The sequence below is a fragment of the Oreochromis aureus genome, linkage group 17 (genome assembly GCF_013358895.1).
Source record: "Oreochromis aureus strain Israel breed Guangdong linkage group 17, ZZ_aureus, whole genome shotgun sequence".
In the NCBI taxonomy this organism is placed as follows: Eukaryota; Metazoa; Chordata; class Actinopteri; order Cichliformes; family Cichlidae; genus Oreochromis; species Oreochromis aureus.
This window is the reverse complement of record NC_052958.1, coordinates 32398275-32460003: the sequence shown is the minus strand read 5'-3', so window position 1 is coordinate 32460003 and position 61729 is coordinate 32398275. Positions and strand designations below refer to the sequence as shown.

Here is a 61729-nt window from a genome sequence, read left to right as displayed (position 1 = left end):
TGGTGGCTCAGCTGGTACAGCCTCTCCTCTGAGGCGATATAAAGCCTGTTGGAAGTCAAGGCAAATTGGCGGATGTCTCCATCAAGGGTGAAGCCTCCATCCTCCTCCAGGCACAGACTTCGTTCTCCCCAGAGAACAGAAAGCAGATCGAGCAGCAGGATCATCTTGTAGCAGCAGTGATACTTGTGCCTGGGACACCGTCATACACTGAAGGTCTGCATGGCACTCTGCTCCGTGACACAGTGCCTCTAGACCTCGTATGTAAAAGCGCAGTGTGCCTCTGCTGAAAAAAAGAAGTGTTAAAAGTAGAAGGAAGCATGCCCAGCTAATAGAAAATCAGATTTCAATTTTAGGATTTAACATCATTAATATTTTCCCTCAGCTGTTTTCTCTACTTTCTGCCATGTTCTCAGTCTGTACAGTTTAGTGTGACAGCAGAACCTGAACAAAATCAAAACAGTGACAGCACTCAGCTGCTGAGAAAGCGGTTGGTGAACCTTCAGTAAGTTGTTACACACTGAAGGAAGACAATGTTCGTCCAGGTGCACACTGAGGTTTATTAATCTGAAACATATCTGAATAATAGTTCTGTGTTACTGTCGAATTTCATTACCATGACAGACCTGTCATACTTTTGTAAGGGATTACTTTGCCAGTCATTCATTTGTGTGATCTGCCACCTACTGGAGAAACTCAATATTGCCTTAGAGCCACAGGTGAGAGCCAATGAGCGTTAAAGATAAAGATAAAGATGACCTTTATTAGTCCCACAGGTGGGTTTACAATTCCGCTATTCATTCACTCTCACATTCACACACTGGTGGAGGCAAGCTACAGTTATAGCCACAGCTGCCCTGGGGCAGACTGACCGAAGCGAGGCTGCCATATCGCGCCATCGGCCCCATCACGAGTAGGCGGTAGGTGAAGTGTGTTGCCCAAGGACACAACGACCAAGACAACCACTGGGCTGCTGCCAATGTTTGTATGGCCACTGCCCAGTGGCCCAAACGTGCATCGGAAAATGACTGGTATTCCAGATTAGCAGTCCAAGTGTGCTCTACCCAAATTATTACACTGTTGTAGTATTTGTCGGCTGTGATGTAGGAGCAATATCTTCTCTTTAATGATAAAACAGGTGTGAATCATGTCGTATGTCTACTTCCTTTTAGTTTGTACGCATGTCATGTGAGGGGTATTTCACTGAATGGGTAGGAAATATATACACCTGGTCCCTGGTATGGCCTTTTCAAGCATTTTAACTTTACCTATTTGTTTGTGCTACTGTCTCCAGATTATACATCATTGCAGGTTTCACTATCATCTTGAAAAATTTTGCTTTCATGCTTGCTGCCCCGCTTATGTTACAGCAGTCTACACCCACTCCACCCTACCTACACTCTTCATGTCTCTTGTACACTGTCCATTGCTTTGGATGGTTGACCCCAGGTATTTAACTCATCTGCCTTCACTACCTCCAAATCACATAGTCAACTGTGAACATTATAGTCCATGGAGACTTCTGCTTGACCTTGGCTGTAAAACTATCCATCACTACTGTAAATAAGAAGGGGCTCAGCACTAATGCTTGATGTAATCCCACCCCACCTTGTACCCCTCTGTCACTCCTACTGCACACTTCACCACGGTCTCATTGTCCTCAGTGTATCAACATCACATACTTCTGTCACTCCTGACTTCAACAGCATTAACAGCTTCATCCCTCTGTAGTTATCACAGCTCTGCACATAATCCTTGTTCTTTAAAATTGGCACCAGTACACTTCTTCATTCTTCTTCTGCCCTCACTTCCTCCTTACTAATCCTCTGCACTTCATAACTCATTAACTGTCCTCCATCTGTCCTCCCCTTTTGCATTTTCTACATTTATGAAGCTTCAAAGTGCTCCTTCTATCTTAGCAACATAAAAAAAAGCATTGTAATGATTTTGGTGATTTTTTTGACAGTGTACTGTTTTTGTAATGTTTTGAAAAATATGTAATGACACCGCTATCTACTATATTAGATATATTGTTCATCAATCTTACCTTCATTCACCATATTGTAATCTAAAATCACTTCAGACTTCAGTGCTCTCCTGCTGATAATAATGCAAATTTCAGTTTTGAAGAAAAGATTTTATGTGATTTTTAAATTATGATGATTATTTTATTAACACAAATCCTGTGAGGCGTAAAAGCTCCAAATTCATTTTAGCCACCAGGGGTCACTGTTGGCCTACAACATTTAGCATGAAATAAAAGTTTATTTTGCCCGTTTATGAAGAACCAAAGCTTCTGAAAATGGAAACTACAAAGAAAAATAGTTTCAGTTCCTAAATAGCTTCGTAATAATTTTGTTAAACTTCATGAACTGAAGCAAAAATTGTGTAGTTGTCCAAATACTTATGGACCCAGATGTCCCACATGTTTTTTACTTGTAAGAAAAAACATCACATTTGAAATCTGTTACACTAAATATGCAAAAGATAAAGGATACAACAGATGAAATAATTTGTTATTTGTGTCCTGATAATATGATTTCAGTTAAAACACATTTGCAGTATAATTAAAATCGTAAAGAGAGAAAGAAAAAATAAAACAAAGCAAACTCTGCAGGAAGCTTTACAATGCCTGTCCTAAGACAAACTTTTTCCCAAGAACACTCAGGCTGGTCAGTGGTCAGAGCTTATTCATCTCAACGGTGAGTCTCTTCTGCCAGAAATAGATAATCACCAACACTGAAAGACAAACAGTAACTCATTTAAACTGAAACATCATCCATAAAGTGGAGAAGAAAAACTTTTCTATTATTTCTGCTGAAATCAAAGTGGAAAGTGGTGTAAAACAATCATTTTGCATCATGTTGTCTAAGAATACATAACTGTAGAAAAGAAACATTTCTGTTACTTACCTGCAATAACACAGGGTATCAGCATGAAACGCAATATCTGAAGGGCTTTGTGTAACTGGGACTCAAGCCCAAGACTTACTGTCCTGTCACCATACTTTATCTACAAAATAAAGAGAAACATTTTACAGAGGGAGGTCTCACCTGAGCAATGGGTCAAAATCTTTATTGTATGCATAAATATCATTTTGAAGTTTGAAAGCAACTGTTTGTTACGAATACAGATGAAAAGGTCTGTTTGCCCTCATGATACATGGTTATCTCAGTTTCAGGTTTCTCCTCTAGAAAATTTACTTATCTCTCTTGGAGTGGCATAAAAGAAAGATTTACCAGTAACTCCTTAAATTCATGGTTGGATGGGCTTTTAAATCCACAGGTGAAAAAGTCAGTGTTGGTCCTGGTTTCTTTGGCTTCCATGATGCACTGGTATTTTGTATTGTCTTGAACGCCCCACACTGATAACTCTTCTATCATCATCTCCAGGTTGTCTGCTTTTTTCTGAAACATCAAGAGAAACAAAAGCTGAGCTCTGATGAACAGACGTCACATGTTTGAGCATGTGTAGTTCAAGAAAATATTACCTGAATGGTGATGCGCACATCTTCCCCTGTCCTTATAACTGTGAAGCTGGTAAACTCAGGGTCTGGAACGTAGGAGAGTTTTGTGGAGCAGGCTAAGGTTTCATTGGCTAGTTTCACAAACAGAGTGCTGCTAGAAAAACTCCTAGCTGCAGGTGAATCGTAGGTGAGGTACTGCAATGAAATTAAATAAACACAAAAGACAGCACGACATGACTAAAGCAGGACATAAGATTATGACATGGGTTTGTCAGATCTCCAGATCTGATCCTCCAAAAAATGTTCAGAGTTCATGTATGAAAACATCTTGATGTCATTTCAAAGGCACATTGTTTGTGTCTACAGACCCACCTGAGAGCTGATGTTTCTGGGAAGTCTGACATCCTGCATTGCGTGGCTGTGGACGAGCCCTTCAACAAAGTTAAGGTGAGACCCCATGAGTGTGATCTTCCTCTTCCCACTGCAGGAGAAGAAGCAGGATTTAGTCAGAGCAGAGGGACAGCAAGGAAAAAAATCATCTGATCCCACACTCCTTTCGAACAGTAAGCATAACCCACTTTTTATCAATGCTTAACAGTGTGAATTATTCAGACTGTGTTTAAACATGATTTATTTGATAGAGTCGTGAGAGATGTCCAAAAACATTTCCTCCAAATTTAACAGTTTTCATTTAATAAAGATCTTTTTATGTTTAGATGTTACTGTTGTTTTCAGCTTGATTAAGAAACTCACTAATAGGACTTATTGCTATCTGGGACTGATCCAACATGAAAGAGCAAAGCTTGCAGGTCTGGGTGGGAATGAAGGTGCGCTCATTCACATACATGCACTTGCACAGGTGGGGGAAGGAGTTGTAGGAGGTAAAGAAGATGCCAGTTTTATACTACTAACAATGTTTCACTTGAACTAAGAGTTCTCCACATACTAGTGTAGTCCGCATCTGAATTCGAAGGACTGAATGATTACTTTAGCATAGATGATATGCTGCAAACTAAAGTGTGTGATGGACTCAAAAGCTAACAAATTACGCCATGTATTCATTCTGCAGATAGCAGAGCAAAAAAAGGTGGCTGACTGAAGCTACAGAGCTGCGGACTCCAACAGGAAGTAGTCTTAGGGTGACAGATACTGCTTTCTCAACCATGAGGTTCAGTAAAACCAGCTGAGGTCAAACCAATGCAAAAACTTCCTTCCTCTTATGATAAATATATCTGTTCTCTTACAGCAGGATGTAGCAGCACCTGATACTGATGTGATGTTTCTTTGGTCAAAACACTTTCTGAGACGTTAACAGATAGAAGTTCTGTATCTTCTGTGTTTTTTAGGAGGTTTCAGCAAAACTAAACATACCTGATCCAGCTGCTGCTGGGAGTAATGTTGGTGCATGATGGTAATGAGCTGTAAGTGATTTTAGCTTTGCCATGGCAACGACCATCTGGGAGGAGAAGACATACCCTGACCACACCTTTGATATCTGAAGTGGGAATGTGGAACATCAGACTGAAACCAGTGTTGTCCCAAACAGGAGATCTGACCAGAACACAAAGAGAGAAACAGAGTCACTAACATCATCACAACATGCAGAAAACCCCAGGAAAGCTGAGCAGCAAAGTCTTCCTTAAAACGATTAAATGTTAATCTGTATTTTATGAGTTTAATACATCCTTTATTTTATTTGGATTACAAAGTAAACAGTAAATCCAGATTTAAAGACAAGCTCATAGAGGCAGATCATTCCACAAAATAGTGAACATTTACTTTAAAGTCCACAAATGCATAAAGAAGCAAAACACTCAGCTTTAGTTTCAGGTTTACACTCTGACAGTCTCCCTGAGCAACGGTGATGACATGCAAAATGTGTGACATTTTAACTTCAGGTGTTTATTCATCATTTTCAGATTGACGCTTTTCACTGTAGATGAAAAAGAATATTTTTGACCAAGGAGCCTAAACCCCCCAAAGCTACACATTATTATCTACATTTGATAGCACATATAAAACATCATGAGGACTTCATTTTAGTGGAAGAAATTCAACAAAAAGAGTTTCCAGTTTCTTTAGGAAAAAGCTGTCCTCATTCATAAAACTAGATGGTTGCTCATAAAAGCTGTTAAACTGTAGAATATGTGAGTTTATAATGTGGCTGATGTTTCCCTGGAAACATTTCTGCTCTTTAACATGTCATTTATATCCAAAGCACAAACTCTCACATGTAAGTAAGTAAAATGTATTTATATAGCACATTTCACAGATAAAAATCTCAAAGTGCTTCATAATAAAACCAGAAAAATAAGTTAAATTTTATAAAATATTAAAAAAAACTTAATTAAAAGCTTGTTTGTATAAAAATGTCTTCAGCTGCTTTTTAAATGAGTCAATGGAGTCTAGACAACATAAAGACAATGGAAGAGAGTTCCACAGCCTTGGTGCTAGTGCCTGAAAAGCCCGACCCCAACGTGTTTTGAATCTCGTATGTGGGACCAACAGTAACCTCTGACCTGATGACCTAAGTGCTCGGGATGAAGCACGAGGTTTCAACAGGTCAGAGATGTACTGGGGAGCCATGCAGAGCTCTAAAAGTTACAACTAAAATTTTAAAATGAACCCTTTAAATTTATTGGCAACCAATGAAGAGAAGCCAAACCAACAGTAATATGTGACCTTTTGTTTGTGCCAGTTAAAAGTCTTGCCGCACAGCATTCTGTACAGTCTGAAGGCGATCCAAAGCTGATTTGTTGAGAAAGGTAAAAAGACAGTTACAATAATCGAAACGAGAAGAGATAAAAGGATGAATAATCATCTCAAGTTCTGCCTTTGACACCAGTAGTCTGAGTTTAGAAATGCTTCTTAAATGATAAAAACAGTTCTGGACCAGTTGTTTAGAGTGTTTCTCAAGAGAGATTGAACTGTCAAATAAAACACCTAAGTTTCTGAGACTCGACTGAAATGAAGGGTCTAAAAAATTGATATGCTGCCTAATTTCTGAGAACGTGATCAGGAGCAATAGTCAAAGTTTCTGTTTTATCTGTATTTAACTGGAGGAAACTGTCATTTAACCATTCTTTGATTTCAGACAGACAATTATTTAAACAAGTGTGTGTGTAAAGTGACTCACTCTTTTGGAGTACAGTCAGTATCTGCCTGGATCCTCACTGCAGTCACATCATCGAGGTTACGACCTGACAGCACTGCGTGGTTTCTACCGTAGAAAGACACCACACTGGGAGTGATGGAGGAGATCTCTGGGATCTGACAGTAAGACACAAAAATGATCAGTTTTAATCCAGTGCCATCTGCTGATGTTAGAAGCTCTGATGAACATGAATAAGGTGTCAGAGGAACAACGAGTTTGAGGACTGAGGTTCAGACTCACAGAGAAGTTCTTCCCAGACTGCACATTTTGGCAAACACTGTCCTGCAGGAGGAAGCAGAGAGAATCAATATGGCAGGTTTAATGTCACTGTCTAAAGAAACTATGTAGAACTGATGAGAATGGAACTTCTGTCTTATTTACAAGGAAAAAATTTAATCTAAATTTTTGTCAAGCAACTGAATTTGCATTTGTGAGTTGTCATAATCAGTTAACATATTATTGTATATAATATTGCTGCTTTTGTGAAGCCACAGATATCTGAACGTTAGACCAACCCACTCTTAATAATGGTAGACAAATCTCAAAAGTAATGTAAACTTAAAGTGGAAGATTTAATGAAGAAAATCCTGAACTAGACAAACTAAAGACATGAATTATTACATTGATCTCTGTTTGATCGGCCCAGGAACATCTGTTTATGTTCCATCCACAACCAGCTTTGATGCACTGCTGACACCTGAAGAGAAACAATCACATATTAGTGTTGAAATCATCAAGAAAATGATTATGTCCAAAAATACAACATACAACAAAGAGACTCCTCAGTAGTAATGCATTCTTCTTGGTGATGACACATAATGTTGTGTTATTAGTGATCCATCTTCATAATCTTTATAATCTGGACCTGAACTTACAAGACTGAACTTGGTGGTCCACTGATGTCAGAGCAGTTGGTCAACCTCAGCTGTTCTGATAGTTGTGTTGAACCAAGTCTAAATTTCACTGTGACATGCAGACCTGTTAAATAAAAAAATAACATGATCAATGTCATAGCCTTCAATTACTAATTTTTAAACATATGTGTAATGAGTTGCACAGTTTATAATAACGAACAGCTCAGATTTGTCAACTAGTAAAGAGTATTCATCTGTCAGAGTCAGCTCTGTAATGTTTCTATTTTGCTGGTTGGGAGATGTTGCAAATCAATAAGCAGGTCTGACTGCAAAGTATTTAATTAATGAAAAGTCACTGACCATCAGCAGGAAGTGTACGATCAGACAGGATGCAGGTGCATTGTGGGAACTGTGGAGGAGGGTTATTCAGAGCACAAATTGAGCCAGACCTTGCAGCAAACTGACAGATAAAGTTAGACGACACTTCTTGGCCCACAGTCAGGTGTGTGGAGTTTCAGTAAAATCTGAAAATGAAGAACATAAGTGACAAATACCTGAAAGCCACAAATGATCACAGTCCCGAGTGTGTTTGTAAGCTGTACCTGTCCATTTGTGTCCTTTTCAACTTTGTGGGAAATCATTTTTTGTTGGGACTCATCAGGAATGGACAGCCAGTCTGAATCTGTGCAGTCATCTTCAAATGTGCAGCTGGGAGAAGAAGAAGAAATGATCACCAAGTCCAGAATTGTTTGAAGTCGTCAGCTGCACATGTTGTTTCTCTCACCTGCTTTTAGAGCCACACCAACCACAGTATGGATCCTGTGCAGACCAACACTCCTGCACATTTGTGTACGTGCTGTATTTTGACACAGGAACTCGCTTCATCTAGAACAACAAACACTTTAAAATGCAGCACAGGTACATGTGACATTAAGATAATCAGTAAATAATATAAGTACCTGGTTTCTAAATGGCACATACACATGTTTACGATCCACTGGATCCAGATGTATTTTGGGAATCACTTTGCGGTCATCACTGGTCCTGTAGAGCACCGTGGGACAGGCGGCGTGATAGTTCCTGTCCACAGACAGCTGACAACAAGAATTTGTGAAAACAAGAATTTATTTATTTAATTTTACTTTGTGCTGAAACATATTCGACTTGCAGTTATATAATAGATATAGGCATAATGTGTAGACTCTTGGCTTTCATTTAAAGGTATCCAGATTCAAACTGGATGAAGAGTTTAAGAGTTTCAGCTCCTTAACATGTGCCATCCTCTGTTTAAAGGGACCAAAAGTAATTGGATAAATGACTAAAAGGCTATTTCATGGGCAGATGTGGGCAATTCCTTCACCATGTGATGATCAGTTGAGTAGATAAAAGGCCTGGAGTTGATTTGAGGAGTGGTGCTTGTATTTGGAAGATCTTGCTGCGAACAGACAACATGCAGTCAAAAGAGCTCTCCATGCAGGTTAAATGAGCCATCTTTAAGCTGCAAAAACATCTGTACATCATCTGTGAAACATGATGGAGGGCGTGTGATGGCGTGCATGGCTGCCAGTGGAACTGGGACATTATTGTTTATTTATGATGTGACACAGGACAGAAGCAGCTGAATGAACTCTGTGGTGTTCAGAGACTTACTGTCTGTTCAAATCCAGCTAAATGCAGTCAAATTAGTTGGGGCGTGTTTCATAATACAGATGGACAATGACCCAAAACATACAGCCAAAGCAACCCGGGAGTTTATTAAAACAAAAAAGTGGAATATTCCCATTTGGCCAAGTCAGTTACCTGATCTTGTTCCAACTAAGCATTTCACTTGTTGAAGACTAAACTTCAGACAAAAGGCACACAAACAAGCAACAACAAGGCGTGGCAGGGCATTAAAGAGGAGGAAACCCACAGGCTGTCATTGCCAGCAAAGTGTTTTCAACCAAGTCCAGTTACTTTTGAGCCCCTGAAATGAAGGGATTATGTTGAAAATGCTTTAATTCCTGACGTCTTGATGCATGCTCAATCATCCAGGTAAGTAAATCTCCAAAAGTTGGTTCTGTTCATCTGGACATTGTGTTTTCAGTGGGAGAAACGTTTCGTCACTTATCCAAGTGACTTCTTCAGTCTCAGTTGACTGCAGGTTTCCCCAATCTTATAAGCAGAGTCCTGGCCTGACGAGGTAGCTCTTCTGTGTTGTGCCATCCGCTTCGCCAGAGGTTGTTTGGTTTCCCCGATGTATAAATCCTGGCAATCCTCCTGGCACTTAACAGCGTACACTATGTTACTCTGTTTGTGTCGGGGGACCCGATCCTTGGGGTGGACCAATTTTTGGCGCTGCGTGTTTTGGGGTTTGAAAGCTACAGAGACACGGTGTTTAGAAAAAATGCATCTCAACTGCTCCGATACTCCTGACACATATGGGATCACTACAGGTTTTCGCTTAGGCAGCAGTTGTCCTTCTCTCCTGGATCAGCTGGAGCTTTCTTTAGGTGCCTTGCCACCTTTGACAAATGTCCAGCTGTGATAACCACATGTACTCAGGGCCTTCTTGATGTCATGTTCTTCTGCTCCTCTGGGGATGGTGTTGGCTCTATGTTGTAGCGTCCTGATGGCACCCAATTTATGCTCCAGTGGATGATGAGAGTCCAACCTTAAATACTGATCCGTATGCGTAGGTTTACGGTACACATCAGCTTTTAGATTTCCCCCATTACTGATGGAAATCTCACAGTCTAAGAAGGCTAAACTTCCACTTTTCACATCCTCCCTGGTGAATTTGATGTGTCGGTCCACAGAGTTAATGTGATCCGTGAAATGTGTTACGTCCTGAGATTTGATTTTCATCCAGGTGTCATCCGCATATCTGAACCAATGACTTGGTGGTGTTCCAGGGTAGGATAACAAAGCCCTCTTTTCCACTGCTACAGGCAGAAACACGGGTGTGCGATGGGTTCCCCAGTTTCACCCATCGTGGCCAATTTGTACAGGGAAGAACTGACCGTTGTATGTGAAGTAGGTGGAATGAAGACACAGTACCAAAAGCAAACACACTTGGTCGATGCTGAGAGTGGTCTTGTTGCTGAGGTTGGTGTCATCCTGTAATGTCTTACGAACTACCTCAAACGCTTCCGTGACTGGGATGCAAGTGAAGAGAGATGTAACATCGTACGAGACCATGGTTTCATCTGCCTCCATGGTAACATCTCTCACCTTCTCAACAAAATCCAAGGTGTTCTGGTCATGGTGCTCAGAGCTGCCTACCAGCGGGTTGAGGATCGAAGCCAGAAACTTGGAGATGTTATAGGTGACCGAGTTGATCATACAGACAATCGGTCTTAAAGGTGCACCCTGTTTATGTATCTTTAGTAAACCATACAGACTTGGTGTAGATTCCCCTGGGTGTAGCCTGTGGTATGAGGTCCGGTCAATAGCATTGTCTCGTTCTAACTGCTTCTGACAGTCTATCACCCTCTTCCTGTAGCCACTGCCTGGGTCTCGTTTCAGGGGCTCATAAGTATTTTCATCACCGAGCAGTGATAAAATTTTCTCATGATAGTCTTTCTGGTTTAGCAAAACTGTGCACCTACCCTTGTCTGCTGGAAGGATGATAATGTTGTTGTCATTACCAAGTGATGTGAGTGCCTTCCTCTCCTCCATGGTGATGTTAGATGCTGGGGGCTTTGCATTGCTGAGAAAGTATCGGCCTGAGTGACGAAACCTTTCTCCCACTGAAAACGCTACGTTCAGATGAACAGAATCAACTTTTGGAGATTTAATTCCTGACATTTTTATGCAATCTTTATGGTGAGCCGAGTGAACTAAAGCTGAAAGTCTGCACTTCAACTGCATCCGAGTGGTTTCATTTACCAAAAGAGCCATAATTCAATAAAAGAACCCCCCCAAAAAAGAAAAAAAGAGAAAAAAGTATCTTCTTCTTCTTTTTAGGATAAAAATTGTGTTTCTGACTGTGTCGTAGCAGGGCCGAAGTCTTCACTCATACAAAAAACTCAGTCGCCATCTTATCATATTCGTGTTGGACAACCTCATTTTGACAAATATTGATCATGTACAGGCCTCAGCGTCTCTATGGGATTACCAACAGCAGAGACAGTGAATCCCACCATAGTAACATATAGGTAGCCAACACTAGCAATGCATCAGTCTGATATTAGCATCAGAGATTCTTCCAGTCATGGTTCAAAAAGTGAGATCAGGTGTGGGTCAAGCTAATCAGTCCTGTGATGTTCAGTGTTTAATGTGTCAACTGTTAGCAGCTGTGTACCTGTTGCTAACTGGTGAGAACTAACATAGCCCTGAGGAAGATAACGGGAAGAGAGCAGTCTGGAGGTATTTGTCACGGACCCGGCTCTGGGGACTCGGGGTCTGTGAGCAGTGGGGACTGTTGTTGTTATCATTATTATTATTATTATTATTATTATTATTATTATTATTATTATTACTATTGTTATTATTATTATTATTTGGTGTGTCGTCTGCACTGCCTCTGATCTCTGTCCTCATCTGTATGTAGGCAGGTTTGTGTGTGTGTGTGTATGTGTGTTGCTGTTGTTTGTGGCCAAGTTACAGGCATCTTCAGGCCTGAGGGGCATGGCCTGGCTTGAGGACTGGCCACACCCGAAGCCCTTGCCACATACCTGCTCCTCATCTGGCCTCGTCGGGGGAGCTATTTAGATGAGCGATGGAGCTTCCACTGACGCTGGATTATTGTGTTTGACTTCACGTCAGTCTTCTAGCTTAGTTTGAAAGTCTGTGAGTGTATGCCTGCTGGGATAAAGTGTGTAACGGCTGCCTCTATGGTTTTCCCTCAGGAGGAACGTGGGACGAGACAGAGCAGTGAGCACGGGGAGTGCAGAGACACTGGAGCAGAGAGCACTACACTGGGACTTTTGGGAAGAAGACACAACACGGGAGTCTGGGACACTGGAGAATTTATTGTTGCTTGCTTCACCACCCTTTGTAAATAAACACTGTTGCACTGAAGAGTCCGGCGTTTGGGTCCTATTTCCCCATCTCCCCACGGTCTGCCAGCCAGACCGTGACAGTATTTAAAACCTGCAACATCAACTGTTTTCTTATTTGTATGTTTTCAATAGTTTCTCACTACATTTCAAACTTCTTCTTGTTTACTTTCTAACTTTCGTCATATCAGTAAAATACTTGTTTAGAAGCTTTTAGTGCTTTCATGGTCACATCTCTCTCCACTCCACAAACAACACCTGCATGTGTGTGAGCAGATAAACCCACAGTGAGACTGAGAGCACACAAGTGAAACCACAAGTGACTGCAGTTTGCAGCAAAGACTTCAACAATGAAATAAAATGAGACTAGTTCAAATAAGCAAGCTAAAAAAATCATAAATAATTGGCCTTTAAAAAGCTTTGTTTGTTATTTATCTTGGGTCAGTGGTTGTTTGTGATTTTATTAATAGATGCTAATTCAACAAATATATTTTGGTGACAGAACTATTTTTCATGTTTGTTTCATGGGAGGAATCCAGCACATTTCAGGATGATGAAATGGCATTTAGATGTACTGATGTAATGGTACTTAACCTCCTAGGACCTGCCGTCCACATATGTGGACATCACATTTTTGGTTATTTAGAACAAAATACTCAATTTTGCTCTACATGGGCCTGATATCCACTTACGAGGACATTATACTGCTACTGTTCTATCAAAGTTTTAAATGCATATCCTCATTTGTGGCTCTCATTTTTCTTAAAAACAAAAATAAGGTAAAAAAAAAAAAAAAAAATCTGGAAATTCTTTGTTTTTACATTCATCGGGCCCCAATGTGACCAAATATCAAAGAGAAATTAAAAATGCATGCCGTGGAAGAGTTCGGGTCTTAGGAGGTTAAGATGTTTCGTTTCATACAGACCTTTATGAGCTGCCCATCTCCTGTCCCAATGAAGAAAACCATCCAGCCTCTCTGCCTCACTGCCAGCACAGAGGTCATGTAGCTGTGCCTGAAGAGGACTGCCTTTGGTTTCAGGATCTTTGGCTGAGAAACAAACACACTGATCATCAGATCTGATACTTTAGATATCTTTAGATTAGAACTCAAGATGGTTAAAATAGAAGTAAGCTGTCATCACTCCAAACCTAATGAAGTGCTTTAAATTTATGAACCCAAACAGCACATCCATTATTTGTGTTTACACCTTGTATAATCACATACATGAACATGATTCAAATATGAAATAATGCTCAATAAACTGAATTGACTATGATGCAATTTTCTCATATATAATTAAAAAATGTGCTATTTCAAGAGAGTGATGCTGATTTGTGCCTTGTGTTTTGTTCACAGCATTTCATGACATATGTGGATACTGATAATGAATCTTTATCAAGTCATATGAGAGCACAGTGACCATAACTGACATCTGTCACCACAGCAGCAACTCTGTAAGTGACTAATTAACTGACCTCTCACTAGGAGCATGATAGTGTGGGGACAGTGGAACTGGGAATTTAGAGCCCCACCGGTACGAGGGACTGTTGTAATGCTGTAATGGAAAGTGTCTTTTTGTTTATTTCCAAGTAATCACTGTTATGTTTAGAATGGTGTCAATAAATTGGTTGAGTGACTGAACTATAATTCCAAAAAGGTAACAGCTCTCTCATTCCACCTAAACCCCTTACAAATGAAAGAAAATGTTTAGTTGCTCTTTAGTAATGTTTAGTCCATCTCGTAATGGGATTTGCCTTCATATCAGCAATAAAGCAACATTTGGGTATCGAAGAAGACAAAAAATAAAATAAAATAAGTAGCAGTAGCAGCTGTTATGATGACGAAATATTGTAACACAAGCGGAGCTTGGATGGAAGCAGATAGAAATTCTTCCAAGTAATCAGTTGTACTGTCAGCAGTTTCATCTGAAGGTTTATCGTCACTGACTTTAAGCAGCATTTGCTTCTCTGCATGTTGAACCAGCTGTAAGAAAGCCTGTGCATTTCAGGATGATAAAACAATATTTAAAGACACAATTACATTTTTTAAAGTTTGCAAGTTGGCCTTTGTACAATTATGGATGTTTTTATTTAGTTTTTGTTAAAATGTTCAAATCAGAATCAGAATACTTTATTAATCTCAGAATAAATGATGTCATCACAGTTGCTCCAAAACAGTAAGAATAGAACCTTTGCTAAATTAAATAATGCAATATATTACAAGATATAACAAAATAGCTCTAATTATGAATACTTCAGTATATTATCCAAAGTTGAATATTGATATAGATGAAATTCAGGTACCTTTCTTATTATATTGACTTTATTTTCTCTGCAGAGGACAATAATAAAACACTGTCAGGCAGGTCACCATTGTAGGCTTCCTGAGTACAAACTCTCAAATGTTTTCATGTATTAAACCACAACATGCACTGATCTGACTGACCATGATCAGTGCCTGTTGTGTTTGATGACATAAAACATTTGATTAAATCTCATTTAATAAAATGTATTTTTAACATATTAGCCCGACTGAACCAAAGTACTTTAATGGACTGGTTCTTATATAGAGCTTTTCTATATCTATATCTGTGCTCTAAAGTGCTTTGAGTGCTCTATCGGAGCACTCAAAGCACTTTATACAACTAATTCATTCACCCAATCACGCTTTCTAAGATGTAAGTGCTCACTATCTAACATTCATACTCAGATGGATGTACTGGAGGGCAACATGGGGTTAGTATCTCGCCAAAGGATATGCGGCATTCAGACCGGAGCAGACTGGGATCGAACCACCAAGCTTCCTCTTAGTAGTTGACCACCTGACCACCTGAGCTACAGCCATGTCAGTTTGATAAATAAATAATGTGTTTGGAAACTCGTTTAACGTTCACAACTAACAATTTAATATATTATTTACATTTATTATGGCTTCAGAAAATGGAAAAATACTGAAAAACTAGCTGAGGTCAACTATTACCCAGCAACACTCAACAGCCTTCTTTCCACTGAAAATGAAGTCGCAAAAAAGCTTGAAGATTTTATCAATTATAACAAGAGAGCTTGTCAATTTACATGGGGGATAAACACCACCATCATATATGTGATCTTAATTAATTTATCAGATTTCTTAAGTTTTAAGTATCTCTTTTTTTAACCATTACACTGTAATACAGAAAACACTAGTGCTGTGGTTGATTTTTTTTTTTGTTAAAAAGAAAAAAAAAGTCAAAAGATTTCCAAGAGATGTGGATCAGAAAAGGGTCCCACAGCAGTGCTACATCCCTGCTCACACCTACAAATTTAGGTCTTATGGACTCCAGCTTTCTTTGATGAAGCCGAACATCAATCAGTGAAACCCAGTTTGTTCATCACATGCACCAGCAGACACACCAGCACTTCACGTAATTCTGACTCCTTTTTCTGGTGTCGTCAATTAAAACTTTGGAAATAATATGAGTTTTTGTAGAAATTACCTGAGACAAAGTGTCTTTTAAGTGTCTTCTGTTTGGTCTCAGTGAGATTGTATTTATATATATTATATTGTTATTATTTATTATAACGATTGGCTTCTGTTCTTTTTACTTTAAAAATACAAATATGCATTCATTTATTATATATATTTATTGTAGATTTTACGGGTGTTTAGAGCAAATTCTCCTTTTTGAAACAAACATTAAATTTTCATGTGAAGTAGCAGACTGAGTCTGAATCGATTGATGTTTCTAGTTTTGTGACCACACGGTGTAATAAAGTAATCTGCCTCTCTTTGAACATTTTGCTTTCATGAATGTCCACATGAAACTGTGGAGGCACAGGTGGAGACTACATTCAGGAACCATTCAGAACATGTTTAGAAGTTATGCAGTGACCCACCGTCACCGTCACTTCTGATGGCACAGAGGTGTAGAAGTCTGGATCTCTGTCCCCTGCTCTGCTGTAATCAGGGCTGATGTCAAACACCATCAGCACGGTGTTGGTGTCTCCTCCATCCACACTGAACACGCCGCTCCAAAGCACTGGCTGCTCCCCCGGGATGACCGAGGAGGCCACGAGTCTGCTGCTTTCACTGTCAGAGACACTGAGAGTCGCGCCCCGCAGAGACTTGAGTGTATCAGTTTTACTTTTTTCGCCTTTGAGCCAAATGAGGCGGACTCTGTTTGTCTGAGCTGAGAGCACGTTGGAGAACAGATAGATGGTTGATTTAATCTGAAACCCGTCAACAAACTCCACATCACCTTTATTTTTGATCCTAGGCGTGCCTGAAGCTCCATCAGTTAGAGAAAATAAACCTCCACCCTGTTTGTTGTCTGTATTATGAAGGTTGATAGTTTCGGAATCGGAAGGGCACCTCTTTTCAAACGTCCCTTTCTTCTGTATCGCAGTGAGAATATACGTGTCATTTTCTCTTTTCTTCTTCACATCCACCAGAAAGCTGACAGACCTGCTGCTGCTCTTCAGAGGTCCCACCTGGATGTGTTCTCTGTACAGAAGCTTGGAGATGTTCTTTAGGTCCAGAACCTCGCAGTGACCGCAGTCATCGTCAGTCACACCGCAGCTGATCAGAGAGTCATTCTTTGTGAAAGGCAACAACACGTTGATGCTGAAAGTTGCGTTCCACTCAGCTGTGTCAGAAACCCGATAAAACTGCACATCATCCTGCTTGTTTCCGGTCTTTAAGATTCCTCTCTGGGTCAGACTGTTGATCAGAGTCAGATGGTGGCTCAGCTGGTACAGCCTCTCCTCTGAGGCGATATAAAGCCTGTTGGAGGTTACAGCGAATTGGCGGATGTCTCCATCAAAGGTGAAGCCTCCATACTCCTCCAGGCACAGACCTGGTTCTCCGCAGAGAACAGAAAGCAGAGCGAGCAGCAGGATCATCTTGTAGCAGCAGTGATACTTGTGCCTGGGACGCCGTCATACACTGAAGGTCTGCATGACACGCTGCTTTAAATCACGTGTCTAAAGACACGTGATTTAAAGCGCAGTGCGCCTTTGCTGAAAAGAGAAGTGTTGAAAGTGTGAGGAAGCACGCCCAGCTAATAGAAAAATCGGATTTTAATTTTAGGATTTAACATCATTAAAATTTTTCCTCAGCTGTTTTCTCCACTTTCTGCCATGTTTTCAAGTCTGTACAGTTTAGTGTGACAGCAGAACCTTAACAAAATCAAAACAGTGACAGCACTCAGCTGTCACTGTTTTGACAGAACAACAAAGGCGCCATGGGAAGCTACTTTCTCAATTTTCGGGCATTTGTTAAATTATCACTGATCAAAATATGACTTCTTCTGCTCTAACAGAAACCACCAGACTGTTATTACCGACAACTGTGAAAATGTCCCCCTCTGTACTACCGATGTGGAAACACTATGCGTTTAATGTTGACAGTGCTGCTGTAGGACAGTTCTGTCCTATTGTACTTTGGATAAGTTGGAGAGATCTTCTCAAATTTGAGCTCTAATCACTAATTAGTTAGAAGACTGTAACAACCCTTTTGGGTTATAGCACCACTAGGGGGGGTTGCCCTACTATTGTAGTAGTTGTGGGAGTCTCCTGGTGGGTGGGTGTTGTTAGCGGCAGCCATTCTATGCTGCTCATGTTCTTTTCTCTCTGAGAAACCTTACTGTTGTGACCAACTGGCGACGGCGACTACCGATCCCCGCACATGTATGTACGGACAGAGTAGAGCCGTGGAGACCTGGCTTATGAGGTGTAATGTTGCCACACCAAATAAAGGTCTGTTATTGGATTTAACCGACTGGCTTCGGGTTATTCGGCTAACCTCCACACCACATGCCCGCTGGACCTGCTAGCCGCTCCCGCCTCGCCAGACTGCTGTTACAAGACCACAATCACATGTTTCTAAATCTGTTAACAGAAACACCAAACTACCACATCACTCTGAGACCGAGATACGAGTGTAGCTTTAATGTACGGAACAAACAGAATGTAAAATTACGTCTTTGTTCATAGTTCATGGTGAACTATGAACAAAGACTTTTAATTTGTTCATAGTTCATAGTGTAAATGATTCAAAGAGTCAAAGAAAGACTCCGTAAACAAAGATTAACAGTAGTGTTCCAGTTTAGAATATTGTCCCACATTAAACATATTCAACTGTCTTTCCTAACCCCGACCCTCTCTCTGAGCATCATCTAGCTCAGCTCACTGTTCAATTCACTGCTCAAGACAATAATTTAAATTGTTGACTACTTGTAGTATCAAGGATTTCTCAGACAGCGGCGATGAAAGCAACACATCTGGCATTATGAAAAGGGAAAATTAAATGACAGCTTTCCTGATGCAACAACAGTAATGGTCATCTCTGCAATGCGACTTATTCATATTCAGGTATCATCTTTGCAATGACTTTTTAGTGCATTATGATAACGTGTAGTAAGAGGGGTCCAGGCTTGAAAGTTGCAGCCTGACAACAACGCTAATTTAAGGAGAAGAAAAAGAGCTGACGGAGGCCACTGAAAGATGGAACCAATAGAATATGTTTTGCAGGCAAGCATGTAAAAGCAGTGATATTTGTTTCTTTCTTTATTGCCAGAAATGTTTGTGGTGTTGTACTGATACACCAGTAGCCGGTCGAAGGACAAAGATTGTAAACCCGCCCATCCAGGGCTACACAGCTGTTATAACTTAATTGTGTGACTCTGAATGAAGCACAAGGTTGCTAGATCAACACTAGCAACCTTAAAATGGAGATCCTGGAAACTTTCTTTACCTGGATGGACTTGCATCAAGACTGGAAAAGAAGAGCAGGTCTGAGCTACTTGGCAATTTGTTTTCTCATGTTTACATGATTAGGGGAGTTTACATTTCTTTTTTTATTATAGATTTAATAATAGATGAATTTACTTTAGATAGAGGTTATAGACAGAGCTATAGAGGTTTACTATAGATTTAAGATTGAGCAACTTAAACTGCAATTTCAGGATTTGCTATTGAAGAATGTTTCAGTGATCACCAATTTATGTAAGAGTACAAAGTGTGACAACCAACCAAGGTCGACCTCAGGGCTGGACTGGGACAAAACAATTGGCCCGGGCATTTTTCATCCAAGCAGCCCAGGATGATAACTAGCTGGATCGCTGAACAAGAAATGAACCACTGGGCTGCTGCCAATGTTTGTATGGCCGCTGCCCAGTGGACCAAACATGCATCAGAAAATGAGTGGTATTCCAGATTACCAATCCAGGTGTGATCTACCCAAATTATTTTAATACAATTGTTATTATTATTTTACACACCTGTTTTAGTATTTCTCGGCTGGGATGTAGGAGCAATATCTTTTCTTTAATGATAAAACAGGTGTGAATCATGTCATATGTCTACTTCTTTTTAGTTTGTACGCATGTTATGTGAGGGGTATTTCACTGAATGGGTAGAAAATATATTCACCTGGTCACTGGTATGGTCAAAGTGCTCCTTCTATCTTAGCAACATAAAAGAAAGCATTGCAATGATTTTGGTGATTTTTTGACAGTGTGCTGTTTTTGTAATGTTTTGAAAATTATGTACGGACACCACTATCTACTGTATTAGATATATCATTCATCTGCCTTACCTTCATTCACCATATTGTAATCTAAAGTCACGTTAGACTTCAGTGCTCTCCTGCTGATAATAATGCAAATTTCAGTTTGGAGGAAAAGAGTTTATGCGATTTTTAAATTATGGTGATTATGTTATTACCTCAAATCATGTGAGGCGTAAAACCTCCAAATTCATTTTAACCACCAGGGGTCACTGTTGGCCTCAATACAACATTTAGCGTGAAATAAAAGTTTATTTTGCCCGTTTATGAAGAAGAACCAAAACATCTGAAAATGGAAACTACGAAGAAAAATAGTTTCAGTTCCTAAATAGCTTCGTAATAATTTTGCTAAACTTCATGAACTGAAGCAAAAATTGCATCTTTGTCCAAATACTTGGACACAGATGTCTCAGTATTACATGTGAGAAAAACATACAATTACAACCTGTTACACTAAATATGCAAAAGACAAAGGATACAACAGATAAAAAATTTTTTATTTGTGTCCTGATAATATGATTTCAGTTAAAACACATTTGCAGTATAATTAAAATCGCAAAGAGAGAAAGAAAAAATAAAACAAAGCAAACTCTGCAGGAAGCTTTACAATGCCTATCCTAAGACAAACTTTTTCCCAAGAACACTCGGGCTGGTCAGTGGTCAGAGCTTATTCATCTCAACTGCGAGTCTCTTCTGCCAGAAATAGATAATCATCAACACTGAAAGACAAACAGTAACTCATTTAAACTGAAACATCATCCATAAAGTGAAGATGAAAAATGTTCAATTATTTCTGCTGAAATCAAAGTGGAAAGTGGTGTAAAGCAATCATTTTGCATCATGTTGTCTAAGAATACATAAATGCAGAAAAGAAACATTTCTGTCACTTACCTGCAATAACACAGGGTATCAGCATGAAACGCAATATCTGAAGGGCTTTGTGTAACTGGGACTCAAGCCCAAGACTTACTGTCCTGTCACCATACTTTATCTACAAAATAAAGAGAAACATTTTACAGAGGGAGGTCTCGCCTGAGCAATGGGTCAAAATCTTTATTGTATGCATAAATATTATTTTGAAGTTTGAAAGGCTACTGTCTGTTAGCAATACAGACGAAAAAGTCTGTTTGCCCTCATGATACATGGTTATCTCAGTTTCAGGTTTCTCCTCTAGAAAACCTCAAACTGAGAACTTTGATGTTGTCATCTCCACAAAGAAAGGAAGTTTTCTAAAGAACACCTCACCATACAACGAGTTTGGTTTGGTTTTTCCTCTGTTACTTATCTCGCTTGGAGTAGCATAAAAGAAAGATTTACCAGTAACTCCTCAAATTCATGGTTGGATGGGCTTTTAATTCCACAGGTGAAAAAGTCAGTGTTGGTCAGGGTTTCTTTGGCTTCCATGATGCACTGGTATTTTGTATTGTCTTGAACGCCCCACACTGATAACTCTTCTATCATCATCTCCAGGTTGTCTGCTTTTTTCTGAAACATCAAGAGAAACAAAAGCTGAGCTCTGATGAACAGACGTCACATGTTTGAGCATGTGTAGTTCAAGAAAACATTACCTGAATGATGATGCACACATCTTTCCCTGTCCTTGTGGCTGTGAAGCTGGTAAACTCAGGGTCTGGAACGTAGGAGAGTTTTGTGGAGCAGGCTAAGGTTTCATTGGCTAGTTTCACAAACAGAGTGCTGCTAGAAAAACTCCTAGCTGCAGGTGAATCGTAGGTGAGGTACTGCAATGAAATTAAATAAACACAAAAGACAGCACGACATGACTAAAGCAGGACATAAGATTATGACATGGGTTTGTCAGATCTCCAGATCTGATCCTCCAAAAAATGTTCAGAGCTCATGTATGAAAACATCTTGATGTCATTTCAAAGGCACATTGTTTGTGTCTACAGACCCACCTGAGAGCTGATGTTTCTGGGAAGTCTGACATCCTGCATTGCGTGGCTGTGGACGACCCCTTCAACAAAGTTAAGGTGAGACCCCATGAGTGTGATCTTCCTCTTCCCACTGCAGGAGAAGAAGCAGGATTTAGTCAGAGCAGAGGGACAGCAAGGAAAAAAATCATCTGATCCCACACTCCATTCGAACAGTAAGCATAACCCACTTTTTATCAATGCTTAACAGTGTGAATTATTCAGACTGTGTTTAAACATGATTTATTTGATAGAGTCGTGAGAGATGTCCAAAAACATTTCCTCCAAATTTAACAGTTTTCATTTAATAAAGATCTTTTTATGTTTAGATGTTACTGTTGTTTTCAGCTTGATTAAGAAACTCACTAATAGGACTTATTGCTATCTGGAGCTGATCCAGCATGAAAGAGCAAAGCTTGCAGGTCTGGGTGGGAATGAAGGTGCGCTCATTCACATACATGCACTTGCACAGGTGGGGGAAGGAGTTGTAGGAGGTAAAGAAGATGCCAGTTTTATGCTACTAACAATGTTTCACTTGAACTAAGAGTTCTCCACATACTAGAGAACTCTTAGTTCACATTCAGTCCTTCTGAATTCGAAGGACTGAATGATTACTTTAGCATAGATGATATGCTGCAAACTAAAGTGTGTGATGGACTCAAAAGCTAACAAATTACGCCATGTATTCATTCTGCAGATAGCAGAGCAAAAAAAGGTGGCTGACTGAAGCTACAGAGCTGCGGACTCCAACAGGAAGTAGTCTTAGGGTGACAGATACTGCTTTCTCAACCATGAGGTTCAGTAAAACCAGCTGAGGTCAAACCAATGCAAAAACTTCCTTCCTCTTATGATAAATATATCTGTTCTCTTACAGCAGGATGTAGCAGCACCTGATACTGATGTGATGTTTCTTTGGTCAAAACACTTTCTGAGACGTTAACAGATAGAAGTTCTGTATCTTCTGTGTTTTTTAGGAGGTTTCAGCAAAACTAAACATACCTGATCCAGCTGCTGCTGGGAGTAATGTTGGTGCATGATGGTAATGAGCTGTAGGTGATTTTAGCTTTGCCATGGCAACGACCATCTGGGAGGAGAAGACACATACGCTGACCACACCTTTGATATCTGAAGTGGGAATGTGGAACATCAGACTGAAACCAGTGTTGTCCCAAACAGGAGATCTGACCAGAACACAAAGAGAGAAACAGAGTCACTAACATCATCACAACATGCAGAAAACCCCAGGAAAGCTGAGCAGCAAAGTCTTCCTTAAAACGATTAAATGTTAATCTGTATTTTATGAGTTTAATACATCCTTTATTTTATTTGGATTACAAAGTAAACAGTAAATCCAGATTTAAAGACAAGCTCATAGAGGCAGATCATTCCACAAAATAGTGAACATTTACTTTAAAGTCCACAAATGCATAAAGAAGCAAAACACTCAGCTTTAGTTTCAGGTTTACACTCTGACAGTCTCCCTGAGCAACGGTGATGACATGCAAAATGTGTGACATTTTAACTTCAGGTGTTTATTCATCATTTTCAGATTGACGCTTTTCACTGTAGATGAAAAATAATATTTTTGACCAAGGAGCCTAAACCCCCCAAAGCTACACATTATTATCTACATTTGATAGCACATATAAAACATCATGAGGACTTCATTTTAGTGGAAGAACTTCAACAAAAAGAGTTTCCAGTTTCTTTAGGAAAAAGTTGTCCTCATTCATAAAACTAGATGGTCGCTCATAAAAGCTGTTAAACTGTAGAATATGTGAGTTTATAATGTGGCTGATGTTTCCCTGGAAACATTTCTGCTCTTTAACATGTCATTTATATCCAAAGCACAAACTCTCACATGTAAGTAAGTAAAATGTATTTATATAGCACATTTCACAGATAAAAATCTCAAAGTGCTTCATAAAAAAAACCAGAAAAATAAGTTAAATATTATAAAATATTAAAAAAAAATTAATTAAAAGCTTGTTTGTATAAAAATGTCTTCAGCTGCTTTTTAAAGGAGTCAATGGAGTCTAGACAGCATAAAGACAACGGAAAAGAGTTCCACAGCCTTGGTGCTAGTGCCTGAAAAGCCCGACCCCAACGTGTTTTGAATCTCGTATGTGGGACCAACAGTAACCTCTGACCTGATGACCTAAGTGCTCGGGATGAAGCATGAGGTTTCAACAGGTCAGAGATGTACTGGGGAGCCATGCAGAGCTCTAAAAGTTAGGGCTAAAATTTTAAAATGAACCCTTAAATTTATTGGCAACCAATGAAGAGAAGCCAAACCAACAGTAATATGTGACCTTTTGTTTGTGCCAGTTAAAAGACTTGCCGCAGCATTCTGTACAGTCTGAAGGCGATCCAAAGCTGATTTGTTGAGAAAGGTAAAAAGACCGTTACAAAAATCGAAACGAGAAGAGATAAAAGGATGAATAATCATCTCAAGTTCTGCCTTTGACACCAGTAGTCTGAGTTTAGAAATGCTTCTTAAATGATAAAAACAGTTCTGGACCAGTTGTTTAGAGTGTTTCTCAAGAGAGATTGAACTGTCAAATAGAACACCTAAGTTTCCGAGACTCGACTGAAATAAAGGGCCTAAAAAACTGATATGCTGCCTAATTTCTGAGAACGTGATCAGGAGCAATAGTCAAAGTTTCTGTTTTATCTGTATTTAACTGGAGGAAACTGTCATTTAACCATTCTTTGATTTCAGACAGACAATTATTTAAACAAGTGTGTGTGTAAAGTGACTCACTCTTTTGGAGTACAGTCAGTATCTGCCTGGATCCTCACTGCAGTCACATCATCGAGGTTACGACCTGACAGCACTGCGTGGTTTCTACCGTAGAAAGACACCACACTGGGAGTGATGGAGGAGATCTCTGGGATCTGACAGTAAGACACAAAAATGATCAGTTTTAATCCAGTGCCATCTGCTGATGTTAGAAGCTCTGATGAACATGAATAAGGTGTCAGAGGAACAACGAGTTTGAGGACTGAGGTTCAGACTCACAGAGAAGTTCTTCCCAGACTGCACATTTTGGCAAACACTGTCCTGCAGGAGGAAGCAGAGAGAATCAATATGGCAGGTTTAATGTCACTGTCTAAAGAAACTATGTAGAACTGTTGAGAATGGAACTTCTGTCTTATTTACAAGGAAAAAATTTAATCTAAATTTTTGTCAAGCAACTGAATTGGTATTTGTGAGTTGTCATAATCAGTTAACATATTATTGTATATAATATTGCTGCTTTTGTGAAGCCATAGATATCTGAACGTTAGACCAACCCACTCTTAATAATGGTAGACAAATCTCAAAAGTAATGTAAACTTAAAGTGGAAGATTTAATGAAGAAAATCCTGAACTAGGTAAACTAAAGACATGAATTATTACATTGATCTCTGTTTGATCGGCCCAGGAACATCTGTTTATGTTCCATCTACAACCAGCTTTGACGCACTGCTGACACCTGAAGAGAAACAATCACATATTAGTGTTGAAATCATCAAGAAAATGATTATGTCCAAAAATACAACATACAACAAAGAGACTCCTCAGTAGTAATGCATTCTTCTTGGTGATGACACATAATGTTGTGTTATTAGTGATCCATCTTTATAATGTTGATAATTTGATTGGACTTACAAGACAGAACTTGGTGGTCCACTGATGTCAGAGCAGTTGGTCAAACTCAGTTTTTCTGACAGTTGTGTTGAACCAAGTCTAAATTTTACTGTGACATGCAGACCTGTTAAATAAAAAGTAATATGATCAATGCGGCCCTCAGTTACTATTTTTTTTAAATATCTATGTTTAACGAGTTGCTACAGTTTATACTGACAAACAGCTCAGATTTGTCAACTAGTAAAGAATATTCATCTGTCAGAGTCAGCTCTACTGTATTGCACTCGTTGGATAATTTATGAAAAGTCACTGACCATCAGGAGGAAGTGTGGTATCGAGGATGCAGGTGCATTGTGGGAACTGTTGAGGAGGGTTTTTCTGAGTACAAAGCTCAGTGGAAGGTGCAGAGAACTGACAGGTGAAGTTAGATGCTGCCTCCTGGCCCACAGTCAGGTGTGTGTGGATCTTTAATGAAATCTGACCAAGATAGCATATAAGTGAGAAATAAGTGAGAGCTAAAATAGATGAGAGGTAGAAGTGTGTTTGTAAGCTGTACCTGTCCGTTTGTGTCCTTTTCAACTTTGTGGGAAATCATTTTGTGTTGGGACTCATCAGGAATGGACAGCCAGTCTGAATCTGTGCAGTCATCTTCAAATGTGCAGCTAGGAGAAGAAGAAGAAATGATCACCAAGTCCAGAAATGTTTGAAGACGTCAGCTGCACATGTTGTTTCTCTCACCTGCTTTTAGAGCCACACCAACCACAGTATGCATCCTGTGCAGACCAACACTCCTGCACATTTGTGTACGTGCTGCACTTTGACACAGGAACTCGCTTCATCTAGAACAACAAACACTTTAAAATGCAGCACAGGTACATGTGACATTAAGATAATCAGTAAATAATATAAGTACCTGGTTTCTAAATGGCACATACACATATTTACGATCCACTGGATCCAGATGTAATTTGGGAAACACTTTGCGGTCATCACTGGTCCTGTAGAGCACCGTGGGACAGGCAGCGTGATAGTTCCTGTCCACAGACAGCTGGCAATAAGAATTTGTGAAAATAAGAATTTATTTAATTTTACTTTGTGCTGAAACATATTCGAATTGCAGTTATATAATAGACATAGGCATAATGTGTAGACTCTTGGCTTTCATTTGAAGATATCCAGATTCAAACTGGATGAAGAGTTTAAGAGTTTCAGCTCCTTAACATGTGCCATCCTCTTTTTGAAGGGACCAAAAGTAATTGGACAAATGACTAAAAGACTTTTTCATGGGCAGACGTGGGCAATTCTTTTATCATCTGATGATCAATTAAGGAGATAAAAAGCCTGGAGTTAATTTGAGGAGTGGTGCTTGTATTTGGAAGATCTAGCTGCGAATGTATGGAACGCCAGGACTGCCATAATGAATTAATTAAATACATCATTAAATAATTAATTAAATGTGGCAATAATTAATTAAAATTGGAAATAATTAAATAAATATTTACGACACATTTAATTATTGACACATTTAATTAATTAATAACACATTTAAATAATTATTGACAGTTTTAATTAATTATTTAATGATTTATTTATTTAATTCATTATGGCACTTTTGTCCCCTTCATGTCTCAACTTGAAATCATTTTATCTGTCAGCCTCACCTATCAAACTAAGTGGGCGGGGTTAACGCTGCCACTGCAGCTTCTCTAGCATTTGATTGGTTGCCGTGCAAAGTAAGTCAAGACAGGTCAATCCCAGATAATCGATTGCTTGTGTGGACTTGGGGCAGCCCAGAATGCATTTCAAATAGCAGGCAGCAATGGTGGTGGTGTAAAGTTTTAAAATACCCCGTTTTTCTGTCACCAACTACACTTTTAATAGTGTTTGAGCCGTGAATGTAGTGGCGTGATCTTCACATGTCTGGTCAGGTTGTCAACATAGAACATGTTTGCAAAAGAGCTCAGATGTTTTCAGAGATGTCACTAGCTCTGCTAACAGTCAGCTGACAGAGTGTACGGAGCTCACAGCCCCGATGTTCCAGCTTAACTGTTTTTTTTTTTTGGGGTGTACTTAACAGGTTTGTTTACATATTCCACTTTCCGTGTTCCACATGTTGCATTCGCAGATTCTAATTTTCACCAAACGATCGTCTCTTTCCGCCTGGTCTTGTGTCTCTGTGCTTCTGTAACATAAAGAACAAGCTGACATTTTTCTCACGACACCAGCGATCAGCTCAACAGGCCCTCAGTTTACCTGCATGCATCCTCCTCCTCACCTGTCAGCTGTTTAACACCTGCTGCTAATTCAAGAAACACGCCCAAGTTACCTGGTGATAGTCACAGTTTAACTGGGCAGCCGGTGTTCGATATAACGCAATGTCGGCGCATTTTTCTGCACAAGATAAGTAAATATAGTTTTTTTTTCCCGAGTGCAGAGCTGCTGGAGCTTGTTTCCCTACAGAGCACTTTATAGGCGAACCAGCTTTATCAGCGGCTGATGTCCAATCACCGGCACACAGCTTTGAAACCTCACCTGAGTTTTAGCTCTCAGTGGTTATACACTGGACTTAATTCACTCAGGTTCTGTCTGTCGGGTCACGTTTACTCCGCTGTTTTATTTACAACTGAGCAAATCGGTTTGGCTGAGGTTAAAGTTACGTTTCAGAACTGCATAGTTTTACTGAAGTTTAATGGTTCACTGGCACATGTGTTAGACTGAACCATTCGCTTTTCTTTATCTGGTGTGTTTTGGATTTAACAGTGAATTTTGAGATTAAACTGACTTTTAAAATGTTTTATACAAAGAGGAAAGAGAAGGCGCATTTCCATCGAGAGGAGCAGAGTTTGCAACACCATGTTCATCATGAAGACTGCAACCTGGACAGAAATATTATATCATCTGTTTTTTAATAGTTATTCAACTGTATTCCAAGCACCAGCTATCTGTTAGAATTTTTAGTTTACTTAACTGAAAATAAATGAGGTTAACATATAATTTGTGTGATTTTTTTTGTTGTTGTTATTTTTGTTTCGGTCATGTTATGTTTAACTGTCAAAGGCTTGTTACAAACTATGAAACACATCGTGCAGACTTCTGGATGTTAGAAGAAAACTATTACTGCTCATGAATGAGACTAAAGGCAGGAAGGTGTCCTTTAAAACTAAACATGTTAATAGGACCTCCCTATTTATATCATAGTTAGCGCGTGTATTTCAGTAATACCCTACTTATTTCAGTGTAGTGGTGAACAGTCACACAGCTCCGTGGGCGTTATCTGTGATACTCCTTAACTATAATTTATCCAAGTTAACTTCAGTTAACCATTCAGACAGTTCTTTTGCAATGACAAGCATAAACACTCATGTCGCCGGTAGGTTTCCGCTGTGCCAGCTATTACAGCTGCTTATGCAGAAACCATGGTAACCACGGACTCTGAGCGGCTGGATCGACGCAAGTCAGACAACAATTTTACATATATGATCTTAAAACAGGACACAGCCACTATACGTCGTGGCCTCATATCACATGTGTGCCTAGACTGAGTCTATGTTTGACGTTTGTTTTATATATAATCTTCGCTCTCAAACATTTAAACAGCAGCGAGTCTCAAGCTGAGGGAATACAAACTCAAATTGTCTGAACAGGTTTCATCGTTTCTTGCGTGTATTAATTTGGTGATTTATTAAATGTATAAATGTTATTCTAATCTGCTGCTGAGTCTCTTACACTGATGAAAATGCAGAAAACACAGATCACGAACACGAACACCTGTTCAACCAATCACTTTCATTCCACTTTGATCTATGACAAACTGAAGCGTTCATCTCTGTTACAGTGTTGCGTTAGACTGCTATATTTGTGTGTTCTTTATGTTGTAGATTTTCACGTCTCTGGAATAGTTGGCAGTAATAATTCTGATTTTCTGTAAAATCATATAGATATGACCCGTGAATTATTCGTAGATGACCGTTAGATTAGTTTGATGCTGCTGACACTTTCATGTGAGCCTGCTGGGAAACTGTGTGTTAACTTATAGAGCTGAAGACATCTGGATATGCTGACCTCGCTCCGTGGTGTACAGGGCCATTTACCCTCATGATTAATATTCACAATTAAAATATTAGCCGAACATCATGAAGTCTGTATGTGTTTCATAGTGTCGAACAACCTTTGTACAGTTAAACCTAGCAGTTACTCCATGACGGAAACACCAACGTTATTTCTTTTATGCGTTTATAAGCAGGTCACGCTGATTATTGAACAAAAACCCAAAGATCAGATGTTAAACGGATTTATTTGCTCTCTCTCCACCTTAAACATGTTTTTAATGTTAGTTATAATTCAAAATTGGCGACTGGAACAGGTATGACACATACAAACATCAGGAAATAAAAACCCGATAAATATAACCTCAGTAAATGAAGTCCGTGTCAGCGGGGTTATTACAGCTGTGTACCGGGGCCTGCGCTTTGTCGGTGGTAATAAAAGCTCGATTAAAAGCCCAAGCTTTGCGTGAGACTGGGCTGGGCAGACATCTCCGAAATCATCGAAGCACTTTTGCTAAGAGGCTGTATCTTGACAAACAGACCAGACATCTGAAGATTAAACCACTACATTCTCGGCCAAAAAATATTAAAACGGTATTTAGTGTCACACAAACAGGGTTTTTCAAAGGTCAGGGGTCCGTTCTTCGTACCTCGCTAAGTAAGTTAGCCGGATTTGATTGTTGACGATTTCGCGTGATCTTGGATCGTTCGGTTCTTCGAAGCTCATCCGGGACTTGCTGTCATAGCAACAGATCCGTAAGCGTAAACCTGCTCGGGAGCAGGCTTACTTTATGTAAACAGGATTAGATCGCGGCCACTCAGCTATGTCCGCTGCATTTATACGAAAGCAACAGCGATATTTCTCCACTGTTTTACCATAAATAAATATTATCAATGTAACTAAAGATAATGCAGCATTTGATTCTTTTATTGATTTCATACAGATACATACAGGTCATTTCCGAAAAAAAGGGAAATGTACTATTAATCATTCTATGTCATGTAGTAGGTTATTTCAGATGTAATTCATAGTTTAGAGTAGTAATAGTAAATTACTACGTGCGATCAAGATGAGAGACCACGGCTATAAAAGCGAAGGTGGATTTGGGAAGTCTGTGGCAGCCATGTCCTGTCCGTTTGTACGCGAGCAACCCATTGCGGAAGGTGCAAGATTGATAAGGAGAGTTTTCAGAATTCAGCGTATATTGCAGGATAGACAGGATCCTTTAGCTCAGCGCGACAGTGTGCTCATAGAGAGATATCGATTTTCCCGTGAGGGTATTATTTACTTTCTTTTTCTCTCTCTCTCTCTCTCTCTAGATATATAGATATATATATATATCTCCCAACTTACTGTGCATGCTTCAGTCACCCCTTGCATGGGAACAGGTAGAAGTGATGGAGTGTTATGTAAAACTACACAAAAAACCCCACAATGTCAATAAATGTCACAGTACAAAAAGCATTTTAATTAAGGCAACAACCAAATATTTTACATTGTACAAATAGCACCAGTTATGAAGGTGCTGCTACTGCACCCCGGCTGCTGGTCTATGGAAGAGCTGCCCCAGGATGCCCTCAACAATGGGTCTGGTGGCATTCAACCCTAGGGCCAGCTCCTCTGCCGGGTGTGACGAGGATGCAGGACCACCACCTGTCTTTATTTGCTCTGCCCTTTTCTTGGTTGCTGTTATAAACAAACAAACAGATTATTTCAGGGTCTCTTTTCAGGAGACTAAAAGCAATATAAGTGATAAATATTACTATTCTGTAGAATATTCTTATATTTCACTTTTACTTGTTCCCATGTTCTAGTGGGTCCTGTTGTGGCTCTAATGTGAAAGAGGATATAATGTAATATAATATAATATGATATAATATGATATAATGTAATATAATATAATAAACTAGAAAAAGTTTGCATTTCCTGCGAAAATGCTGTGTGGATGCCTTTATGCTGAAGTTGCCTGCTGAAAAAGCTGAAAAAGTTGAAAACTTGCAAAAAGTTATATGGCGGAGAAGAAACTGAAAATTCTGCTGAAAACAGGTGAAGAAGCAGAAAATTTTTGCTGAAAAGTGATGAAAAGCCAAAAATTCTACTGAGAGGGGTAAAGATAGAGAAATTTTTGCTGAAAAGTGGTGGAAAAAAAACCTTGCCCTGAGCAGGATTCAAACCTGGCCCACCTGGTCTCAAAGCAGCCACTCAGCTCACTGAGCCAAACTCATTCTGACAAAGAGTAGATGGAGAGACTGACAATTTTGCTGAAATGAGCAGAAGCTGCTGAGAATTGTGCTGATAAGAGGTGAAAAGGCTGAAAATTTTGCAGAAGAGGTGAATAAGCAGAATTTGGGCTGAAAAGAGGTGCAAATTCTGCTGAAAAGAGTTCAATCAGCAGAATTTCTGCAGAATTCTGCTGAAAAGATGTTTTTTGCTGAAAATAGCTGAAAAAGCTGGGATTTGTGCTGAAAACTGGTGAAAAAACTGAAAATTTTGCTGAAAAGGGGTGAAAAAGCTGAAATTGAGTTAAAAAAGTTTAACTGTTAACTGAAAGAAATGTTGCCATAAGTGGGATTTGAACCCGGGCCTCCCAGTCTGAGAACGGATGCTCATCTCACTGAGCTAAAACACAGCTCAGCCCGGCAAGGAAAATCAGTGAGGCCACTGATAATATGGCAGAAATGGGCAAAAAATATTGCAAAAAAAATTCAGTATCTCAAAAAGTATAGAAGTTATGAGCACCAAAAGTCATAGCGCACATTAGCAGAAAGAGCAGAATTTTTTAAATTTTGAACTGAGAAAATCGGCTGAAAACTGAGGGAGTAGTTAAGCGCCAAAAAACGTACGGAAGCAACTAGAATAAAGTAGAATAAAGAACTAGAAAAATTTGCATTTCCTGCGAAAATGCTGTGTGGATGCCTTAACGCTGAAGCTGTCTGCTGAAAAGCTGAAAAAGCTGAAAAGTTGCAAAAAGTTGCATGGTGGTGAAAAAAAAAAAGTCACCCTGAGCAGGATTTGAACCTGGCCCTCCTGGGCTCAAGGCAACAACTCATCTCACTGAGCTAAACTCATTCTCTCAAGAAGAGGAGGAGAGACCGACAATTCTGCTAAAATGAGCAGAAGCTGCTGAGAATTGTGCTGAGAAGAGGTGAAAAGGCTGAAAATTTTGCAGAAAAGAGGTAAATCAGCAGAATTTCTGCAGAAAAGAGGCAAAGGAGCAGAAACTTGTGCTGAAAAGAGATGAATCAGCAGAGTTTCTGCTGAAAAGAGTTTTTTTTTCTGAAAACAGCCCAAAAAAATGGAATTTGTGCTGAAAAGGGGTGAAAAAAATGAAAATTTTGCTGAAAAGGGGTGAAGAAGCTAAACTATACCAACTCAAAGTATTTGTGCCAAAACATAGTGTTTCTGCCATATTGTGGTATTTGTGCCACAAAAGTTACTACATTACAACATGAATACGGATTAAAGATGAAAGAAACTGGCAACAAATTCCTCCACTACAAACCAGTCTGATACCACTTCTTTGGAGTGTTCACGTTTCCTAAGGCACTACCCAAAAGGCGCCACAAGAGGGCACTCCAACACAAGAGATGAGGTGAATGAGCAGAATTTCTGCTGAAAAGAGGCAGAAGGTTCTGTATGTAGAAAAAGAAACACTGTTGAACCATGTGTGAAATAAATGAAAAATGAAATGAAAGAACAACCTGGTTCTGCTCAAATTCACCAATCAGAGGTACTGCCTCAGTCTGCTTCATCAGGCTGTGTACTTGTTTCTGCCATGGAGCGTTAACAAGAATCTGAGGTCCATATTAGAAAAGCTGCTAAAATCATAAAACTTTGCAGAATTGTAATAAATTAGCAATGTAAATTACAGGTCTGTGATAGTGTATAAATTTGTAGTGAAAAAAAAAAAACGTGGACCAAGGTGGGATTGAACCCACGACCTTTGAGCTGCAGAGCCGTGTCATTACTGATTGCGCCACCTGGAAAGGGGGCGGTAGTCTGAAAGACAGATACTTGGGCAGTCAGAAAATAGATCGCGGTGAGAGGCGAAAAACGCCGTTTTTTGGAGTTACAAAACGTCGTGTAACTCAAAAACTAGGAGGGCTAGAAGCATAATTCTTGTACTGGGTGAATCAGCGGACTTTGGTGTATTTTGACTGCGATTTTCATTGCTCTTTCTACCTCCGTCGCGGAGATATGACGAGAGAAGAAACGGCTTCATTTCCAGAGTTTGAAGACTGAGAGAAGGACCGATTTCCACCCCTCAAACAAACGTAATTCATTGCTCAACGGTAAGATAATTGTAAAAACTGCTTCCACTGTGAGTGTCAGCAGTGTCTGAAGATATATTGGCACAAGCCTCATGTCCTAACTTTGCTTTGTTAAAGAGATATGGCGATTTGAAAATGCCTCCCGTTACAGAATTTCAGCTCTGAATTTCAAAACCTCCCATAGACTTTGAATGGGGAGTATTGAGACCTTGTGTCACCTCGAGGCAAATTGCGAAAAAACGGTAAATCTCACAATAAAGATAGTGACATTTTCTGAAAGCCAGCAAAAATACCTACGTTTTGATGTATAATTTGTGGGGGTTGAGTGGAAATTGAGCGAGTAGCAAGAAGTTGTTTAGACATGAAGAGAAAATTCAGAACGGACCAGCACTCACTCTGACTTAATTGCATAGCAACCATAGCAACGCATGTATTTTCTGAAAAATCACAAAGCTGCAACTGAAAACTTAAAGAGAGATAAGATTAAAACGGTAGAAGATCTGAAAAAGCTGAATCAGACAGGAATAGCCCAATAATTTGAGAACATTTTAAAGTTTGAATGGAGTTTCTAGGTGAAAGTATGACAAAGTAGTTAAGTTTCAAAAACAAACAAGTTTTAGCAGAATTTCAGAAGATTTCCATTCATTTCAATGGGACAAATTAAAGGAAAAAAGTGTAATATTTTAAAAAGTATAACAGTAATAAACACCAAAAGTCATAGCCATCATTAGCAGAAAGAGCAGAACAGTTTAGAGTTTGAACGGAGAAAATCGGCTGAAAACTGAGGGAGTAGATCCACGGCGAAAAACGTACGGAAGCAACTAGAATAATAAAGAACTAGAAAAATTTGCATTTCCTGCGAAAATGCTGTGTGGATGCCTTAATGCTGAAGCTGTCTGCTCAAAAACTGAAAAAGATGAAAAGTTGCAAAAAGTTGTATGGTGGTGAAAAAAAAAATGTTGCCTTGAGCAGGATTTGAACCTGGCCCTCTTAGTCTCAAGGCGGTAACTCATCTCACTGTGCCAAAGTCACTCTCAATTACGCAAACTCATTTTCACAAAGAAGAGGTGGAGAGACTGACAATTTTGCTGAAATGAGCAGAAGCTGCTGAGAATTGTGCTGGTAAGAGGAGAAAAGGCTGAAAATTTTGCAGAAAAGAGGTGAATCAGCAGAATTTCTGTTTAAAAGAGTTTTTCCTGAAAACAGCTGAGATTTGTGCTAATAAGAGGTGAAAAGGCTGAAAATTTTGCAGAAAAGGTGAACAAGCAGAACATTGCGCTGAAAAGAGGTGAATAAGCAGAATTTCTGCTGAAAAGAGGCAGAACAACCTGGTTCTGCTCAAATTCACCAATCAGAGGTACTGCTTCTGTCTGCTTCATCAGGCTGTTTACTTGTATGTATTTCTGCCATGTGGTGTTGACAAGAATCTGAGGTCCATATTAGAAAAGCTGCTAAAATCATAAAACTTTGCAGAATTGTAATAAATTAGCAATATAAATTACAGGTCTGTGATAGTGTATAAATTTGTAGTGAAAAAAAAAAACGTGGACCAAGGTGGGATTGAACCCACGACCTTTGAGCTGCAGAGCCGTGTCATTACTGATTGCGCCACCTGGAAAGGGGGCGGCGGTCTGAAAGACAGATACTTGGGCAGTCAGAAATAGATCGCGGTGAGAGGCGAAAAAACGCCGCTTTTTGAGTTACAAAGCGTCGTGTAACTCAAAAACTAGGAGGGCTAGCAGCATAATTCTTGTACTGGGTGAATCAGCGGACTTTGGTGTATTTTGACTGCGATTTTCATAGCTCGTTCTACCTCCGTCGCGGAGATATGACGAGAGAAGAAACGGCTTCATTTCCAGAGTTTGAAGACTGAGAGAAGGACAGATTTCCACCCTCAAACAAACGTAATTCATTGCTCAACGATAAGATAATTGTAAAACTGCTTGCACTGTGAGTGTCAGCAGTGTCTGAAGATATATTGGCACAAGCCTCATGTCCTAACTTTGCTTTGTTAAAGAGATATGGCGATTTTAAAATGCCTCCCGTTACAGAATTTCAGCTCTGAATTTCAAAACCTCCCCATAGACTTTGAATGGGGAGTATTGAGACCTTGTGTCACTCCGAGGCAAATTGCAAAAAAAACGGTAAATCTCACAATAAAGATAGTGACATTGTCTGAAAGCCAGCAAAAATACCTACGTTTTGATGTATAATTTGTGGGGGTTGAGTGGAAATTGAGTCAGTAGCAAGAAGTTGTTTAGACATGAAGAGAAAATTCAGAACGGACCAGCACTCACTCTGACTTAATTGCATAGCAACCATAGCAACGCATGTATTTTCTGAAAAATCACAATTTTGCAACTGAAAACTTAAAGAGGTATAAAATTAAAACGGTAGAAGATCTGAAAAAGCTGAATCATTCAGGAATAGCCCAGTAGTCTGAGAACATTTTAAAGTTTGAATGGAGTTTCTAGGTGAAAGTATGACAAAGTAGTTAAGTTTCAAAAACAAGCAAGTTTTAGCAGAATTGTGGAAGTTTCCCATTCATTTCAATGGGACAAATTAAAGGAAAAAAGTGTAATATTTTAAAAAGTATAACAGTAATAAACACCAAAAGTCATAGCCGGCATTAGCAGAAAGAGCAGAACAGTTTAGAGTTTGAACGGAGAAAATCGGCTGAAAACTGAGGGAGTAGATAAGTGCCAAAAAGTGTACGGAAGCAACTAGGGGAATAATAATAAAGAAGAAAGAGAAACAGGAAAACAATAGTGTGGAAGCCCTTTAGGGCATCCACACAATAAAGAGAAACAGGAACTCAATAGTGTGGAAGCCCTTTAGGGCATCCACACAATAAAGAGAAACAGGAACTCAATAGTGTGGAAGCCCTTTTAGGGCATCCACACAATTACTTACGAGTTTAATTTGTCAGCAACTTTCTGCCAGCCCTCTCTCCTTGCTTTTGCAGCCTTTGCAGTGTTCCCTTGCGTTTTAATTAAACTCTGAAACTCCTGATATCCCTCAATCAAGAGTTCTTGCTCTGCTGCCGTAAAATACTGAGCGCGCTCCTTCGACATCTTCGCCGACCAATCACAGAGTTGCCGATCAATGTTTCTACTATCGATGCGTAGCCCCTTTTAAGCCACCCAGTAGGGCTGCACGATTAATCGTTAAAAAATCGCGATCTCGATTCATACTTATGTGCGATCTCATTTCCAAATGACAACGATTTAAAAAAAAAAAAAAAAAAAAAAAAAAGACGACGACGATTGTACCGCATTTTGATCCAGGACATAATCTGCATGAAAACAAGCGCTCCCTCTTCCTGCTCAACAAATGACAAGGGCGGAGTCTTATACCACGTGATACAGAAGCTGTGGCGTGATGCTCAAATTGGCAGGGAAAAAACAACAGAGAACACGTCAGGGATGACGAGAAAGTGACAGGAGAAAATTCGTCCTGGTCAACCACCCAAACATCAATAACGGGAACTTTATACAGCGCTTCCCTATACACGTCGAACTCCCGCAGGCACAAAGAAATTACGGAGGCTATTACTCATCACCTGACCAAAGATATATCAACACTGTGCAAAACGAGGGATTTAGGAAAATGATCAACACCCTAAACAAACGCTACACAGTGCCGTCCCGCAACTATTTTTCTATTGTTGCACTACCTGCTCTATACACGCAGTGTCGAGCAACGGTGGAGACGGAATTTCAAGCAGTACAACATTTTGCGGCAACCACAAAATGTGAGGCATTTATTGTTTTTATGTTTATTTATTGTTTTTATGTTCAGTTTCAACTGTTACGAAGTTGATGTGCAGTTAATAAGTGCAATAAATATTTATATTGGAAAAGAAAATCGTGAGAGAATCGTGATCTCAATTCTAAGCAAAAAAATCGTGATTCTCATTTTATGCAAAATCGTGCAGCCCTACCACCCAGTGATCTCAGATTACTTCATCCAGCTATACTAATCGTCAACAACAGGTGTGTTCGGAGAACCGGATTAGCGAGCTCAAAGTTAGCGCGATGATTTGATCTTGGATGTGTCATTTGATCTTGGATGTAGTAAGCCAGGTACAAAGAACGGGTCCGTTCTTCGTACCTTGCTAAGTAAGTTAGCTGGATTTGATTGTTGACGATTTCGCGTGATCTTGGATCATTCGGTTCTCCGAAGCTCATCCGGGACTTGCTGTCATAGCAACAGATCCGTAAGCGTAAACCTGCTTGGGAGCAGGCTTACTTTATGTAAACAGGATTAGATCGCGGCCACTCAGGTATGTCGGCTTCATTTATACGAAAGCAACAGCGATATTTCTCCACTGTTTTTCCTAAATAAATATTATCAATGTAACTAAAGATAATGCAGTATTTGATTCTTTTATTGATTTCATACAGATACATACAGGTCATTTCCGAAAAAAAGGGAAATGTACTATTAATCATTCTATTTCATGTATTTGATTATTTCAGATGTAATTCATATTTTAGAGTAGTAATAGTAAAACACTTCGTGTAATCAAGATGAGAGACCACGGCTATAAAAGCGAAGGTGGATTTGGGAAGTCTGTCGCAGCCATGTCCTGTCCGTTTGTACGCGAGCAAGGAAGGTGCAAGATTGATAAGGAGAGTTTTCAGAATTCAGCGTATATTGCGGGATAGACAGGATCCTTTAGCTCAGCGCGACAGTGTGCTCATAGAGAGATATCGATTTTCCTGTGAGGGTATTATTTACTTAACACACACTCTCTCTCTCTCTCTCTCTCTCTCTCTATATATATATATATATAGATATATATATATCTCCCAACTTACTGTGCATGCTTCAGTCACCCCTTGCATGGGAACAGGTAAAAGTGATGGAGTGTTATGTAAAACGACACACAAAAAACCCCACAATGTCAATAAATGTCACAGTACAAAAAGCCGGGGTGTGACGAGGGGGTGCAGGACCACCACCTGTCTTTATTTGCTCTGCCCTTTTCTTGGTTGCTGTTATAAACAAACAAACAGATTATTTCAGGGTCTCTTTTCAAGAGACTAAAAGCAATATAAGTGATAAATATTACCATTCTGTAGAATATTCTTATATTTCACTTTTACTTGTTCCCATGTTCTAGTGGGTCTTGTTGTGGCTCTAATGTGAAAGAGGATATAATGTAATATAATATAATAAATTACTTACGAGTTTAATTTGTCAGCAACTTTCTGCCAGCCCTCTCTCCTTGCTTTTGCAGCCTTTGCAGTGTTCCCTTGCGTTTTAATTAAACTCTGAAACTCCTGATATCCCTCAATCAAGAGTTCTTGCTCTGCTGCCGTAAAAATACTGAGCGCTCCCTTCGACATCTTCGCCGACCAATCACAGGGTTGCCGATCAATGTTTCTACTATCGATGCGTAGCCCCTTTTAAGCCACCCAGTGATCTCAGATTACTTCATCCAGCTATACTAATCGTCAACAACAGGTGTGTTCGGAGAACCGGATTAGCGAGCTCAAAGTTGGCGCGATGATTTGATCTTGGATGTGTCATTTGATCTTGGATGTAGTAAGCGAGGTACGAAGAACGGACCCCAGTTCTGTTAGTTTCCACATGCCGGTTGTTGTGGGCTAAAAACAATGGCCACCAGGCCAAAGCAATGGTTTTGACTCGATCAGCGTTAACCCCGCCCCCTGGGTTTGATGGGTGAGGTTGACAGATAAAATTATTTCATGGTGAGACCTGAAGGAGTCAACTGTGCCAAAATGAATTAATTAAATACACCATTAAATAATTATTTAAATGTGTCAATAATTAATTAATTAAATGTGTCAACAAAAAATTAATTAATTATTTCCCATTTTAATTAATTATTTCCAATTTTAATTAATTAATGCCACATTTATTTAATTAATTATTTAATGGTGTATTTAATTAATTCATTATGGCAGTCCTGGCGTTCCATACGAACAGACAACATGCAGTCAAAAGAGCTCTCCATGCAGGTTAAACGAGCCATCTTTAAGCTGCGAAAACATCTGTAAAAGATGACGGAGGGCGTGTGATGGCGTGCATGGCTGCCAATGAAATTGGGACACTAGTGTTTATTTATGATGTGACACAGGACAGAAGCAGCTGAATTAACTCTGTGGTGTTCAGAGACTTACTGTCTGCTCAAATCCAGCTAATGCAGTCAAAGTAGTTGGGGCGTGTTTCATAATACAGATTATTGAAGCAAAGAAGTGGAATATTCTTGAGTGGCCAAGTCAGTCCCCTGATCTTGTTCCAACTGAGCGTTTCACTTGTTGAAGACTAAACTTCAGACAAAAGGCACAGAAATAAAACAACAACCTTAGTTAAGGCCTGGTTCAGCATTAAAGAAGGATTTTAAAGGAAACCCAGAGTCTGGTGATGTCAGTGAGTTCAAGACTTCAGGCTGTCATTGCCAGCAAAGAGGTTTCAACCAAGTATTAAACATAGACATTTTATTTTCAGTTATTTAGTTTGTCCAGTTACTTTTGGGCCCCTGAAATGAAGGGATTGTGTTAAAAATGCTTTAATTCCTGACAATTTTATGCAACCTTTATGTTCAACTGAGTGAATTAAAGCTGAAAGTCTGCACTTCAATTGCATCCGAGTGGTTTCATTTACCAAAAGACCCATAATTCAGTAAAAGAACCAAAAAAATAGAAAAATATATCTTCTTCTTCTTGTTAGGATAAAAATTGTCTTTCTGACTATTTGTGTCATAGGAGGGCCGAGGCCTTCACTCATATTAATAGAAAAGTGATCCAGGTATTGTAAAAATCAGTCACCCTGTTATAAAAAGTAGCATTTGCCATATTTGTGTTGGACAACCTCATTTTGACAAATACTGATCATGGACAGGCCTCAACGTCTCTATGTGATTACCAACAGAAGAGACAGTGAATCCCACCATAGTAACATATAGGTAGCCAACACTAGCAATGCATCAGTCTGATATTTGCATCAGAGATTCTTCCAGTCATGGTTCAAAAAGCGAGATCAGGTGTGGGTCAAGCTAATCAGTCCTGTGATGTTCAGTGTTTAATGTGTCAACTGTTAGCAGCTGTGTACCTGTTGCTAATTAGTGAGAACTATAATAGCACTGAGGAAGACAACGGGAAGAGAGCAGTCTGGAGGTATTTAAAATCTGCAACATCAACAGTATTCTTATTTGTATGTTTTCAATAGTTTCTGATTTCATTTCAAACTTCTTGTTCACTCTCTTACTCTTGTTATATTCAGTGAAATACATGTTGGGAAGCTTTTAGTGCTTTCAGGGTCCCAGCTCTCATCTCTCCACTCCACAAACAACACCTGCATATGAGCATTTAAACTCACAGTGTGACTGATAAAAATAGAGACAAATAAATAAGTTGAGTTAAAAATAAGGTAAAGTAAATGAAAATATATAAAAAGTTTTATCTTGGGCCAATGGTTCTTTATGATTTTAGTAATAGATGCTAATTCAACAAATATATTTTGGTGACAGAACTATTTTTCATGTTTGTTTCATGTGAGGATACCAGTGCATTTCAGGATGATGAAATGGCATTTAGACGTACTGATGTAATGGTACTTTAGATGTTTTGTTTCATACAGACCTTAATGAGCTGCCCGTCTCCTGTCCCAATGAAGAAAACCATCCAGCCTCTCTGCCTCACTGCCAGCACAGAGGTCATGTAGCTGTGCCTGAAGAGGACTGCCTTTGGTTTCAGGATCTTTGGCTGAGAAACAAACACACTGATCATCAGATCTGATATTTTAGATATCTTTAGATTAGAACTCAAAATGGTTAAAATAGAAATAAGCTGTCATCACTCCAAACCTAATGAAGTGCTTTAAATTTATGAACCGAAACAGCACATCCATTATTATTTTTTTTTTACACCTTGAATAATCACATACTCAACCTGAACATGATTAAAATATGAAATAATGCTCAATAAACTGAATTGACTCTGATGCAATTTTCTAAAATATAATTAAAAAATGTGCTATTTCAAGTGAGTGATGCTGATTTGTGCCTTGTGTTTTGTTCACAGCATTTCATGAAGTATTTGGATAATTATTATACTGATAATGAAAGTCACATGAGAGCACAGTGACCATAACTGACATCTGTCACCACAGCAGCAAGTCTGCAAGTTATAACTTGCAGACTGAGAGGTCAGTTTATTAGTATACTAATAAACTGACCTCTCACTAGGCGCATGATAGTGTGGGGACAGTGGGACTGAGAATTTAGAGCCCCACTGGTACGAGGGACCGTTGTAATGCTGGGATGGAAAGTTTCTTTGTCACGTCCGGTGTGGCAGACGTGTGGAGTAGTAGGGAGGACCCAAGATGCGGCAGCTCTGGTGCAGGTGAGTTTATTTAACAGAAGGAAATACAACCAGCGGTGGCGAGGGTGAACTAGAAACTAAGAAAACCTAAACTGGAAAAACTAACAGAAACTAACCGGAAACAGATATGCAGGGAGGCACAGGGAAATCCATAGGAAGACGGCGAGACTGAGGGAAACAACACAGACGAAGCAGCAACTACAAAGACAGAAGACGCGACTTAAATACACACAGAGAAACACAGGGAGATTACACACAGGTGGTGGACACAGCTGGGAGTAATTAACAAGATGAGACAAGAGGTAAAACCGAACACATACACCTGAGACGCAGACCTTCACAATAAAACGGGAAACAAGAGATCACTACACAAAGACGCAGACCCGACACAGAGACACATGGAACTAAACCCACACAAAACATGAGAACATAAAACCTGCGAACAAAAACCCAAAACCAGAATCACAGTAATATAATATATCACAAATAATCAAAACCCCAGACAACCCCAACACACTCAAACATGCAAAATAAACCAAAACATAAGGAACTCAAAATACTGGGTCCAACGGACCCAGAACCATGACATTCTTTTTGTTTGCATTTTTAAAAATAGTTTCCAAGTAATCACTGTTATGGTTAGAACGGCGTGAATAAATTGGTTGAGTGACTCAACTATAATTTCAAAAAGGTAACAGCTCTCTCATACTCAAAGGAGTTTGCAAAGAAAAGCGTCTGGACTTCTTTAAGTTGCTTGAAGACGTTTCACCTCTCATCTGAGAAGCTTCTTCAGTTCTAAGGTCAAATGGCCGAGAGTCCCAGATTTAAACCCAGTGGGCGTATCCCCCCAATGAGGGACAAAGGACCCCCTGATGATCCTCTAATCACATGCGCCAAGGTGTGAAAGCGGGTGTGGGACCTAATCAGCCAGGGTTTCGGGTGAGCCCATTGTGAAACCTGGCCCCACCTTCTCATGTGAATTCCTGAGGTCAGATGGCCCAGGATGTGAGTGGGCGTTAAGGGGTCTGGGGAGGGAACTCAAAACTGGATTATAGATGGCAGACAGTTGGTGTCGTAAACCACCGCCTCTGTTCAAAGATGGTCGCTCACAGTGGACATAGATGGCCTCTTTCACTCCTCTTTCAAACCATCTGTCCTCTCTGTCCAATATGTGAACATTGACATCCTCAAAAGAGTGACCTTTATCCTTAAGATGCAGATGGACTGCTGAGTCTTGTCCTGTGGAGGTGGCTCTTCTATGTTGTGCCATGCGCTTGTGAAGTGGCTGTTTGGTCTCTCAATGTAGAGGTCCGGGCATTCCTCGCTGCACTGTACAGCATACACCACGTTGTTCAGTCTGTGTTTTGGAGTTTTGTCTTTCGGTGAACCAGTTTGTGTCTGAGTGTGTTGCTGGGTCTGAAGTACACTGGGATGTTGTGCTTGGAGAAAACTCTCCTGAGTTTCTCTGATACACCGGCTACATAGGGGATGACAATGTTGTTGTGTCTGTCTTTCTTATCCTCCCTCGCTGGTGTCTGATCTTCTTTTCTGTGCCTCTTTGCTGACTTTATGAACGCCCAGTTAGGATAACCGCATGTTTTCAGTGCTTCCTTTACATGTGTGTGTTCCTTCTTTTTCCCTTCAGGCTTGGAGGAACATGTTCTGCCCGGTGGTGTAGGGTCCTAATTACTCCAAGTTTGTGTTCCAGAGGGTGATGGGAGTCAAAGAGGAGGTACTGGTCCGTGTGTGTGGGCTTCCGTAAACTTCAATGTTGAGGTTGCCATTCTCTTCAATGTGCACACAGCGCAGTCCAGGAAAGGCAAACAGTTGTCCTTAGTGTCTTCCCTGGTGAACTTGATGTTTTTATCCACAGCATTAATGTGCGCAGTGAAGGATTCCACTTCTTGTGTCTTGATTTTGACCCAGGTGTCGTCTACATATCTGTACCAGTGGCTGGGTGCTCCTCCTTTGAAAGAGCCAAGAGCCTTTCTTTCCACTTCCTCCATGTAAAGGTTGGCTACAATAGGTGACACAGGGGAGCCCATGGCACAGCCATGTTTTTGTCTGTAGAAGCCTTCGTTGTATTTGAAGTATGTTGTGGTAAGGCAGAGGTCTAACAGTGTGCAAATCTGATCGGGTGTGAAGTTGGTCCTGTCTTCCAAGGAGCTGTCTTCTTGTAGTCGTTTTCTGACAGTCTCCACTGCTTCCGTGGTGGGTATGCAAGTGAAGAGAGAGACTACATCAAAGGACACCATGGTTTCATCTGGATCCAGGGTAAGTTTCTGGACCTTGTCGGTGAAGTCGGTGGAGTTCTTGATGTGGTGTGGGGTGTTCCCCACGAGAGGTGCAAGGATGGTAGCAAGGTGTTTCGCAATGTTATAAGTGGCTGAGTTTATGCTACTGACTATGGGTCTGAGTGGGACCCCTTCCTTGTGGATCTTAGGAAGTCCATAAATGCAGGGTATGGCATCCCCTGGATAAAGGCGGTGATATTTGAGGCGGTCAATGGAAGACAGGACCAACTTCACACCCGATCAGTATGCTGTACAGTGCAGCGAGGAATGCCCAGACCTCTACATTGGAGAGACCAAACAGCCACTTCACAAGCGCATGGCACAACATAGAAGAGCCACCTCCACAGGACAAGACTCAGCAGTCCATCTGCATCTTAAGGATAAAGGTCACTCTTTTGAGGATGCCAATGTTCACATATTGGACAGAGAGGACAGATGGTTTGAAAGAGGAGTGAAAGAGGCCATCTATGTCCACTGTGAGCGACCATCTTTGAACAGAGGCGGTGGTTTACGACACCAACTGTCTGCCATCTATAATCCAGCTTTGAGTTCCCTCCCCAGACGCCTTAACGCCCACTCACATCCTGGGCCATCTGACCTCAGGAATTCACATGACAAGGTGGGGCCAGGTTTCACAATGGGCTCACCCGAAACCCTGGCTGATTAGGTCCCACACCCGCTTTCACACCTTGGCGCATGTGATTAGAGGATCACCAGGGGGTCCTTTGTCCCTCATTGGGGGGGATACTCCCACTGGGTTTAAATCTGGGACTCTCGGCCATTTGACCTTAGAACTGAAGAAGCTTCTCGGATGAGAGGTGAAACATCTTCAAGCAACTTAAAGAAGTCCAGACGCTTTTCTTTGCAAACTCCTTTGACTACGATGACCTGGATGACTGAGAACCTTCACAGACATAAGCTCTCTCATACCATCTTCACTCCTTACAAATTAAAGAAAATATTTAGTTGTTGTTTAGTAATGTTTAGTCCATCTTGTAATGGGATTTGCCTTCATATCACAGCAACAAAGCAACATCAGTGTATCAAAGAAGAGAAAAAAAATAAGGAGAAGAGAGAGCAAACTGATCAGCAGCCACTATGATGGCAAAATATTGTAACATAAGCGGAGCTTGGATAGAAGCAAATAGAAATTCTTCCAAGTAATTATTTGCACTGTCAGCAGTTTCAGCTGAAGGACTGACTTTAAGCAGCATTTGGCTTCACTGCACATTGGACCAGCTGTGAGAAAGCCTGTGTACTTCAGCAATTGTGTTTTTTTAATATTAAAAAAACACAATTGCATTTTTTTAAGTTTGTAAGTTGGCTTTTATATCATTATGAATGTGTTAATTTAGTTTTTGTTAAAATGTTCAAATAAAAATAAGAATATTCATCCCAGAAGAAATGATGTCATCACAGCTGCTTCAAAACAGCAAGAACAGAAACTATGCTAAATTAACTATATTACAAAATATATAAAAGAATAGCTCAAATTATAAGTATTTCAGTAAACTATCCAAAACTGAATACAGATATGGTTAAAATTAAGGCCCCTTTCTTACTATATTGACTTTATTTTCTCTGCTGAGGACAATAATAAAACACTGTCAGCAAGTTCACCATCGTAGGCTTCCTGTGTAAACACTCTCAAATGTTTTCATGTATCAAACCACACAGTATATCCGACTGACCATGATCAGAGCATGTTGTGTTTGATGACTTAAAACATTTTATTAAATCTCATTTAATAAAATGTATTTAACATGGTGCTGTTAGGCCATCTAAACCAAAGAACTTTAATGTTAGTGTTAGTTTTCCACTGTTCTTTCCACTGAAAATGAATTGGCAAAAAGGTTGGAGATTTTATCAATGATATCAGGAACAAGAGAGCTTGTCAGTGGGAATTTACAAGGGAATAAACCCATCATAAATGTGATCATAGTTTATTTTTTCAGATTTCTTAAGTTTTAAGTATCTCATTTTTTAACCATTATACTGTAGGACAGAAAAACTAGTGCTAAGGTAAATTTTTATGCTTTTTTGTTAAAAAGAAATAAAAGTCAAAAGATTTAAGAGAGATTAAGATCAGAAAAGGGTCCCACAGCTGCCGCATATGTTTAGGCTCCAGAGAGCAGTGCTACGCCCCTGCTAACAGCTTCACATTTAAGTCTTAGGGACTCCAGCTTTGCTTTGACGAGGTCAAACATTATTCAGTGAAACCCAGTTTGTTCATCACATGCACCAGCAGACATACCAGCACTTTAAATAATTCTGAATCAGTTTTTTTGTATCTTCAATAAAACTTTGGAAATAATATGATTTTTTATTGAAATTAACTGAGTGTCTTTTACATGTCTTCTGTTTGGTCTCCATGAGATTGTGTTTATATGTAGTACATTGTTATTATTTATTATAATTATTGGCTTACGTTCTTTTTATTTATAAAAATACAAATATCCATTCATTTATTATATATATTTATTATACATTTTACGGGTGTTTCTACAGCAAATTCTTCTGTTTGAACCCAACATTAAATTTTCATGTGAAGTAGCAGACTGAGTCTGAATCGATTGCTGTTTCTAGTTTTGTGACCACACTGTGTAATAAAGTAATCTGCCTCGCTGTGAACATTTTGCTTTCATGAATGTCCACATGAAACTGTGGAGGCACAGGTGGAGACTACATTCAGCAACCATTCAGAACATGTTTAGAAGTTATACAGCGACCCACCGTCACTTCTAATGGCACAGAGGTGTAGAAGTCTGGATCTCTGTCCGTGTCCTTGCTGTAATCAGGGCTGATGTCAAACACCATCAGCTCGGTGGTGTCTACGCCATCCACACTGAACACGCCGCTCCAAAGCACTGGCTGCTGCCCCGGGATGACCGAGGAGGCCACGAGTCTGCTGCTTTCACCGTCAGAGACACTGAGAGTCGCGCCCCGCAGAGACTTGAGTGTATCAGTTTTGCTGTTTTTGCCTTCGAGCCAAAGGAGACGGACTCCGTTTGTCTGAGCTGAGAGCACGTTGGAGAACAGATAGATGGTTGAACTGATCTGAAACCCGTCAACAAACTCCACATCACCTTTACTTTTGATCCCAGGTGTGCCTGAAGCTCCATCAGTTAGAGCAAATATACCTCCACCCTGTTTGTCATCTGTATCCTGAAGGTTGATAGTCTGATGATTAATACCGCACTTGTTTTCAGACTGGCTTTCGTTTTGTTGGATCGCGGTGAGAATGTAAGTGCCAGTCTGAGTTTTCTTCACATCCACCAGAAAGCTGACAGACCTACTGCTGCTCTTCAAAGGTCCCACCGGGATGTGTTCTCTGTACAGAAGCTTGGAGATGTTCTTTAGGTCCAGAACCTCGCAGTGACCGCAGTCATCGTCAGTCACACCGCAGCTGATCAGAGAGTCATTCTTTGTGAAAGGCAACAACACGTTGATGCTGAAAGTTGCGTTCCTCCCAACTGTATCAGAAACCCGGTAAAACTGCACATCATCCTGCTGGTTTCCGGTCTTTAAGATTCCTCTCTGAGTCAGACTGTGGATCAGAGTCAGATCGTGGCTCAGCTGGTACAGCCTCTCCTCTGTGGCGATGTAAACCGTGTTGGAGGTCATGGCGAATTGGCGGATGTTTCCATCAAAGGTAAAGCCTCCATCCTCTTCCAGGCACAGACTTCGTTCTCCCCAGAGAACAGAAAGCAGAGCGAGTAGCAGGATCATCTTGTAGCAGCAGTGATACTTGTGTTTGGGACACCGTCATACACTGAAGGTCTGCATGGCACTCTGCTCTGTGACACAGTGCCTCTAGACTCGTGCGTAAAAGCGCAGTGCGCCTCTGCTGAAAAGAGAAGTGCTGAAAGTGGGAGGTAGCAAGCCCAGCTAATAGAAAAATCAGATTTTAGGATCTATCATTATTATTTTCTCTCACCTATTTTCTTTACTTTCTGCCATGTTCTCAGATTCTGTACACTTTGGTGTGACTGCAGAACCTGAACAAAATCAAAACAGTGACAGCACTCAGCTACTGGGAAAGCGTTTGGTGAACCTTCAGTAAGTTGTTTCTGAAGGAAGACAATGTTCGTCCAGGTGCACACTGAGGTTTATTAATCTGAAACATACTAGAATACTAGTTCTGTGTTACTGTTGACTTCCATTACCATGACTGGCCTCCGTTACTTTGTAAGCGATTACTTTGTCAGTCACTCATTTGTCTGAGCAGCCACTGCCACCTACTGGACAAACTCAATATCGCCTTAGAGCCAGATCAGGTGAGCGCAAACGAGCTTTTTCGCTCTGTACTGTGATGTCAAAGGATACACACTGTATGATTTTAAGAAAGACAGAATATTTTCATTCGATGTGTTTTTATGTAATGATCGTTACATCAGTCGCGCTGAGGACAGGCCCACTGATCCCTGCAGCCGTATGAAAGTATTTGGTTGTGTTGCTTATGCTCATGTTCCAGACACAGAGAGAAAGAAGCTGGACAAAAAGGCAGTGAAAGTTCGTTTCCTGGGATATGCAACCAATGCAAAAGGCTACCGACTGTGGGATGAGGAAAAAAGAAAAATACTGATTCGACGAGATGTGGTCTTCAATGAAACAGATTTTCAATGCGAACAAAGTGAAGATGATCTCTGTTTGGGGAATGAGGTGACACTACACATGAGTGAAAGACAAACAAGTACTGAGGAGACTGTCGCCAGTGAGGCTGCAAAAGGAGCTCAGCGGATCAGAAGACCTCCAAAGAGATATGGATTTGAGGAGTTTGCTGATGTAGTTACAGTTGACCATTATGCAAACATCTGTTGTGTCACAGAACCAAATACACTGGAAGAGGCTATGTCAAGTCCAAATGCAAAGGAGTGGAAAGAAGCAGCTGATTTGGAACATGAGTCACTGCTGGAAAATTGCACATGGGATTTAGTGGATCTACCAAAGGATCGCAAAGCAGTTGGATCAAAATGGGTCTTTAAAGTTAAGCATCACAGTGATGGACAAGTGGAAAGGTACAAGTGCAGACTTGTTGCCAAAGGCTATTCACAGATTTATGGTGCAGACTATGATGAAACATTCTCTCCAGTTGTACGATTTGGTTCAATTCGTACATTGTTATCATTTGCTGTGCAAAACAACCTGAATGTGCATCAAATGGATGTTGTGACTGCATTCTTGAATGGACACCTGGAAGAGGAAATCTACATGGAGCAGCCAGAGGGTTACATCAAACCTGGGCAGGAACATCTAGTGTGCAAACTAAACAAGTCAATATATGGACTGAAGCAGTCTCCACATTGCTGGAGCAAAGCTTTTACAGAGTTCATGAAAAGCATTGGTTTTACACAGAGTACTTCAGATCAGTGTGTGTTTGTTAGAACAGGTCAGGAGTTGGAAATATTGGCTGTGTATGTTGATGATCCGATTTTGATTACAGAATCAACAGAGAGTATGAAGAACTTAAAGGACACTCTGAAGAAACACTACAAAATGAAGGACATGGGTGAGCTATCCTACATTCTGGGCATCTTAGTGGTCCAAGACAAGGCCAAAAACCATGTTGTGCTTCATCAGAGACAGTATGGAATGGACAGTGCCAATCCAGTAGCAACTCCAGCTGACACAAATGTCAAATTAAGAAAGAGTGATGATGTCAGTCAACCTGTAAAGAGATATTACTGCCCTCTGTTGGTGTGTCTGTGCATTACAGCAATAAAAAGGTGTTCGTTAAAAACATAACACAGGTACTCCAGTCGGCTCTGTGCAGCAGACAGACTCACAGTGCTGTTTGTGGGATCAAGAAAGAAACACTTCTCTACCAGACTGAAACTGTGAGAAGAACAATGGACTAGTCCCCCTCTGACTGTACAAATATAGACGTGTTTTTTAATTGTTAGTTTCTCACGATTCACTATGTGGATATGGTTCAGCAAGGTAAAGAAACACGACTCAATAACATGCTGCCTGATCCATAAGATAATAATTTGGTGTGTATTAATGATGAAAGGGGGAAAAAATATAATAGTTCCCAGAACACAGAGTGTTACTGATATAACGTGCTTGTCAGCAACACAGAGTGTTACTGATATAACGTGCTTGTCAGCTGTGACAGCAGGTGTTAGTAAACGATATAAATGCAACTGATGATGAAGAAAAGGCTGAACTTAAAGTAAAGATACAGTCTGATCATTTATCTGTAACAGCTAAACAGTGCAGAGACGATGGCCGTGCTAAAAACACAAGTGTGGAAAGAAAATCAGTGTCAGGAGGAGACCTTGACTTACCTTTGACTTTATTTCATTTAAACACACAGTCAGAAATGTTTTAAGGTTATTTAAAAAAGGATATTGTACTCATAAATATACTATTTGTTTGTAATATTGATTAGTGTGTAATTAATTCTTCCAGTAAATTGATGCGTTCTCATAAACGTGTTGAATGAATCCAGTGTGCATTTTAAAGACAACAGTAAACTAGTTAAAAACCCATCGTATTGTTGGGGAAGACCATGGAGAGAATGAAAACAGATGAAGCTGATTTTTAGATACTAACAGTCTCTTCTCTGTGGATCAGAGTGGGTTTCATAAAGAAAGAGGGACGATGGATAGTTTATTATGTTTGGAATCAGAAATCAGGAAAGCTCAAACAAATAAGGATATGATGATAGCTGTCTTCTTTAATACAGCCATACAACATGTTATGGACCAGTGGCGGTCCTAGCTTGTTTGGCGCCCTGGGCTGAACACTCCTCTGGCGCCCCCATAAAACTGTTGTCGTAACCATACTGAATTTCACCAGAGAAACACACACACACACACACACACACACGTATGAAGAGAGAGAGAGAGAGTATGCATAGTATGCAAATGGCTACCAAACAGCCATCATAATACGTCATACAATGAGAACAGGACAAATCAACAACTGACAATGACTAATTAATATTAAAATCTGTAACATAATGTATTGTTTGGAGTTTAGTCTGTTACTATTTTTACCATTTCTTCTTGGAGCAACTGTAATCCACATTATTTCCTTAGGGATTAATATTAAAGTATTCTGATTCTGATTGTTTCAGGATACATGACCTGCCATTATCCAATGACACATCTGCTTACCTGTATCTTTTGCTCGTTTTACATTGTTATTGGTCCCTTTACCCCTACTCCTAAAGTGTATATTTATTTTCTTACTCTTCTTATATATATTGTTTGTTTACCTGCACTGCTGTAACTGGAACCTTGTCCTCTCGTGTCTCTATATACTGGACTGTATGTAGCAGAGATGACAATAAAGTTTACTTTGACTTAAGCAGCAAGCAGGCGCACCGAGGGCTCTCGCGCTCACTTTTCGAGTACAGAATTTCGAAAAAACATCGGTGCAAATTATAAGTCTGTATCATAATGTCTGGTGTTTTCGTGTTTGTTGGTTTGTTTTATTTTCTTTTATTTTGCGAGCTCCAGCCAGCCAGAGAATCCCCATGCCCGCCCTCTCCTCCCTGTGCCACAAGCAGCAGGCGCACCTCGCAAACGGAGGGCACCTGAAGAGGAATGGAGGAGGACAGCACTACTGTGGTAGAGGAGCGGTGTGTGTGCAGACATGGCTGCTGTTGGTGAAGCGGACTGAACTTAGAGGAGAGACACAAACTAAAGTATCGATCCCATCACGTCAGTGTGGACCTGATATCAACGTCTGTATCGCTTCTATCGATGCTTGTATCAATCCACCCAGCCTGAGTTGAAGCAGCAATGAGTTCAGTTCAGTATCTGAGAGAGTTCATCAAGGAGAGACTAACTGCTGTTGGTGAAGAAATCTTCTCAGAGGTTCAAAAAACCATCGTATGAGGAGGAGATCTACCGTCAGCACAGACTGCTGGATATCAGCCGGAAACCCGACAGAAACTCACACATCATAGGTACGGACATGTTTTTAACTCTGTGCTGTTCAAGCTCAGATTCTTCAGTGTGACTGACTTTACTAGAAGATGTTAAACTGGGTATTTATCAGTGCTGTGGGTCAGTGTCCAGTGATGGACTATGTTGGACTGGTGCAGGTCCATGGTCACTGATAGGTTAGGTTTTAAAACAGTTTAATTGATTTATTTATTAAACTGTTTTTTCTCTAACAGATTCCAGTGTTGAGTACATCAGGCGTCAGTGTTTTAGATCCTCTGTAAACACTGAGACTGTGCAGTAAAGATCTAGTTAGATGTCAGCAGAAAACACATTTAACAAGTTGTTAACAGACTTCTCTGAAGTTGAAGTGAAGCTTCATTTAAAGGATTTCACACACTGATGTTTTCATGGTGGTCACCCTGCAGTTTAGTTTGGTGGACTTTGTGTCTTTGCTCACAGTGAGGAGCTTCAATGCTAACATGTTAGTGTGTAGCTGTGAGTGTGCACAACTATTTCCCTGAGCTGTTGTGTGTGTGTGTGTGGCTTATAATGGGTCAAATAACAGGATGATGACCATTTATTTAGTTTTGATTCATGCTTTTAAAAAATAGTTTTTGTATCAACACGTTAGTGATTATTGTTCTTGTATTTCTTTGTTCCTCAAGACCTCCCACAACAACATGACTGTAAGGAAGAGGAGGGTCTGGATGAGCAGCAGGTCTGTAACCAGGAGAGGAACTCCAGTCTGGACCAGGAGGACCCAGAGCCTCCACAGATTAAAGAGGAACAGGAGGAGCTCTGCAGCAGTCAGGAGGGAGAGCAGCTTGGACTGAAGGAGGAGACTGAAGGCATTATCGTCTGGACTGATGAAGAGCAGCTCAGATTGATGGAGACCATCTGGAAACCTGTGATAAAGTTACACAGAATAGGTATGTAAGACTGTGATGTTTTACTAACAGTAAATGTGACTCATGGGTGTCAAAGTGGACCAGTGGTTAGCACTGTTGGCTCACAGCAACAAGGTCTTGAGTTTGACTCCACCATGTGTCCGGGCCTTTCTGTGTGGAGTTTGCATGTTCTCCCCTTGTTCACTCACCAGAGACATGCAGACAGCTGGGTTAGGTTAGTTCATTGCATTTATTTTCAGAGGCACAGGAAGAATTGAAGTTTTCATTTACATAAACACATTTCCACCATTAATTCATACGAAAAGGTGAAAATTAGTGTATAAAAATTCAGCAGAATGAAAGACGTGAAACATCTGAGTTTCAAATTTCCACCCACTGCTCAGACAAAATCTACACAGAGACACAAAGCCAGCAACACAAGTTTCATTTTCTTCTGTTACCAGTTTAAGTTAAAGAAAGTGGTGAGATTAGAACAGTTTACAGGTGTGGGTAAGTATGAATAAATATTTTTATTCTGTTTTGGAAAATATGAATTCAGAGTTTCTAAAATGAAATTTATCAGACAAGAAGAGAGTTTTCATGGTATTTCAAGCACAGCAAAACATTTAAGAGAGCTCTCCCCCAGCATGCCTTCTTATTACTGTAGCCATTCCAGACATCCACATTCATTTAACTAAAACCAACAACATCTATGTATTTCATACATCACAGACATTCACATATGAAGCTGAACCTTGAACTTTGCTAATACGAGTGTCAGAACTAAACATCTGCATCAGTGCCCGAATAATTTGTCATGTTTTTACACTTTAAATTTCAGTGGTATATGTGAGCAACATGCTCAATATGTAGAGACCTGCTAATAGTTCAGGCCACTAAATATTTTCTCAAATGTTTGTTTTGCCATCATTTTTTCCCCTTTGTGCCTTCAGATGTCCAACAGCAGCATGCTTTTGAGGAAGAGGAGGTTTTTACCAACCAGGAGGTCTGTAACCAGGAGAGAAACTCCAGTCTGGACCAGGAGGACCCGGAGCCTCCACAGATTAAAGAGGAACAGGAGGAACTCCGCAGCAATCAGGAGGGAGTAGAGCTGGACGATATAAGATTTTTTCATATCACGGTATGTTTTTTTCATTTCAGGCGATAACGATATATATCACGATATAAGCCAAATAACTATATTTGTAAGATTTAAATGTGCCGTTGCTCACAAGTAAAATGTGAAATAATCAGCAGCTTGTTTTGATTTAAATATTTATTTCCCATAATAAGTTCAACAGGGTAGATGTACTTAAGGAACATGAGACTTTTTCAGATAAATAAAGGCAAATATTGCAAACTACAAAAAAGGCAGCCGCTAAAGCATTTAAGTTTCAAAATAGAACAAACAAAACAGACCACTAAATTGTCAATTCCACTTAGAAACAAAATATTAATTCTAAAAATAAATCTTAGTTTGTTTTACAGAAGAACAGACAAAATTGACTAACTTTTGTCAATATCAAATAAATTGAGAACTAAAAGGAAATTCTCAATCTCTCCTTGTTGTATAGCTTAGCTGTTCAAACAGTTTTAACAGTGACTTTAGTCTGACAAAAGCCGAATGACGAATTAGCGCTTTCAGTCAGAGATTGAGCATGCAACGGTTTATTGTATTTCCAGACTTGCTTCGGCACAATTTACAGTGCGCGCTACTCTGTTTTTTGTCAGACTTGAAATAGCCGAAATAACTTCACACTACGGAACTTCTATGGCCCTTCCGTTCGACAATCTCTCCGGCACTGGAACCATCATCTGTTTTCTCTTCGGTCACGCTCTCGGTTGATTTTTCTCTAGTCGGCACACTCATTTCCTCCATTACCTGGGCGGCACGGCGGCTGGCTGCTTCCTAAACAAATACACATGTGCGCCTTGGCGCTTGTGCTGTACGTAACAAGTCACGTGACGTGACGCTGCGGCTGTGATTGGTTCGGCTCTGTGCTACTTAATTTGGATTGCCTATTCTTCCTTTTTTTTTTAAGAGGACAAGAGAGATGAGGCCTATTGCAATAGTTTAATTTTTCTATCGAGAAAAAGTTATTTCGCAATACATATCGTTATCGTTCTATCGCCCAGCTCTAGGAGGGAGAGCAGCTTGGACTGAAGCAGGAGACTGATACTTTCATGGAGACTCCTGCTTACGGGGAAAGTGCCCGCAGTGAACCAGAACCAAACAGCGAGCAGCTGCTTTCTGACAGCTCTCCTGAAGCAGAGAGCCGAGATCATGAAGAAAATCAGCATGTGGACTCAGGATCTATTACAAATGCAGAGCTGAAGAAAAGATGTCACAGAAAGAGAAGTCACAGTCAAAGAGTAGACAACACTCCTGTGTCAGTGAGTCAAAGTAGAACGGACACAAAGAATAAGTCTGTACAATGTGACGTGTGTGGAAAAACTTTAAAGAATAAATACAAAATGATTAGACATCTAAGAATTCACACAGGTGAGAAGCCGTATTCCTGTAGCACCTGTGGAAAAAGATTTGCTGTCTCATCAACGTTCAAAAAACACAAGAGAATTCACACAGGTGAGAAGCCGTATTCCTGTAGCACCTGTGGGAAAAGATTTGTTACCTCATCAGCATTCAAAACACACACGAGAATTCACACAGGTGAGAAGCCGTATTCCTGTAGCACCTGTGGAAAAAGATTTGTTACCTCATCATCGTTCAAAACACACACGAGAACTCACACAGGTGAGAAACTATTCTTGTAGCATCTGTGAGAAAAGACTTGTCCAGACGATACAATTAAAGAATCACATGAGAATTCATACTAGTTAAAATGTTCATACTTATAAAATGTGGGAAAACTGTGAGTCATGGCTGAACATCTGAGTGAAAAGATAATACATATTAAAGTCAGTATTTTAGACCCAGAACAGTAAAGAAATCTCAGCATTGTTTGTTCTGTTTATTACGTTATTCTGTTAATTGTAACAGGGAAACTCTTATCTTACATTTCACCAAGGTTAAAGTTCAGTGTGCTCCTGTTCTGCTGGTTCATTGTTTAATTTCATGGATTTAAGTGTTGTTCATGTGTCTTTAAGGTTTATTAAGATTTTCAGATGTTTTTTCCTTACAAAGATGTAATCTCAAATGTGTAAAAGCAGCGTAACAGAGTGTTCTGCCTTATTTAACACAGGTTTTTCATTGTTTCTGACAGTGGTGTTCCATCAGGACAAGCTTGCCCTGTCAAATTTCAAAAATAGTGATGAATTAAAATGTATCAAAGTAAAGTGATATCACTCCTTTCATTTAAGACAGTGCTTTCATAAAACTACTCACCTTCATTTAATATTTAATCTATTTATATTACCGCCGTCTTGTGGCTGCAGTTGGTTTTTGTCACTGAAAGCTGTTCTTCTTTCATGTGTAGTCATCTAGGTCTATGTGTATGTCTCCTGGGTAAGCTGGGTAAGCTGTGAGGCCAACAGCTTGTTTCTGGTGTTTTGTGCGAGTTAATTGCCCCTGTGAAATAAATGTATTGGCTCAAATGATGTTTTTTTTTTCTTGTGTGCAATTTATGACATAAAAGTAAGTTTGCAGTGTAACAGGTGGGATGCTACATAATGATTTGAAAAATTATACCACTACTTGTCACTGTCAGCTAACAATAAATCTCTTTTGGCAAAATAGATCTTTACCTGTAGTTGTATTAATATTTTATAATTCCTTAGCCGGGAAGGAGTGAAGAAAGCTGAAGATTTCCATCTATAGTGCAGACAGACAGGACAACCTGTATCTTTTAATCTAATCAAATTTACCTTGTTAAATTGTGGAGGAAGGTGTTTGTGCTTGTTTTGGGGGGTGGGGGTGGCAATTGTTTCTGTTTGCCTTTTTGTAAGTCACCACATGTTTCTGATGTTGTTTTATATAAATGTAAAAACTGATATTTTGCCTCTTTGGATAAAAATATTCCAGGACATTATAGAGGGTAAAACTTGGAGTGACTTGCCTGAGAGCAAGTAGTGGGAGGGCTTCTAGGAAGCCTGGAATATAAAGTTAGTGTTATTTTAAAATTTCTTCTTATGAGTTTCAGTAAAAGGAGTAGATGTTACAGTCTCTTATAATGCATTGCTTTAAATGGAGAGAATCTTGAGGGATGGCTGTTATGAGGAAAGGCAGCCCAGAAACTTTACCAGCAACACACATCGTTGTGTGCCTCAACTTTCGGTCTTTTACCCAAGCTAATCTGTCATTTTTTCTTCCTTGGTTAGGTTTAGGGATTAGAGATCTGATCAAAATTATCATATTAAAATTTGGGACACGTCGTCAGTAGTGGAGCCTGGATTCATCGGATGTTTCGGGCATTCTCACTAGACACCTTTATCCAAGGAGGCCCTGCCAGGGTTGATCAGGCCCCGGAGTGTGCCACTGCTTTATGTTAGGTTGTTATTTCTCTTCTTCTTTCTTCTGCTTAGTTTTCTGTACTTCTATCTATTCACTTCAACTGAGAAATAATAATTACCTCTTTAGCATTTATGGAGCCTCACTTCTTCAAAGGGATAGAACAGGTGATAAAGAGATTTTACATTAGTAATTCCTTTTGTGCATAATTTTATATTATTGTTAATAATATATGAATTAAAGCAACAAAAGGAAAAAGCTGAAAATTTAAATAGTTAAAAGTTGAAATGTAAAAATATTGGTTTTTGTATTATATGATTTATTACATTTTCTGTGGAGTGAATAAATAAAAGTATATTTACAGTGGCCCCTAGAGACAAAGCACGTACAACCTCCAAAACACGTAAAAACCCCAAAACGTGTAAAAACTATAATTTTATATTGTTGTTAATAATTTAATTAAAGCAACAAAACAACCTGAGGAGCCAGTTGGGAGCCGAAAGAGCCGGCTCTCTTTAGTGAGCCGAGCCGAAAGAGTCGGTTCTCTAAAAAGAGTCGGAAATCAAATTACTAGTAAGTATCAATCATTACTTTGTTATGTTTTTTAGTATATTTACCCACTAGTTTGCTTAGAAGATTAAATGGCGAACATGTCCAGGCTTCTAGGGGATTCTCTGTCTCTTTTAGATATGCATGGATCCATTCATGTATAACTCTACTATGGCATGACCAGTTATACAACAAAATGTTAGGAAAGGCAAGACCCCCTTTGTGTTTGGGCAGCTGTAACGTTTTCATACTTAACCCTTGTGCTCCCCTTCGGGGCAGCCCCAGACCCCAGGGGTCCCAGAGTACCTCACCCTCAGTAGAGACAGGTGAATGAAAATGAAAAAAACAGAACGATCATTTGGGGTCGAAGAGTGCCCCAGAGCGTTTCTAATGGGTTCATCAGGGGATCGGGAAAGAAAACGTAGCACTTGGGGGCCACGCACAGAAGCTGCTGCGACAGCGTGGGGGTCATTGATACCCCAGTACATGAAAATGAAGCATAATCACAATCATGATAATAATGATAATATTAATAATAAGAATAATAAGGAGAAGAAGAAGAAGAAGAATACAACACACAGACGCTTCTGAGTTATTTTATTTTATTTGAAATTACACTCACGATACAACTGAGGCAATCTGGAAGGCAAAATAAAAGTCAACAACGGGGTCGAATCAGCCGTTTCAAGACAAACAAATCTCAGTAGATATGTCAAGAACACGTTTACATGAAAAAAAAAGGTTTACATGAAAAAATATCAACAAACTGTGCGTGTTTCAGGCGCTCGGTGCTGTACAGCACCTCCTGTGGACGAACGTCATAGAGCCTGCCCGAAACTAGGAGAAAAATTGAAACGGGAGTGGCAGCCACAGAGGGAAATGATGACCTATCCAGTAAGTATCATTTAGGGACATGTGCAATAGGGGGGTGCGTTTTTAACCCCTCCCGGGGCTGTATTTTGATTACAATATCAACAAACTGTCCGTGTTTCAGGTGCTGTACAGCGCCTCCGGTGGCTGTGAATACATGATAAAAATATCACCGTAGGATGCGTGCATTGAAAGAATCAGCCTTTTGTGACAAACGAATCTCAGTAATCTCCTTTGTAACACTCTGTGACCAGCCGCAGCTGGCCGATTTTCACCACATCCTCTCCCACCAGTTTGTCGCCCTCTGCCTCTTTTCTGAGACAGCTGTCGGTGACAGACTCGGGCGAAACGTCCTCTTTGAAAGCGCTCGCATCCCCAGGATGGTGTTTCCGGACGCACTCTTTCCCGATCCTGTTTTACCGACCAGAAGGAGTCTCAGTTCTTCACGGGTCGCAGAGCCTCCGGGGTTGGGGAAATGATGGTAACATTTGAATCATTCTAGAAAAAAATAAAAAATAAAACACTACGTTCCACTAGGCTATTCTTTTGTTATTTTTGTATCGATGTTGACAGCAAGCAGTTTGTCCACATAAAGCGAGTACCACAAGCAGCACACAACCCTGGGATTGCACTTTACCTTCGTATCGATGTTGACAGCGAGCAGTTTGCCCACATGACGCGAGTAGCACAAGCAGCACACATCCCTGGATCCGGCCTTTGGTCGCCAACATTTTCAGTAAGCTAAGAAAAGGAGAAAGAAAAAAGAGGTGAAATTAAGGCACATTCAAGGAAAGTCTTTCAGATCAGATTAGCAAGTTAAACCAAACTGAAAATACACGTTGAATAAACCATCCAATCCAATCCAATCCAGTTTTATTTATAAAGCACTTTAAAATACCCAGCACAGGAACAAAGTGCTGTACAGAAAATACATTAAAACAATAGAATAACAGAAAACAGCAAAGATAAATAAATAAAACACATAATACATAAAATTAAAACAGCCCTATATAAAAATAAAAACAAGATAAAACAGCATTGAATCACCTAAAAACAACTAAAATAAAAATAAAAATAAAAACCAACATCTCACATGGTGTCAAAGGCCAGGGTAAAGAGGTGGGTTTTCAAGAGTGACTTAAAAACAGATAAAGAACTGGCCTGTCTAATCTCTAAAGGAAGCTTGTTCCACAGTTTTGGAGCTGCTACAGCAAAAGCACGATCTCCTCTAAGTTTACGCCCAGTCCTGGGTACATTCAGGAGCAGCTGATCAGCTGACCTGAGAGAGCGGGTGGGTGTATAAGGCTGTAGCAGCTCAGAGAGATAAGCTAAACCATGGCCCCAAACTGGTTGGTTGTCCCATGTGTTTCCCCGTAGCTGCTCCGGGCGCACACACAATGAGCCCTGGTTTCGCGACGCAGGCGCAGCAACAACCTCCTTCTCCTCCTCACTGCCTCCTGTGTGTGTGTGTGTGTCTGTGTGTGGGAGGTACTGGGTTCCTCACAGACGGTGGTGTTCCCCAAAGCTAAGGGCTCGCCAGCGGGGCCCGTGAGAGCGAGGGTCCAAGGTCCAAATGGAGGGCTGTGTTCGTGAAACCCGCCCTCCGCAGAGCTAAGCGTATGCTAGCGAGGCGCTTGAGAACGATGTAGAGGGAGCAAGGATGAGGAGGAGGCAAGGAGTGTCTGAAGTCCAACTGGAGGGCGGTGTTCACATAATAGGCAGGCCAAGCAGCTGCTCTTTCACTAGCGAGGCACATGAGAACGAAGGAGAGGGAGTGAGAAGGACGAGGAGCAACGGAGAGCCCGAGGTCCAACTAGAGGGCGGTGTTCGTGAAACCCGCCCTCCGCGGACCTAAGCATACGCTAGCGAGGAGCATAAACGGAGGGCCGTGTTCGCGTAATAGGCAGGCCAAACGGCTGCTCTTTCACTAGCGAGGCACTTGGGAATGATAGAGAGGGAGCAAGGAGGACGAGGAGGCACGTAGAGCCCGAGGTCCAACTGGAGGGCGGTGTTCGCGTAATAGGCAGGCCACACAGCTGCTCTTTCACTAGCGAGCCGAATGAGAACGAAGGAGAGGGAGCGAGAAGGACGAGGAGCAACGGAGAGCCCGAGGGCCTCACAGAAGGGGGTGTTCGCGAAACCAGCCCTCCACAGACCAAAGCCTACGCTTGCGAGGAACATAAACCTGCTGCGCTTTCACTAGCGAGGCTGTTGAGAACAATGTAGAGGGAGCAAGGATGAGGAGGACGCAAGGAGTGTCTGAAGTCCAAACGGAGGGCGGTGTTCACGTAATAGGCAGGCCAAGCAGCTGCTCTTTCAATAGCGAGGCGCAGGAGAAAGACTGAGAAGGAGCAAGGAGGACGAGGAGCAACGGAGACCTTGATGTCCTCACCAACGGCGGTTTTCGCGAAGCCCACCCTCTGCAAATCTAAGCGTACTCTAGCGAGGAGCATGACAAGGATGTAGAGGGAGCAAGGATGACGAGGAGCAACGGAGAACCCGAGGTCCTCACCGAAGGGGGTGTTCACGAAACCCGCCCTCCGCAGACCTAAGCGTACGCTAGCGAGGAGCATGAGAACAATGT

At 40.3% G+C, this 61729-nt stretch overlaps 2 protein-coding genes and 1 long non-coding RNA gene across 3 annotated transcripts; 1 reads left to right on the top strand and 2 right to left on the bottom strand.

Annotated features, from left to right (window-relative positions):
* Positions 1-2185: 2185 nt before the first annotated feature.
* Positions 2186-17377, bottom strand: LOC120433773 (plexin-C1-like). The gene is made up of 16 exons (XM_039600647.1): positions 16330-17377; positions 13379-13501; positions 8431-8565; positions 8256-8356; positions 8074-8179; positions 7832-7880; positions 7493-7595; positions 7239-7314; positions 6858-6899; positions 6600-6733; positions 4835-5014; positions 3836-3944; positions 3488-3658; positions 3237-3404; positions 2910-3009; positions 2186-2736 (listed from the first exon to the last, which is right to left on the bottom strand). The coding sequence occupies exons 1-16, from the start codon at positions 17332-17334 to the stop codon at positions 2678-2680; spliced, it is 2661 nt and encodes an 886-aa protein (XP_039456581.1). The 5' UTR covers positions 17335-17377; the 3' UTR covers positions 2186-2677.
* Positions 17378-21588: 4211 nt separating this feature from the next.
* Positions 21589-41751, bottom strand: LOC116313702 (plexin-C1-like). Its single transcript, XM_039600648.1, has 12 exons — positions 41496-41751; positions 26478-26612; positions 26303-26403; positions 26121-26226; positions 25879-26041; positions 25586-25688; positions 25334-25409; positions 24953-24994; positions 24695-24828; positions 23047-23111; positions 21916-22024; positions 21589-21738 (listed from the first exon to the last, which is right to left on the bottom strand). Exons 1-12 carry the CDS (start codon positions 41640-41642, stop codon positions 21681-21683), a joined length of 1239 nt encoding a protein of 412 aa, XP_039456582.1. The 5' UTR covers positions 41643-41751; the 3' UTR covers positions 21589-21680.
* A 10338-nt stretch (positions 41752-52089) lies between these two features.
* Positions 52090-54424, top strand: LOC120434036. Its single transcript, XR_005608897.1, has 3 exons — positions 52090-52451; positions 53097-53360; positions 54272-54424. It is a non-coding gene; the product is annotated as an uncharacterized LOC120434036 (long non-coding RNA).
* Positions 54425-61729: the final 7305 nt, after the last annotated feature.

Excerpts from the sequence above, each read along its gene's own strand:
- LOC120433773 (XM_039600647.1), bottom strand. The coding sequence starts at position 17,334 with ATGATCCTGCTGCTCGCTCTGCTTTCTGTTCTCTGCGGAGAACCAGGT. Across the intron at positions 6,734-6,857 it reads AGTCTGGGAAGAACTTCTCT|ATCCCAGAGATCTCCTCCAT; the intron begins GTGAGTCTGAAC and ends TCTTACTGTCAG. Across the intron at positions 5,015-6,599 it reads ACTGACTGTACTCCAAAAGA|ATCTCCTGTTTGGGACAACA; the intron begins GTGAGTCACTTT and ends TGTTCTGGTCAG.
- LOC116313702 (XM_039600648.1), bottom strand. The coding sequence starts at position 41,642 with ATGATCAGTGTGTTTGTTTCTCAGCCAAAGATCCTGAAACCAAAGGCA. Across the intron at positions 26,613-41,495 it reads GAGACGGGCAGCTCATTAAG|CTGTCTGTGGACAGGAACTA; the intron begins GTCTGTATGAAA and ends TCTTATTGCCAG. Across the intron at positions 21,739-21,915 it reads CCAGAAACATCAGCTCTCAG|TACCTCACCTACGATTCACC; the intron begins GTGGGTCTGTAG and ends ATTTCATTGCAG.